Genomic DNA, 72,089 nt, shown 5'->3' with positions numbered 1-72,089 from the left:
ATATATATATGTATATATGTGTGTGTGTGTCAAAAAGCCTCGCGCTGCTGCGCAAAGAAACAACCACACTCCAGGACTGAAGAAACAAAGAATTTAATGACTGATCCGTTTCTACCAGAACGGACTTTGTGAGAGTCACTTTCCACACACGGAAGTGCTCTATTTTCTTTGAAAATCTTTAGTAAACAGTGATTTGGATAGAAAACAGACCATGATACATTTTCTGAAGACAGACTAATTCATAGTGTCATTGTAAATGTGTGAAAACATGTATAACTCAGTAAATACCAAATTATAAATTATATATATATATCATATTCCACTATTCCACAATAGTACTTGTGAATTCCTAAACAATTTACAATGCATGATCCTCATAATTAAAGCAACAATTACCAAAATATATGCCAAGAGGCTTGTCATCATCCATATTTTATGATTCGAGTCCGTGCCTAAATTTGCACTTTTATAATTTCATTCTTCGTAAAACAAAATTACACGTTGCATGCAGGGATGTACCCTACTTTTCAAAGTTCGCCCAGTCGCTTAGTCCTTCCCTTTCAACGTACTCAGTATCTCTAACTATGGTCTGGTCCTAGGACTGTAAATCTGTGAATTCTTCTCAAAAGGTAGAAAAAATAAATTAATCCAAATAATAAATAGAAAACAAAACAAAAAACTTACTCTGTGCACATTTCTTCCCTACCATACATCATAGTGCAGTAACCAAAAAGGTGTATTTTCATACATAGAAACCCGCATTGGGTCTTCCAAATAAAGACTATCCTAGGTGATCCTCATCATGGTTGAAGCAACCAGGGTGTCTGCTGCTAAGTTGGATGATGTACTCGGACTCCATTCGCCTCAACTTGCGTTCTCTGTCCCCCCCTCTTGCATGAACTGGGATCCTGTCAACACCAAAAATGAGATTTTAGAAGATATGTCTACAAACGTCCCATGTACTTGTTCACAGTGTTTAGCAGTCATATCGGTCATGTCTGTGTTCCTGATTGCACGAAGATGTTCTAATATCCTCTTTTTCACTGGAAAAGTAGTGCTGCCCACATAGCGCAAGCCGCATACACATACCAACATATACACCACATAGTCACTGTTGTAATGAATGAATTTGTGTATCTTCGCTGTCTTGCCCGTGGGGAGACTGTATCTTTTCATATTGGGGCGCTTGGCACAAGCCTTACACTCCCCACACTTATAAAATCCCGGGAGTTCCCTCAACCAGGATCCTGCGTTTGCCCTGCCTGGATTCAAATGACTATGGACCACAATGTCTCGCAAAGGACTACATTTGTGATATGTGATGTGTGGGCTGGGACTAACTAGTCTGCCAGTCGTCATATCTGATCTGACAAGGTGCCAGTGTTTCTTCATAATCCAATGTGTTGCTGTAAATTCACAATTAAAAGTGGAGATCAGTCTAACTTCCTGTTTGCTCTTTTCCCTACTTCTGGGTTTTAGTAAGCTGTCTCTATCTGTTTTGGATGCCTTGTTGATCGCTGGCCTCATGGGTTTTTCTGCATAGCCTTGTGTTCTAAATCTGCCAACCATCCTCTTTTCCTCTGCTGCATATGCATCCCTTGTGCTACAGTTCCTCTTAGCCCTCAGAAGTTCTCTATATGGGATACTTCTCTTGAGATTCTCATTATGGTTGCTACGGGCATGCAGAATGCTGTTGCCTGCTGTTTCCTTCCTGTACAGCCTCGTGTGAATGGTGTCATCCTTCACTTCGACCTGTGCATCTAGGACCACAATGGTGTTGTGGTGTATTTTGCTCATGAACTTCAAATTCAAATCATTGTCAGCTATCCCAGTAAGGAAAGCCTCCAAAGAATCCTGTGGACCATGCCACATTAGAATGATATCATCTATGTAACGCGTCCACAGGATCAAATGATTCATCCACTCTTCATTTGCCTCATTCCAAATGTGCTCCGATCCCATTAACATACAGGCGTAGCTAGGAGCAAAGCAACTCCCCATCGCAGTCCCTGTTACCTGTTTGTACCATTGTTCTTCAAAGAAGAAATAAATATTTTCGAAACAGAATTTTAGCATGTCAATCAGAAGCATGGAATGGTCATACATGACTAGTGGTTTGTCTCTGAAGAAATATTTACACGCCTCCAGTCCCAACTCATGTTCAATACAAGTGTACAATGCAACATCTACAGTGGCAAGTAAATATGTTTTCTTCCATGGGATCTCTTGTATCTTGGACATGAAATCCATGCTGTCCCTGCAATAAGATGAGAGATTAACAACATATGGACATAGAAAATAGTCAAGGTAGATGGAAGTGCTGCCCAATATATATATATATAAATATATATATATACACTACTCTTCTGACCCAAAATCCAAAAGGAAGAAATGGCACTCCTTGAAGCTCGAATATATTAAGAGGTTTATTCCAACATAAAGCTCGAAAATCGATAAAAGAGCATCAATGCGTTTCGGCGCGAAGCCTTTCTCACGACGCTGGCTCACAGTTAGTAAACACAATTTATCATGGCAGTCCAATTAGACACAAAAGAAGGGCGCAAACATTTTATCAACATATCCTCTGAATGTAGCGGCCATCTTGTAACATGTTTATATCATCGTTTACCCAAATCATAATTTTGACAATTGATGATATTTGTACGTAACATATCCAATTTCAGAGCTGACAAAACAGCAAAGTGGCATAGAATGAGTATTGCGTACTCAGATATTACAATGTTTCAAATAAACAAACAATGTTGCTATATTATATTAGTATACCCGGAAAGCTCCTACCTCATAGCAAATCATTTGTATAAAAAACGAAAACAAAATAATTATTTGCAAATTAAAACAATTTCCTACCCTTACTGACAAAATGGCAGCCATATCAGTGTTTCACCGAATTTTGCATAAGTATTTTTATATCGCCCCATTGGGCAAACTCCAGCATGTTTTTTTGCATGTAATGTTTTTGCCACAATAAGATCATAACTCCAATTGGCAATATAAGCTTGCATAACCATGTGGCAAATACTCCTGCCCCACAGTAACAAAATAGCGATAAAACGTTATCAATTAACCCTATGATCATACTTCTTACAACGATATTCTACACACCAAAGTGACAACATTTCAAATATAAACATTTCCAAACATTCATGAAACACTGTAAAAAATCTTCAAAAAATAAAAATAAAATAAAAATATCTCTGCTCTTTTGCGTCACTTTCATGGAACCGGTAGTCCGCACTCCAATGAGTCACTTACATCTAGATTGGTCCTGAAAAATAAAGAATATATATAAATGAGAAAATATAAGGTACCTTAGACTCTTTACTGACAAATTTGATATGGGGTCCGGGGCATCATAGGATAGGCCTCACTCAACCACAGTTGCCTATTTCTAAAGGAGGAATGGGGGCCCTGGACTTCAGTCAGATAGTTGCAGTGGCTGGCTTATCGGCTAGCAGGCCATAATTTGTTTGAAATTGGGTAAACATATGCGCGGCTCAGATCGCTACAGTCATTACTTTGCCCCGAATCCAGGGGGATGAGGGATGTCCACTTCCTTCTCTGGATGGAGCTCCACTATTGGAAACTAGCGCTGAAGTATTACAAAGTATCTACCCCATATGCCCCAAATGTTCCCCTCTGTGGCTTGACAACCCCTTGGGGAGTTTTATCGGCCAACAGGTTGGAGCAGTGGGAGGAAGCTGGAGTGGTGACAGTGGGCTCTCTGTTCGTGGACGGAATCCTAATGCCCCACACTGCGTTTGCGTGAACCCATACAGTACCTACTACACTGTTTTTGACCCATGCCACAATAATACATTTTATACACCGGCACTGGCTAGTGGAGCAACAAGAACCCCCTACCTTTAAATTATTACACACACCTCACATAATGGGTCATGGAAGCCACCTGGTCAGATGGTTACACCGGGGATTGAAGGAGCATCTAGACATCCCACTGGTCTCTCTTCACCAGAAGGGGGAGACGGATATAGCTAGGGATCTCACAGACAGGGAATGGGTGGTGGTCTGGAATATCCTAAACGAGTCTCTCGAAATGTCCGATTAAAATTCATGCAACTCTTAATAATGCATAGGGCATACTTCACACCACGTATGATACAGGCAATGTACCCGACTGCTTCCTCAGACTGTCCTTGATGTCATTTGCCTGATGCCGGATTCAATCATATGTTCTGGGGTATTGGAACGAAGTCACTGTGGGCCTTTCCCAAATGTCCGACCACTCTACTTGGTCCACTATCGAAGCATGTCTCATGGGCCTATCCCTGCTCGCAAAAAATGCGGTGGTATGGCGACGTTTTACAGATCTTTCCCTGATATTGGCCAAAAGATTGCTCACTCAGTGCTGGAAGTCCCACTCAGCGCCAAGGAGGGGAGCTTGTGGGAGGAAGTCATCCATAGGGCCTCTGCAGAAAGAGAGGCGCTACAAGGGAAGGAACACAGGGGGCTTAGGAAAAAAACAATCGCAATGGAATAGGCCCACCTACTGGAACAATTTAAAGTGTATATGACAGCTGATCAGAGGGAGTGAAAACTGGGGCCCACCCTTACACACCTGACTTGAATGATAGAAATTACTCACGGTGGATTTGTTGCTACTGATTAACTGATCAGTTATCCTTTCCCCGTCCCCCCCTTCCTCTTCCCTTCTCTATCCCTCCACATCTATATAACACACACATCTGGCTACGGACCACGTAAGCAATGTTTTCATTTGTTCAGTACGTTGCTCGTAAAAATTATCATCTGGAGTGTATAGAAAATGACATTGGTCACAGAAATAACAGTAATTGCACAAAAACTTGTGTGTAATACAGGAAAGAGTATGAAGTATTCATTATGTGAAAAAATACTATTGTTTGTTTAGATGCAAATAACCTGCGAAATGTAGACACATCAAAATGAATAACATATGTTGGAAAAAAAGAGAAACTATATGTTTTGCACCCACCCTTTCCAAAACTATATCACCATTGTGTACTGACTGTGTTAGTTAAAAACAAATGTTAAAATTGTATAGAAATAGGCTAATTTCTTAAATGTTACTATAGGTAAGTGTGCATCTCCTCATCGACATTTCGGCCTGTAGGTTCTCTTGTATTAAACCATAGAATGTACTTACACTCTAACTGCCTGAATGCCATCTCCGTCGCCCCTTCTGAGTGATTTCTGTATCTGATCAATCGCAGTATATGTCAGGGATTTAGGATTATGATCGTGATGTTACTTTTTTTTTTTAACTTTGTTTTATTGCATTTCACAACAAAAGTCAACAAAGAAGTGCACAAATAAAAAAAGAGAGGAGACAAATTGTGCAATCAAAATACAGCCTTGTGTAAAAGATATCGTTCTCCCGTCATAAACAAAAAGGTACAACAATATCGGAGCATATTAAAACAGTACTATAATATAGCACACAGTGTATCTAATAAGTCACATCAATACAATTATGATCAGCAGGTAAATATGGTTCATTAGTAATCACACTATAATCATATATCTAGTTTTTAATCATCTGATTGGACAATATAAGGAAACCATCACACCTCAACACAATCTACACACTTCCCTCCTCATCTAGAGGATGAATCTGCAGGTAGTCTTTGAGTGGCTGCCAGATATCACGAGGGTGAGAGGCTACAGGCAGTAGTGTTGTGTAGGTGTCACTAGTTGTATTACAATAGATAAGGTCCCAAAGCCAATTTCTCACAGTTGGGTTCCGTGCTCTACCCCAATGCAGGGATACCTGGCGCTTCGCTAGAAGGAGAGTAAACGCCGAGAATCGCCCAATGCATCTCTTAAGGGACTTTAAGTATCCCAGCAATGCCATCAGTGGCGAAGGCTGTAAGGGGTGTTCCACCATCAGGGACAAGTGATGGAATATGCTCTCCCAATATTCCCTAACTGGAGTACAATTCCAAGCAAGGTGCCCGAAATCTACACCTGGCATCACGCATCTGACACATGAACTAGAGACAGTGGGGCTTATTCAAGCAAGTAGTTTTGGGGTAGTATACTTCCTATGGAGATATTTAAAGTGTAGCAATTTATGCTTATTGTTATTCAAACAGTATTGGTTCTGCATACAGCAGTAGGACCATATAGCATCTGTTAGGGTTTCACCTAGGTCTATTTCCCAAGCCAGTCTGGATTTGAGGACCACTGAAGGCAGCATAGATTGCGATAAGTGGTATAGGCGGGAGACAAGATGGGTACCATCCGAGGAACTAATAACTAGTGTGAGAGGGGGCAAGTAATCCGGTTCTGTAGTTGCATCAGGTAGAGCGGTCTGTAGGGCACCGCGCATTCTATGTAGGAGGAACCTATCCATATAGGTAGCGGCTCGCGCGACGCCAATTCAGTAACTGTACAAAGGCGGGAGTCTTTAAACAGCCCTCCCTAAATTCAGCCATGCCTCTAACCTCCTCTACCACCTGCATTGGCTGCCCATCGAACAGCGTGTATGCTTTAAGACGCTATGCATCACACACAAGTTACTGATAGGAATCGCCCCAGACATTCCAGACGATCTGTGCACTCTGTACACCCCATCGTGTGCACTGCGGTTGGCGAACCAGTGTCTTGCACGTATTCCTTGTATACGTAGAATCAGATCTGGCACCCGCTCTTTGGAATTCTCTTCCCCTACACATCCGCGCAAACCCTGATCATCAGGCCTTCAGACGTTTTGTGAAAACCTGGCTCTTCTCTCGGGTCTAACCCCTGGTTGTGTCACCTGCCTAGTCTTGCTTCAGCGCTGGGACGCCTTTTTGCCGAGGCAGCCATGCGCTTTACAAGTATTCTAATCTAATCTAATCTAATCTAATCTTTAAACAAGTCCCCCACAGATTGAAGCTGTAATTTGGTCAGCATCCATTTAGTAAGATTTTCGGTGGCAGGGGGGATCCACGACTTATCGAGCTATGGTGTATGAGGGGAGTATAGGAGTTCATACTGCAAATATCGGCGCAGTTTGGTCCACGCCCAATAGGTTGTAGATAGCATCTGTATCTCATTGGGCAACGCGGAAGTCCTAGTGGCAGGATCAACAGGAGAGAGTTTGGGTGTACCTGGGATCTCTCGGGTCTATGATATTGGATGCGCGCGTCGGGATGGTCCCAGTAATATGTGAAATGGACCTGTGCCACCAGATAGTAAAGGTAAAAGTCAGGAATTCCGAAACCCCCCATTCGTAAGGCATTTTAAGCATATTGCTGGGTTATTTGCCCGCCCACACTAATCGCGTCAGTATGTACCGCAGGGTAGCAAAAGAACGACACTTTCAGTGCAATTGGAATATTTAAAAATAAGTATAAGAAACGTGGTAGCACAGCCATTTTAATTATAGCAATTCGGCCGGCTATAGAGAGAGGGAGTTTAGTCAATCTGTCTACTTGAGTCGTTAGCTGGGCGATCACCGGCCCATAGTTAATTCTGCTGACCTCTGCAGCATCACTATGCAGATAGATGCCAAGATATTTAGGGGGATCAGTACGCCAGTGTAGGGGAATTCTATATCTACTTGGGTGGTTGCAAGGGTTAACGGGAAGATCTCCGACTTCGTCCAATTTATGACCAAACCGGAGTGCACCCCAAATCGAACTATCTCCCTCAACAATGAGGGAAGATTTTCAGCTGGGTGATGGACAAACAGCAGTACATCATCAGCATAAAAGGAAGCAGTGAGCGGGCCGGTGTGTAGTTGTAAGCCCCTATGGAGATGACGTTCCTGGATGTGACGGGCAAGAGGGTCCATAGCAACAATGAACAGGAGGGGGGATAGTGGGCACCCATCGTGATGTTGCTTGAAGTGACGTGCCACAGGGTAAGAATCATCTGTGTTTTTAATTGCCCGTATATGCTGCAATATCCTCTCATGAACTTGTAGTATAGTGCTACCCACGTATTGTTTGTCACCAGGACAGGTTAGCACATAAACCATAAATTCAGACTTGCAATTGAGAGATTTATTTATTGATATTTTCTCCCCTGCTTCAGTGTGAAATACCGTAGTATTCACACCATGTATGCAGGCTTTGCACTTACTACACTATCTAAATCTCTTTGCTGGTTTCAACCAAATTTCATGATATGTGATCTGATTCTTGACTATAACATCTTTTACAGACCTGGATCTCCTGTAGGTGAGTGCAGGTCTATCTCCCACATCCAAACCTATTGCTGGATCCTGTTTAATTAGATGCCGTGGTTATGCATAATCTTTCTTATCTGATTATGTGCCATACTGTAAGTAGTAATAAACCTACATTCCTCATTCACGGATGTATTACTACCTTCAGTTGTTGATACCCTCTCATTGTTTTTGTTTTGGTTAATATTTTCATTAGTTTGTTGGTTAAACAACAGATCAGTTCTTGTTTTAGTACTAACTTTATCCTTGGCTTGTTTGAGGATTTCTTCATTGTATCCACTTCCCCTTAACCTCTCAGTCATTAATCTTTCTGTTTAGAGCAGGGAATCCTTATGAGCATATGAATCATTGAATATTGGGAAAGGAACCGAGAGTCATGAATATGTTATACAGGGCACTGGTCTGGATATAATGGTCAATTCATTTTCTCATTGATTTTCCTGTGATGTTTGTAATGAATTTATACTATAACTAAATATCGGGCAAGGAGTGGGGATCAGTTATCGTGGCACGTACAGCATTGCCTATCAATATGTTATATATTGCATTGGTGTGTATATAATGGTCAATTCATTTTCTCATTGATCTTCCTGTGATGTTTGGAATTCATTCATTTTAAAAATGAATGTTGAACAAGGAGCGAAGATCAATTATCGGGGCCCGTATAGCATTGCCTATGATAAAATGTGCACTTTCCCTTGTGACACTGAAAATTACTTTGCTTTGATTATGATATGATTAGCTTTGTATATTGATTATTTCTATGAATTCTCAGTGACATTTGATTTAAACACTGTCAATATTTTTGAGTGCATGACCATTGATTGGTCTACAACATAACTAAACAGGTTTTAAGATGAGCGCCATATTTTGGGCTGTTTGAGCAGTGATTTGCTATTTGAAAAAATGGTTTGTTTGTTTTGATGAAACATAACTGATCACAGATTGTTGATAAGGGAGGTGTTCATGTGTAACTCACTGACATTGACAAAGGCAAAGTGCAGAAACGTGCCTGTTTGGTTGCAGAAGTGAATAAAACATTTGCAGCGAATGGAAGGTTTTGAATAATATATATATGAATAATTTCTCGCAAGTAGGTAGTGATAGTTAGGACCTATTTTCCATAGGATAAGCTTTTTTTGATTTGCCAATATCTTTGGCGCTGTTTGACAAATATTCATGAAATTTACTAAACTAATGGTTCAATCAGGTCAGCTCCTGTCCTGAAAGTTTGGGGGTGATTCGTCAAGCGGGGACCGAGAAAAAAGGAGGGTCCCAAAACGCGTTTTCTCCATGTTAATTTCAATAGGAATTTTGAAGCAGGCTACAGCTCGAACTGCTGAACGGAATTACACCAAATTTGGTAAAAAGGTAGGTCTTGGTCTAGAAAGTGTGCTTTTTTTAAAAAATGATGGAAATCCGTTCAGTAGTTGCTGACAAATTCAAAAAATAAAAATATCGATATCTGAGCACCGAGGAGGGTTTGCGAATCCTCCCGCACACGAGCTTCACTCTGATTTGCTGCCAACACTCCAAACCAGGAAGTGTTGACAGCCATCTTGTGACTCGATAACAGTGCAAAAAAAAAAGCCGAATTCACACTAATCCAGATGAGAAAATTTTAAAAAACGAAGCGCGGGCTCCTGCGCTTCGTTTTTCTTAAGCCCCCGGGTGGGCCAGGTCCTGGGGCAATGCGCAATTATGTAGCGGGGACCCGCGAGGGCCACCGCAGCTCCAGGGACTACCACCTCTCCGGAGCTTCATTCATGATTTGCAGGGGGCATGCAGCTCCCCCGCAGGCCTGGGGACCGCCACCTCCCCGGGACTTATTTATGTAAATTAAATGCATGGGGGCTCCTGCCCCTCCACGCTGGCCCTGGGGACCCTCAGCTCCCCGGGGCTTTGACAATAAAATGGGGGGCACGCAGCCCCCCCGCAGCCCCAGGGACCGTCACCTCCCCGGGGCTCTGATTTTATTTGTAAAAAAGTGTGTGGATGGAGCTCGAGCCCCCCCACTCGCCCCAGAACCACCACCTCTCCGGGGCATACACTCATTTAAATGCGGGGGTCCATTGTGTGGCCCTGGGCACCACCACCTGCCTGGGGCTTTGGAATGATGGGGGGGTCAGAGCCTCCTGGAGTCCTTGATGGCCCTGGGAACCGCCACCCCCCAGGGCCGGATCCTGCAATGTCCCGGGGTGGCCACCCCCGCGACATTGCTGTTTGCTATGGCAGGGTTGGAGCACAGCTCCCACCCTCTCATAGCAAACTCTGCTTTGCTTTGTTGAAGCAAGAGCAGGAAACCTGCTCTCGTTTCAATGAAGCAAAGCAAGATTGTTTTTGAATAAGGGGAGCTGCATGTTAGCAGCTCCCCTTGCTCAAAAGCAATGCCGGCTCCCGCATGAGGTGGGGAGCCAGCTGGGACCGTGGGGGTATTGGGGCTCCCCCCAAGGTCCCCAATGCTAAGGGCTGGCTCCGGGGGATGGGTTCCCCGGGGCCAGAAGTGGCTCAGGAGGGGGGCCATGTGGCCCCCTCCCTTTTCTTAAAGAAAAAAGAATAGCTGGGCCCCGGGGCTGGGATCCCTGGGGCCGAAATCGGCCTGGGGAGGGGGGCCACGCGCCCCCCCTCCTCAAATAAAAATATTTTAAATAATGACCAAGCCCCGTGGGATGGGGTCCCCGGGGCCAATAGTGGCCCAGGGAAGGGCGGCCATGCGGCCCCCTTCCCTGTAAATATTCAAAAAGAGAAGAGGCCATTCCCTGGGGGATGGGGTCCCGGGGCCAAAAGTGGCCCAGGGAAGGGGCCACCTTCCCTATAAACTCATTAAAAAAAGGAGGCCATACCCCGGGGGTTGAGGTCCCCGGGGCCTCGGGATGGGGGCCACGCGGCCCCCTTCCCATTTTTTTTATTATTATTATTTTTTTTTAGAAAGGTCAGGCCCTGGGGGATAGGGTCTCCAGTTCCCCAAAAATACTAAAAGAAGGGGGGCCACACAGCCCCTTCTAAAAATATATTTTTTTAAAAAGCAGGCATCTTGCCGGAGGCCCCGCACCCTCCCTGCAGCAGTCTGCAAATGCGCCCCTTGGCTTGTTCTAAGTTGGGGAATGAAGTCCCCTTGAATACTGAGGGTCCCTGGGGGCCAATTAGACCACCAAGTACCTCCAGTAAGCACCACACAGCTGGATTGCAGAGAGGTCGTCCGAGGCTACGTCCCTTTTTACACCACACTGCAAATGCGCCTCTTGGCGCACTGCTGGTGGGGCGATGAGGTCCTCTTGTGTCCTGAGGACCTCAGGACACAAGTGCACTTCATCACCCGAGCAGCAGTGCGCCAGGAGCCGCGTTTGCAGAGTGGTGTAACAAAGAGGGGTGGCCTTTGAGCACTCTCAGCAATACAGCTGTGTGGAGCTTACTGGAGGTAACAGGAGGGCTAGTTAGCCCCCAGGCACCCTCAGGAGGAAAGGGGACTTCATCCAACCAAGAACGCACCAAGAGGAGCAATTGCAGAGTGGTGGAGAAAGGGGGCGTGGCCTGTGTCCACCTCTCAACAATCCCACTGTGTGGGGCTTACTGGAGGTAAGAGGTAGGTTAGTTGGCCCCTAAAGGACCCCCCAGCAGCGAAGGGGACTCAATCCCCATCCAAGAGCGCACCAGGGAGCGCGTTTGCAGAGTGGTGGGCAAAGGGGGCATGCCCTGCTATAAGAATTTAGAAATCCTGCTGTGTGGGACTTACTGGAGGTAACAGGAGGGGTAGTTGGCCCCAAGGATGTCCTTGGGGGCCAACTAACCCTCTTGTTACCTCCAGTAAGTCCCATACAGTTGGATTGCTAAAACGTCTTCGGAGGCCATGCCCCCCCCCTTTCTCAACCACCCTGCCAATGCGCCTCCTGGCAGACTATGGGATGGGGGATGAAGTCCAATTTAACCATGAGGGACTTTAGGGGCCTAGAAGCCCTTCTGGTACCTCCTCTAAATCCTACTCGGCGGAATTCCTGAGCGCTGGTCGGAGGCCCAGCACCCTTTCTCCACCACTCTGCAAATGCGACTGCTAGTTAAAGAAGTGTTTGCAATCTAATAGGTTTCACATTTGCGAGAGTTAAAGGTATTGGCATTTTAAACGTAAACGTTTTTTACTAATGTGTTTTGGAGTGGAGTGGATATACGTTGTGTGTAGTGAATGCATGTGGTATGTTGTGCAGTGAAATTATGTGGATAGAAAGTATGTGGTATTTAGTGTATAGGAATTATGTAGAGTGTGATTATGTGTTATGAAGAGTAATTATATGGTATGGTAGTCTGTGTTGTGGAGTGGTAACCTCAGGTTCAGTCTTCCTCATTTCCATAGAAGCTCAACTATGAACTCAGTGAGACAAAAAAAGAAGGAATCACTGAGGAGCACTTGTGGACCTAGTCAGAGGGATGAACAGGGCCACTGGAATTATGCGACTGTTTGGCTGTACCGACTTTCGCACAATTATAAATTTTCTCCATTAGCCACATAATTCATCGTCTGCTCCCTAATCTGCAGATTTGAACAAAAAAAACCTTGTTTCTAGCTCAAACGTAACCAAAAATGCTGCGACAAATGTTACAGTGTGGTGGAAGGCCCTTTGCAAACCTAGAACGGTCACCTGTTACTTATTGCTAAATGTGGGTGTTATATTGGTACTAATGGTGTGCAAGCTACTCTTGCTTCCTTCTGCACCTCTCTTGCCTCTTTCTGCATTTCTGTTGCTTCTTTCTGCACATTTCTTTGTTTTTCTGGACTTCTCTTGCCTCTTTCTGCAAATCTCTTCTACTTTCTGTGCCTCTCTCCCCTCTTTCTGCACATCTGTGGCCTCTTTCTGCACCTCAGTTGCTTCTTTCTGTACCCCTCTTGCCTCTTTCTGCACCCTTCTTCCCTCTTTCTGCTCCTCTCTTGCCTTTTTCTGTACCCCCTTACGTCTTTCTGCACCCTTTTTGCCTCTGTCTGCACCTCTGTTACTTCTTTCTGCACTTCTCTTCCTTCTTTCTGCACCTATCTTGCTTCTTTCTGCACCTCACATACCTCTTATAGCACCTCTGTTGCTTTTTTCTGCAGATCTCTTGTCTCTTTCTGCACCTCACTTGCCTCTTTAAGCCCCTCTGTTGCCTTTTTCTGCAGATCTCTTGCCTCTTTCTGAACCCCTCTTTTCTCTTTCTGCACCGCTCTTGCCTCTATCTGCACCCCTGTTCCCTCTTTCTACACCTGTCGTGTCTGTTTCTGCACCTCTCTTGACTCTCTGTTCCTCTACTGTCTTTCTGCACTTCTCTGCCTCTTTCTGAACCCTTCGTGCCTCTTTCAGCACCTCTGTTACTTCTTTCTGCACTTCTCTTCCTTCTTTCTGCTCCCCTCCTGCCTCTTTCTGTACCTCGTTTGCCTCTTTGTGCACCCTCCTACTTTTTTTTGCACCTCTGTTGCTTCTTTCTGCACTTCTCTTGCCTCTTTCTGCACCCTTCTTGCCTCTTTCAGCACCTCTATTGCTTCTTTCTGCACTTCTTTCTTCTTTCTGCACCACTCGTGCCTCCTTCTGCACCTCTGTTGGTTCTTTCTGCACCTCTCACTTCTTTTTGCACCCTTCTCCCCATTATTGCATCCATCTTGCCTCTTTCTGCTATTCTCTTGCCATTTTCTGTACCTCTTTGGCCTCTTTGTGCACCTCTCCTACCTCTTTCTCTACCCCTCTTGCCTCTTTTTGCACCTCTGTTGGTTTTTTTCTACACTCCTCTTGCTTCTTTCTGCACCTCACTTGCCTCTCTGCACTTCTCTTACTTCTTTCTAAACCTCTGTTGCTTCTTTCAGCAATTCTCCTAACTATTTCTGCACTTCTCTTGCTTGTTTCTGCACCTTTCTTGCGTCTTTCTGCACCTCTGTTGCCTCTTTCTGAACTTCACTTGCTTCTTTCTGCACCTCTCTTGCCTCTTTTGGCACCTCTGTTAATTCTTTTTGCCTGTTTCTCCAACTCTCTTGCCTCTTTCTGAAGTTCTCTTGACTCCTTCTGCACCTCACTTGCCTCTTTCTGCACTTCTATTGCCTCTTTCTGCACTTCTCTTGCTTGTTTCAGCACCTTTCTTGCGTCTTTCTGCACCTCTGTTGCCTCTTTCTGCACTTCACTTGCTTCTTTCTGCACCTCTCTTGCCTCTTTCAGCACCTCTGTTAATTCTTTCTGCACCCTCCTGCCTCTTTCTGCTCCCCTCTTCCCTATTTGTGCAACTCTCTTGCCTCTTTCTACACCTCTCTTCCCTCTTCCTGCACCACTCTTGCCTCTTTCTGCACCCCTCTTCCCTGTTTCTGCACCCTTCCTGCCTGTTTCTGTACCTCTCTTGCCTCTTTGTGTACCCCTGCTACCTCTTTCTACACCCCTCTTGCCTCTTTTTGCTTTCTGCTGGTTCTTTCTGCACTGCACTTGCTTCTTTCTGCACCTCACTTGCCTCTTTCTGCACTTCTCTTGCTTCTTTCTACACCCCTCTTGCCTCTTTCTGTACCTCTCCTGTCTCTTTGTGCACCTCTCCTACCTCTTTCTCTACCCCTCTTGCCTCTTTTTGCACCTCTGTTGGTTTTTTTCTACACTCCTCTTGCTTCTTTCTGCACCTCACTTGCCTCTCTGCACTTCTCTTACTTCTTTCTAAACCTCTGTTGCTTCTTTCAGCAATTCTCCTAACTATTTCTGCACTTCTCTTGCTTGTTTCTGCACCTTTCTTGCGTCTTTCTGCACCTCTGTTGCCTCTTTCTGAACTTCACTTGCTTCTTTCTGCACCTCTCTTGCCTCTTTTGGCACCTCTGTTAATTCTTTTTGCCTGTTTCTCCAACTCTCTTGCCTCTTTCTGAAGTTCTCTTGACTCCTTCTGCACCTCACTTGCCTCTTTCTGCACTTCTATTGCCTCTTTCTGCACTTCTCTTGCTTGTTTCAGCACCTTTCTTGCGTCTTTCTGCACCTCTGTTGCCTCTTTCTGCACTTCACTTGCTTCTTTCTGCACCTCTCTTGCCTCTTTCAGCACCTCTGTTAATTCTTTCTGCACCCTCCTGCCTCTTTCTGCTCCCCTCTTCCCTATTTGTGCAACTCTCTTGCCTCTTTCTACACCTCTCTTCCCTCTTCCTGCACCACTCTTGCCTCTTTCTGCACCCCTCTTCCCTGTTTCTGCACCCTTCCTGCCTGTTTCTGTACCTCTCTTGCCTCTTTGTGTACCCCTGCTACCTCTTTCTACACCCCTCTTGCCTCTTTTTGCTTTCTGCTGGTTCTTTCTGCACTGCACTTGCTTCTTTCTGCACCTCACTTGCCTCTTTCTGCACTTCTCTTGCTTCTTTCTACACCCCTCTTGCCTCTTTCTGTACCTCTCCTGTCTCTTTCTGCACCTCTCCTACCTCTTTCTGCACCCCTCTTGCCTCTTTTTGCACCTCTGTTGGTTCTTTCTACACTCCTCTTGCTTCTTTCTGCACCTCACTTGCCTCACTCCGCACTTCTCTTGCTTCTCTCTAAACCCCTGTTGCTTCTTTCAGCAATTCTCCTAACTCTTTCTGCCCTTCTCTTGCTTGTTTCTGCACCCTTCTTGCGTCTTTCTGCACCTCTGTTGCCTCTTTCTGCACTTCACTTGATTCTTTCTGTACCTCTCTTGCCTCTTTTGGCACCTCTGTTAATTCTTTTTGCCTGTTTCTCCAACTCTCTTGCCTCTTTCTGAAGTTCTCTTGCCTCCTTCTGCACCTCACTTGCCTCTTTCTGCACTTCTATTGCCTTTTTCTGCACTTCTCTTGCTTGTTTCAGCACCTTTCTTGCCTCTTTCAGCACCTCGGTTAATTCTTTCTGCACCCCTCCTGCCTCTTTCTGCACCCCTCTTCTCTATTTGTGCAACTCTCTTGCCTCTTTCTACACCTCTCTTCCCTCTTCCTGCACCACTCTTGCCTCTTTCTGCACCCCTGTTCCCTGTTTCTGCACCTTTCCTGCCTTTTTCTATACCCCTCTTGCCTCTTTTTGCACCTCTGCTGGTTCTTTCTGCACTGCTCTTGCTTCTTTCTGCACCTCACTTGCCTCTTTCTGCACTTCTCTTGCTTCTTTCTACACCCCTCCTGCCTCGTTCTGTACCTCTCCTGCCTCTTTCTGCACCTCGCCTACCTCTTTCTGCAACCCTCTTGCCTCTTTTTGTACCTCTGTTGGTTCTTTCTGCACTGCTCTTGCTTCTTTCTGCACCTCACTTGCCTCTTTCTGCACTTCTCTTATTTCTAAACCTCTGTTGCTTCTTTCAGCAATTCTCTTGCCTCTTTCTGCACTTCTCTTGCTTGTTTCTGCACCTCTTATGCCTTCCAGTGCTCTGTTGCTTCTTTCTGCACTCCTCTTCCTTCTTTCTGCACCCCTCCTGCCTCTTTCTGTACCTCTTTTGCCTCTGTGCACCCCTCCTACTTTTTTCTGCACCCCTCTTGCCTCTTTTTGCACCTATGTTGCTGCTTTCTGCCCTTCTCTTGCCTCTTTCTGCATCCTTCGTGCCTCTTTCAGCACATCTGTTGCTTCTTTATGTACTTCTTTCTTCCTTCTGGACCCCTTGTGCCTCCTTCTGCACCTCTGTTGGTTCTTTCTGCACTGCTCTTGCTTCTTTCTTCACCTCTTTTGCCTGTTTCTGCAACTCTCTTGCCTCTTTCTGTAGTTCTCTTGCTTCCTTCTGTATCTCACTTGCCTCTTTCTGCACTTCTATTGCCTCTTTCTGCACCTCTTGCTTCTTTCTGCACCCCTGTTATCTCTTTCTGCACTCGTCTTCCCTCTTTCTGCACCTCTCTTGCTTCTTTCGGCCCCTCTGTTAATTCTTTCTGCACCCCTCCTGCCTCTTTCTGCACCCCTCTTCCCTATTTGTGCAACTCTCTTGCCTCTTTCTACACCTCTCTTCTCTCTTTCTACACCTCTCTTCCCTCTTTCTGCACCTCACTTGCCTCTTTCTGCACTTCTCTTCTTTCTAAACCTCTGTTGCTTCTTTCAGCAATTCTCTTGCCTCTTTCTGCACTTCTCTTGCTTGTTTCTGCACCTCTTACACCTTTCAGTGCTCTGTTGCTTCTTTCTGCACTCCTCTTCCCTCTTTGTGCACCCCTCCTACCTTTTTCTGCACCCCTCTTGCCTCTATTTGCACCTATGTTGCTGCTTTCTGCCCTTCTCTTGCCTCTTTCTGCACCCTTCGTGCCTCTTTCAGCACCTCTGTTGCTTCTTTCGGCACTTCTTTCTTCCTTCTGCACCCCTTGTGCCTCCTTCTGCACCTCTGTTGGTTCTTTCTGCACTGCTCTTGCTTCTTTCTTCACCCCTTTTGACTGTTTCTGCAACTCTCTTGCCTCTTTCTGAAGTTATCTTGCCTCCTTCTGCACCTCACTTGCCTCTTTCTGCACTTCTATTGCCTCTTTCTGCACCTCTCTTGCTTCTTTCTGCACCCCGTTGTCTCTTTCTGTACCCCTGTTGTCTCTTTCTGTACTAGTCTTCCCTCTTTCTGCACCTCTCTTGCTTCTTTTGGCACCTATGTTAATTCTTTCTGCACCCTCCTGCCTCTTTCTTCACCCCTCTTCCCTACTTGTGCAACTCTCTTGCCTCTTTCTACACCTCTCTTCCCTATTTCTGCACCACTCTTGCCTCTTTCTGCACCCCTGTTCCCTGTTTCTGCACCTTTCCTGCCTGTTTCTGTACCTCTCTTGCCTCTTTGTGCACCCCTCCTACCTTTTTCTACACCCCTCTTGCCTCTTTTTGCACCTCTGTTGGTTCTTTCTGCACTGCTCTTGCTTCTTTCTGTACCTCACTTGTCTCTTTCTGCATTTTTCTTCCTTCTTTCTATACCCCTCCTGTCTCTTTCTGTACCTCTCTTTGTGCACCTCTCCTACCTCTTTCTATACCCCTCTTGCCTCTTTTTGCACCTCTCTTGGTTCTTTCTGCACTGCTCTTGCTTCTTTCTGCACCCCTCGTGCCTCCTTCTGCACCTCTGTTGCTTCTTCCTACACCTCCTTTCTGCACTTCTCTTCCTCCTTTTCTACACCCTCCTGCCTCTTTCTGTACCTCTCTTGCTTCTTTGTGCACCCCTCCTACCTTTTTCTGCACCCTCTTGCCTCTTTTGCACCTCTGTTGGTTCTTTCTGCACTGCTCTTGCTTCTTTCTGCACCTTACATGCCTCTTTCTGCAACCCTGTTCCCTGTTTCTGCACCTTTCCTACATGTTTATGTACCTCTCTTGCTTCATTCTGCACCTCTGAGTTTTAATCCCCCTGCCCTATTATGTACTAGGGCCTTACAGGGAAGGTCATGCCTATCACAGGGGTACCCCAACTCATAGTGTACCCTAGTGTATGTTGGTGTTTCCACTGTATTCTAAATGCCTTTCAGCATAGCACTGGCTCCGGGCCTGGTTAGTCAGTCAGTTACCACCAGTCCCAGTCAGCAAAAAGTTGGGGGCACAGGATGACTTTGCAACAAGGCCTCTTTCTGTACTTCTATTGGTTCTTTCTGCATATCTCTTGCTTCTTCCTGCCCCTTTCTTCCTCTTTCTTCACATGTCCTACCTCTGTAGGCATAGTTAGAAATTAGCATTTAAAAAACCTTTGAAATTCACTGAAAAAACCATAGGTTTCAGGGACGTTATAGTTAGAAATTAGCATTTTAAAAAGCCATAGAAATTCACTGAACGGTTTCAGGAACGTTATAGTTAGTTGGACATTTCACTCATACAAAACCAGAGAAATTCGGCCGTTATAGTTAGTTGAGTTAACTATAACTCACGCCCCCGCAATGCACTACTGATGACGTCACATATTACATCATTCATGACACGATCAGTGACATCACTGATGACATCTCAAATGACATCACTGATGACATCATCCACGTGATAATCTGATGCACCTCCTCACACCCTAATATTACCTTTGATACACCCACTCTAAAATACAGACTACCATTTTTGAAACCCTAGACACACCAATACCAGTTACTACATACCCACTCACTGATTCCTTGGTGTACACACACGTCCACTCATTCACCCATACAGTCACTCATACATGCAGTCACTTATCAATACAGCACTATCATTTGCACTCATACACCTCTACAGACACTCACACATCGCCACTCACCAACACACCAATACACACACTCACCCACACATACAGCCCTTCACAGATGCACTCTTGAATCCATACACCCAGTGAATCACCCACTCACACATCTATGCACAGAGTCACACACCCCTCACCCACCCACACAGACACTCAGACACCCATACAGATACTCAGACAACCAATCAATAACCCATATAGACACTCATGTAGCTACTCACCAACCCATGCAGCCGTTTACACACCAACTGACAGACTGATACAGACATTTACACAGTTTCATCACTCACTTATACAGTCAGTCACGCACCTACTAAATCATCTATTCAGACACTCATACACCCACTCATACTTCAATACACCTTGGCATATATATGTATATATATATATATATATATATATATATATATATATATATATATATATATATATATATAACATATTTCAACTTTACAGAAACACACAGTCACTGGATGATGTCATCAGTGATGTCCTTTGAGATGTCATCAGTGATGTCATCAGTGATGTCACTGACTTCGGTCTGAGGCCTGCCCTCTCCCCAGCAGCTCCGCTGTGCTCTGCTCCGCCGCAGATACTCTCTCCCACTCGAGCAGGGTTTGAGTTCGCTCCGCGCTGTGCCTCGTGCCCGGCCTGTCTAGTATTTTTCTTCCTCATTTCTATTATTCGTTTTTTCCCTTTTGCTTGCCCCCACTTGTTTTCAGCTGTTTTCTGCATTGTGCTTTGTTTCTCGTGCTCAGCCAGTTTGGTAATTTCCTTCCTCATTTCTGATATTCGTTTTTTTCGTTTTGCTTGCACCCACTTGTTTTCAAGCTGTTCTGCATTGTGCCTCTTTCCCAGCCTGATTGTATTTTGCATTATTCTCATTTGTGCTATTAATTTTTCCCTTTGCAGTACCCCCACTTGTTTTCATCCCTTTTCTGCATTGTGACCATTGTTGTTATCACTTCTACTCCTGTAAAGTGTGTCCTTCCCCCACTGTTCTTTTTTTTCTCCTTCTGGTTGCTGTTCCCGCCGCTGCCTCTGCACCCGCGACCCCTCCCCCCTGATCATCTCCGCCTCCCAGCTGCACGTCCCTCCCCCCTTCCCTACTTAATGGCAGCCGCTGCGCGGTCGCACTGATGACGGTCCAAAGGCATGCCTCAGGCAAGCCCGTCTGTGCCTGTCCACGACCCATCCTCGGCCAGAGCTAGGAACCCTGGATCAACAATGCCCTCACCGCTACAACTCCTCTGCTCTCCACGCACTCAACCTCAGAAGAAACGACTGCCAAAGATCTACACCGAACACCACCCATGGGCGGTCCTCCTGCCGACAACCTTCACCATCGACAGTGCCCCCCACGATCGCCGACAACCCGCCGGACGCCCGCACTCCCGAAGCACTGTCACGCATCCTCCTCACGTGCGTTCCCTACACAGACACACCGTAGAGCTCTGGGACCTGCTCGACACACTCTCACCCGACGTCGCTTTCTTCACAGAAACCTAGACCAACACCACCTCCACCCCGACATCGCCACCACCATCCCCGATGGATACAAGATCCAGAGAAAGGACTGCCCCCACCGCCCAGGAGGACTCGCCATCGCACACAAGAGCTCCCACCGTCCAGGGCCAGACTGGGAACCAAAACCGGCCCTGGCAAAGTGCTCAGCCGGCCCCCCGGGGGGTTGGGGGTGCTGCCGAGCTCTTTGCCAGGGTTCGGTTTTCTGCCAATTTTGTTACAGGGCCGATAGCTGCAAAAATGGCCCTGTAACAAAAACGGCCCCCCACCTGTGCGGCCCACCGGGGGGTTGCCCGGTGCCCACTACGGCCAGTCCGGCCCTGCCTCCGACTCTCCACCTCCAGCACGAACGACCCCCTCTCCAACACAGAACACCTCCACTTCCAGATCCAGTCCAGTCCCAGGACCACACGGTGCAGCACCCTCACCTACAGACCCCCCGGACCTCGGCCCTTTCTGCAACCACCATCACTGACGTCGTCGCACCCCACGCAATCGCCTCAACGGACTACATCCTCATCGTAGACCTGAACTTCCACCTCGACAACCACAGCGACCCCGCCACCCTCCTCAACAACCTCGCCACCCTCGGACTGAAGCAGCTTGTCACCACCCCCACACACAGAGCCAGAGACACCTTCGACCCCATCTTCGCAGGAGGGACTAACATCCACTTCAGCCACACCACGCAGCCCCTCCGGACAGACCACCACTGCGTACACTTTTCTTCGCATGGACTGAGGAGGGATGACCTAACATCTGCTTGCATGTACTCAGAGACATTGTAAGGATTTTGGGGGACCCTGGGCCAAACGTATTTTGGGACCCCTATTCGGAACATCTTTGATTTATCATCAATTTTCAGCTCTTTCATGCCCTCTCTGGCCAGGTCATTGACAGTAGACAGGCACACTGGTCCATATTCTCAATGTGTTTATATCTAATATTTAGGGATAGTGAGGTGTGTTTTCAATATTGTAACACAGCAGCAGCTCACTAATATTACTGCAAATAATCTGTGACATATAAATATGTGAGGTCCTGCTTTGATCTGAAAGAATGAAACATAAACGCAAAATTTCTCTGCAAAATGTCTGTTTCGAATACCATTTTCCTTTCATTTATTTTGAATATGGGTGATGTGTGAGAGTCTATTACAATATGTTTAAGAATCATTCAAGGCCATTAGGGCAAGACTCTCTGCAGAAAAGAGGTGGCTCTATCAGGGGGCCCCCTGAATGGCTGGGACCCTGGGCCAAAGCCCACTTTGCCCATGCCTTAAAACGTCTCTGCGTGTACTCAGGACCTTGATTGGGCATCGGTACTTTTCACCCTGCTGAGACAATGGTCTGTAAATAGACTTCAAGAGATGGGCACCCAGCCTTCTGCCTTAGTGTCTGATTGCTTCACCAGTTTGATGCACACGCGGAAGTTTCCGTGGACAGGCTTGTATATTTACAGTGAAAAAACAAATCTTCTAGCAGTGCAAAACCTGAACTGTATGAAACTTATTCCTGGCATGGGACAACTTGGACCATCTGTATCGTATTAACTTTTCTAAAGTTCTTTAAAATAGGTGTTACCTTTTTAAACATTTAAACCTTCAAGTTGACAAAGTATTTATTTAAGAAAACCAGCAGATGGCGGTAGAGGTGCGTTGAAGGGATCGTTCTTTTAAAGCCTCGGCAAGATTACAGATTTAAAATAGACATTTTCTCACTCCCTTCTCTCGCTGCGCTCTCTATTTTCATCTGTCTCCAGAGACAACCACCCGTGTAGAGCTAGACTGAGACTAATGTAATAAGCACGTCTGATTGAAAAATGACGAGGCGCTCCATCAATTGAAACGCGGCTAAACACGTCAAAGAAACGCCGGAACTAATATGGTTAATACGGTAATAACTGTCAAGCGAATCCTCACGGACACAACTGCAGGTCACTTACCGCGTTTAAAGTCAGTAGTACCTTGAGATATTATATTTTGCAGAAATGCTGTAATTTCATAAGAGAAAGCACACGACTTAACTATCTGCACATGGTTTAATTCATCTGCCACAATAAAGCATTCACATTCAGAGGCCTCAGCTGACTGAAAAGTTTGAGTTTTGTAAGATTTTTCTTTTATAGAACTGCACTATGCATGCTTCAAATGTTTGGGAAGGACAATGAGATGCAGGTAACATGAACTCTCGCTCTTGTCTCACAATTCGTGTCAACATGTGTGCACATATATAAGTTTACAACCAGGTAGAGGTGTTGAGATTTGTCTATTGAGATTTCAATAAATGTTGTTTGAAAGCAGCCTGTACTAGATGTTGTTGGGAGTACACAACCAACCATTTGCACTGGTACACAGTAATGTATCTTGGGCCTGTTTTTTCGCACCGGGCATCCGTTATGGTGTAGGGATTTCTGGATGGACTTCTGAAGCTCTGAAGAAATTGAACCTTTGTGTGGTCCCTAAACCCTACCTAACAAGCCCCCATTTTAAGACCATTTTTTGCAATTGTGCGCCCTCTTGTGGTAGCAAAATAACACATCTTGCCCCGCTGATTTAACACTGCGCGGGCCCAGCTGAGAAGCCAGTTAAAGGGCATAGCTGCCAAGGTTTCAGATTGCTTATCTGTGACATTTTCATCATTTCAGTGGAATTTTGAGGGACATATGAGTGACACTTTCTCGCGAGCAAAATAAAGCAATCGAGGCATAAAAATGGCTTTGGCACTTGCCCCTCTCAGCCATACACTCTGTGTCAGACCTTCCAAGGCTCCAATTTGTACCTGCTTCAGGCTCCAATGTGCATATTCTAGTGCCTTCAGTCGCACATTGGACATTGGGGCAGTAGAATACAGAAGTCACTATCCATCACTGCGCCAACTAGGACAACATTTAGTTATTGTCTTAATCAATCGAAGATTTCATGAGGTTAATGTAAATGAATGCTTTTCTCTTTTTATTTTGCTTAATTTGCCAGGTCCGCTCTTCACCACTTGAGCTGTGTGTTCTTTGGTCAGGTTGGGCAGGAGGGTCACGGGCTGCAGAAACATGCAGGAAGTGAAAGGTGTGTCTGATCCAAGGTCGGACTGGCATATAGGGCAATTAGACAGTGCCCGAAGGCCTGGTCTACCAGGTCAGCGTGTGCACTGGTTTTTTGCCCGTCTGTGGCCCTGTTTTGTGTTCTGCTGTGCCGGTTTTCACTGTTGACTTGCCTGTTATTAAAACAAACATAACATGGCTCATATTCATTAAGTGTTCCATTCCTTGCAAAACGCTGGTATGATGTGTCTGAAAGCTGCCACAATTTGCAGTTTTGTAATCCTCCTCTATACAGTCAGGATCCTTTGGGAGTCAGGGTGAACCCTTACGATGAAGCAGGACACTTAACAAAAAGGAATTGCTTCCTTTCCCGCGCCTGAGCTGTTGACGCCACATGAGTCTAGTATTGAGCTTTTATTTTACATGTTGGGATACCTTTAGTGAGTAATAGTAAAATATTATGCATCATACAGCATGCTATAAAAGTTGTCCCTTTTAGGTATCGGCTACAAAAACCTGCAGCTATCATTTGTCTAAACCTTTTGCTTCCAATACATAACTTAGTACTAAGAGTGGGCTTTGGCTAAGCCCCATGGTTATGGTTAGTTAGCTTTGCCGTCTATCTCTTTTTGTCTGCTCTTTAGTCGCTGACTTTCCTCCCAATTATTCTCCTTGCACCGCCTAGGAGCATTTCAGCCGCACAGTGGTTTGAATGGATGAGATATATCCTTCCACTGCATACTTGATGTTAGTTAGTTTTGAGTACTCCTGGGTGTTATATGGGCTTCTTTCAAATCAAATCAAACTGTGTATAGATATATATATATATGTATATATATATATATAGTACGGCTTATCACCCTTGAGGGTATCCAGGCTCTGGATCTCAGTTGAATAGCCAGGTCTTGAGTCCCTTCCGAAGTCTGCCAAAGAGGGAGCTGTTTGAAGGTGGAGAAGAAGGGCGGTGAGGTAGGAAAATTATCTTCTTCCAGTGCGGCAGTGGCGAATGTGTGTTGTCTGTTCTAGGGTGAGGTGAATGAAGCAGAGGTTTTTGGGTGGCTGGTGGAAATTTAGGCAGTGGTTCATGTCTACTGGCCCTTAGTCGTGTAAGGCTTTGTAGGCATGGATTATGAGCAAGAAATGGCATCTCTTCTGAATAGGAAGCCAGTGGAGGTCCTTCAGGTGCTGGATGAGTTGAGGATCAGTCTTGCAACTGAGTTCTGGATCATCTGGAGTCTTATCATGAGTTCACAGGTGGTGCCTGCATAGAGTGAGTTGCTGTTGTCCAGATGGCTGGTTAGGAAGGCCTATGTTGCTGTTTTCCTGGTACCGGCATTGACCTGTCATTTCATGGAGAGTTTGCTGTCTAGGAGGATGCCAAGTTTGCGGGCGGGATCTTTCAGAGTGGGGGTGGGTCCGAGTTCTGATGGCCACCAGGAGTCGTTCCAGATGGAGGTGTGGCTGCCAAAAATCAGTACTTCAGTTTTGTCCATCTTGAGTTTCAGTCAATTGTCATTCATCCAGGCTGAGACATTGTTCATGCAGTTGTGGAAGTTAGTTTTCATCGCCGTGGGGTTCGCTGTGAGTGAGAGTACGAGCTGGGTGTCATCAGCGTGGGACATCATGTTGATGTCATGGGCTCTGGCGAGGTTTGCCAGTGGCGTCATGTAGTTGTTGAAGAGGGTGGAACTGATGGATGAGCACTGCGGGATGCTGAAGATGGTGTGCATGGGCTGTGCGGTGAAGGAAGGGAGACAAATACTCTGTGTGCAACCCAGAGAGGAAGGATGCTTAGTTCAACCAGTATCAATAAGGATGTATAAATTCATTTGTCTAAAGAAACTATTGGAAGCCCATATTAGATACCTCTGGACCCTTTATAAGTTCCAGTACTAAGAGCGCTTTCTGTGAATGTAATGCTCTGGTCTTGTAGAATCTTGGATTGGTGAAGATGCAATTTTAGCCTCGTTCATGTATAAACTTTGCGTTATCACAATGTATATTTGATTTATCTTTCCATATTTCACACGTTTTTCAAATATTCTTCACTGTCTATCCACCGAGTTGAATGTGGATTGTGCTTTCTTTTATCGCCCAAAATGTGAAAGTTTAAAAAACTTTTGTGTTCAGGCATTACGAAAACAAATTTGAGGTCATGATTATTGAATAAAATGTACCTCATGCATAAGTAAAGATGTGTTTAAATCTCATAACCACCTGATCTTGTTTTGTGTATACAATTGACTAAGACCCAAGGTGGTTGTAGGTAAGGGCCAAACCCCCCCAATTCACACTGAACATCCATCTAAGAGCGTCATCTTTGATTCCGATCTGATGCAGTCTGTTGATGAGTGTGTGGGGGAAAACAGTGTCGAAGGCAGTAGAGAGGTCGAGAAGGATCATGGAGGCTGATTCCCCTCCATCGAGTAGGGTGCGGATGTCGTCTGTTGTGGTGGTCAAGGTCATTGCAGTGCTGTGGTTGGCTCTGAATCCTGATTTGGAGGGGTCTAGAAGGTCGTTTCTCTCCAGGTGTTCAGTGAGTTCGAGGTTGATGGTCTTCTCCAGGACGTTTGTGGAAAACGGCAGCAGCGAGATGGAGCAATAGTTCTGGAGGTCGTTGGGGGCCTAAGGAGCATTTCTTTAGGAGGGGCCAGACCTCTGAGTGTTTTCAGACGTCGGGGAGGTGGCTGTGGTGATGGAGGCGTTGAGGATGGTGGTGAGCTGGTGACAGATCTCATTCTTTACTCTCTGTCTCTGCCTAAGGCACCCTCCACAAGCTCACATTCATTCTACTCCCCCCTCTCCTTTGCTTCCTGTCTCATTCCCATCCCTCTCCCACTCCCAATCTTACAATATTTTTTAGCTCTTATTATTGTGTTTAGGAGGGCCCAGCAGGTACAAAGCGCTTCTGTGCCACTTATTTCCTTATTCGATCTTTCTCTACACTTCATTTCTTTTCTTTTTAAATCATTTTAACTCCTCTTCTTAACCCTCAACATCACTCCTCATGTTACATTGTGTGAGTATCTTTTATACCTTTTTATTATAGATGTACATTTTTACAAGGGATGAGCAGCTGTAAAAAACTGTTGGGCTGCTCATTCCCTTTTTCACGGTTTGGGCGCACCCTAATAACTTTTTTTAATATTTTGATTTACCATTCTAACATGGTCATCCATCACTTTAGTGTTTTTCTCTGTGTGACGTCATTAGCATCACAGGTAAGTACAGATGTGGGTCCTGTGTGTTCTGTGCACTGGACGCAAGCTACACCCACCAATGAATCCCAGCAAGGCTGAAACCAGTGCGGTATGCTTCTTCTCCGAGCCAGAGTGAACCGGTCAGGGAGTTCAAGCAAGCCCGCCTCAGTTGTACCTCACAATATCAAAGTCGGTAATTTGGAACTGCACTTACAGCAATTATCGATACATTGTCAAGTATAGATTTGCTATACTTAACTCCACTCCTACTTACTTTGAAAATATGATGATGGTCAATTTCGTGAAGTTGACATAATTGGAAGTCAATATTAAAACTTTGATCTTGTGGTACCATACCTTTGCAGGCATTCTACCGGCCAACTTTGTGTTTTCCGTGAATGTGACGTACCATCTATCCCTGACTGTCTAATCAGGTATGATGTGATGTAGAAGTGAATGCAGACAGTCGCAAGGTGATCAGAGAAGATTTCAATTTAGAATAGAATAAATAATATTTATTAGAAAATAACCATGAATTGCCCTCTCCCTTAATGGTAGGAAACATTTCTAATCCCAGCTTCCACATTGGACTAAATTGAGTGATCCTGGTCACATCACTTTATCTTCCTAAGCCTCAATTTCAATATGTTCTTCACGTGAGAGAAGCTACACATAGGGTAACCTTTGAACTAAGTACCATATTCTCTGCAGAGTTAAATCTACTTCTGTACGATGCCACTTCTGGGAGGGTTTTCTTGGCATGAAGGCATGAAATAACATTGCATATTAAAACCTGGGGCTTCGAGTAATATTAGACCATACAGTAGTGCTCCCAGTGATTAAAGAATAACAAACGGTGGAAATGTGACCACTAAAATTACATAGTAGAGCTAAATCAACAAATATGTGCTAAACGATACGCCTTAAAGAAAGTTTAAAAAATAAATTGCAATCAAAATGGGGGAAATGGTTTTTTGCCTTTACTAAAACTTTTTTGTTTCTATTAAAAAATGTTTATAAAAGCAGCACAGGTCTATGCCAAATGATATGCAATAAAACGCATTGGGGTGAGCTCTGAGAAAACTTGAAAGGAAAACTCCGCCAAATGAGGTCTGATGAACAACTACAGCTTGAGAGATGGAGTCCTTCTATGAAAGGCATCCCTGTATTTTTCCAAAACAAGCCAGCTCACAGACAGGCTCAACACAGGCCATGGTGTGTTTTCCTTAGCTGTTGGTGCAGCTGTGGGCCAGTTTATGGCCATGCCTGCCTTCATCCAGCACACACGGCTCTGGGGGTGCTCATTTATTCTCCATCAGTGTTACTACAAGCATCCAGCAACTGGTGAACCAAGAACCTAGTCTGGGGTAAGGCAGGGGTGTCCAACGTGTGTCCAGAATCTAGGCCAGATTTTCGGGATACAAGAAACTAAGCCTGTGCAGGTAATACAGCACATGATCATCCGCTCTCTAACTGATAGGGGTATAGCCATGGGCGTCCACAGGGGGGGGCATGGAGGGGCACGTGCCCCCTCCACACCCACCGGATCACCGGTGCAGGCCGTACTAGTGCCGTGGTAGAACATGTTTCAAGCAGAGGTGTTTTTTTAAGTTCCTCCCGCCACACATGTAGTAGGCGTAAGTAGAACAAACTACACTTTTGTTAATGTTTTTAACGAGTATTGCACAGCAGCACGTCTTCTGTGCAGTATGGCTGAACGTTTGAAAAAATATATAAAGTTAAAGAAGGATTGCCCCAAAATAAACAAGCATTCAAGACTGCAGTTTGCAGTCTGCAGATGCAATGGGTCTCCCCTACTGTCTTTATAAATGTTTTTCGCCATGGCTGCCGAGCTAAGAATATTTAAAAAAGCCAGGAAATACATTGCATAGCCGAGACTTATTGGCTTTGCAAATGCGTCTTTTTTCCTCTTTATTTGCTCACAAAGCGCACCGTATCTAATGTATAGGTCGCAAGTCCAGTATCATACAATATAATATATCAAAAAATGCCCGCCATGTTCAACGCCAAGGAGCACAGTATATCCCGTAGAAGTGAGCATTTTACCATTCTAACTGACATCTATGTCATCCTTTTTATAGTTATGTTATGTCAATTAAATTTATAAAAGCGCACGATTACCCTAGGGTGTCCTGGCGCCGAGTTCAGTTTAAGCGATGGTCAGAGGGGATTCAATGAGTAAAGAGCCAGGTTTTCAGACCTTTTCTAAAAGAAAGAAGGTCTCCGGCATTTCTCAGAAAAAACGGAAGCTCGTTCCAAGCTTTGGACGCGCAGGTAATAAAGCTCCTGCCTCCCCAGCTGGATTTCCTAACAATGGGGATCCGAGCATTTTTTGCTCCTTTGGACCTCATGGTCCTGGTCGGGGCATACCATTTACATTTTTGCCTCAAATGGTCAGGGCTGGTACCGTTGAGAGCCTTAAATGCTACGCATAAGGCCTTAAAACAAACCCTTTGCTTCACCGGGAGCCAGTGTAGCCGGGTTAACTCTTTTTTTACCGAAACAAATTTCGGTATGCCTGTCAAAAGCCTGGCGGCTGCATTCTGAGCTATAGAAGCCTATCAAGATGTTGATTTTGGGCATTCAGATAAATGCCGTTGCAGTAATCTAAGCGTGACATAGTCTTCTTTGATGTAGCAGTGACATGCACTGGATTCAGTTCGCAACTTTGGTCGTTGATTTTCAGGAACGAATGGCAGCTGATCTTCTTACGCAATAACTCCTGACATCCCTGACTTCCACAACTGTAGATTCTGCAGACTGTGGTCCGGGCAGTAGGTGGCATTCTTTTTTGTAATGCTGGCACTAGTTTCCAGCATGCCCAGTAACACGCTTGGCTGCTGGAGTGCGACGAAGAGCCATGTTACCAAAAATAATGGAGCCCGCCGCCCGCACCGTCAGTGAGCCAGGGAGACTGAGAGTCAGTCAGTCCAGTAAGGGCGTGCTACGGCCGGGCGGTGCGGGCACCATTTTGCGGAGGCGGTGCCAGGTGCCGTGCATGTGTCATGTGACAGTCATTGATAGCTGAGCACTGTGCTACTTTCAATTAAATGTAGCATAGCGCTCACAGCTAGCAATGGCTTGGGACTGCTCCGGCCGTAGGTCTAAACAGCCACACAGGAGGCTCAGGCAGCATTGCAGGCAGGCGAGGCAGCACTGTCATTGGGTAGCTGAGAGCTACCAATGATACCTGCCTGCCGCATATCCTGCCATAAATCGAGAGCTGGACCAATCATGGTCCAACTTCGACCTGCCCCCATCCCCTCCCCAAATCTGGCCTGCAACAAGTGCACACTGCGCTGGCTCCTCTCCAGTCAGACGGAGAGAGAGTTGAGCGAGATAAGCAGCCTCTGTCTTTTCCCAGCGTTGCAGAGAGGGCGTGGGTTTTGAAATGAATGACTTCGTTCAGAATAGATTAAAAGTTTTAATCCAAACTTTTAATTTAAAACGTGACGTTCTAGGGCTTTTTGACAGCCCATATGTTTTAGTTTGCTGCCTTGTATTGTTTAATTTTTGAAATGTGACTTGAGGGAAAACAGAAGGAGAGGAAGGTAAAAATCAGGGCAGAAGCAGTCTGGACATTGGGGGGGGGGGGAGCAGTAAAAAAAAAAGAAGCAAAAGCAGGAAAAACTGGACAAAAGCAGGCTAAAACTGTCAGAACAATGGGGGAGACTAAGGAAAAAGAAGTAAAAAAACATGGCAAAATGCAGGAGAAAGCACTCAGAAAAACGGGGGAGTGGAGAGGAAGGAAAAAGCAGTAAAATAAGGAAAAAACATGAGAAAGTACTGGGGGAGAGGAAGGAGAAAGCAGTAAAGAACGGGGTAAAAGCAGGAGAAAGTAGCCTTGCCGTGCCTACAAAAATGAAAGTGCCCTTGTTTTAAGTAACTGATGCTAATGTAAAACAGCATAAAAAAAGTAACCAGTGCTAATGTAAAGCGCTCCAATATTTGGGGTAGTGTTGGTTGCGCTATATAAAACTTCACGAAAAAGTAACTTGTGCTTCTGTAAAGCGCTCCAATACCTTTGAGCAGTGTTGGTGTTTTTAAAACTGCACAAAATAAGTAACTAGTGCTAATGTAAAGTGCTCCAATACTTTGGGTGGTGTTGGTGGCGCTATATAAAACTTCACTAAAAAGTAACTGGTGCTTATGTAAAGCACTCCAATCCCTTTTGATGGTGTTGGTTGTTGGCAGCGCTATATAAAACTTCACTTAAAGTAACTGGTGCTTATGTAAAGTGCTCCAATACCTTTGGGCAGTGTTGGCGGTTTTAAAACTGCCCAAAAAAATGTAACTAGGGGGCATGACCTGGCATCTGCCAAGATGGCCACGTAAGGGAAGAGCTCTGTCGAGGCCGGGACGACAGCCCAAAAATATCCTGCAGTTATCCGACAGTGTGGTGCAACTATCGAAGATATCTCAGCGGGAAGCAAGAAGCGGCTGAATGCGGCTCTCCCCGGTCAGCTGTGCCTTATAACCGCCGAGTTACACGTTGTCGGAGCTGGGGGACTAATGTACGTGACGGCCTGTGGAGAGACTTGGCGGTGTCACGACAGTGCATTACTCTTCTATCCTGTGGAGGAGGAGCACTGCCTGAGGGAGCTGGTGCTGAGCCCTGACGTTTGAATGCCGCGCTGCCATACCCGCCCGGTACGCTTGAGAGCCGGGCGGTGTCAGGTGGCTGTGGGCTTGCAGTACCTCCGGTAACGATGGGACCTTGGCGAGAGAGCGCCTCACCCCCAGCGACATTCGCAGGTGAGTGAGGGGTGGCCCCGCTGCAGGGGAGGTGCTGGTGGGCACCGCTCGCAATCCGCGAGATCACCCTATGCGGCCCGTGAGACATCGGCAGAGCTTTGGTTCAGAGTGGCTGCACCGGCCGGTTACCCTGATTCACGCTGGGCTGAGGACGGACCACGCATCATGGCAAACGTTACCGCTGTCCCACTGATTGCCATCTTGAGCAGGGTGTGGAGAGTGACTCACCCCTCGCCTTAACGCCACTGATCTGGACTGCGTGTGAAATACTACGGAGGTTGTCCCATGGGTCCAGGGGCGACCTCCATCTCTGCTTGAGCGCTCGGCTGGATGTTCTGAGCCCTTTATGGAAGAAACGTGATCTCCTCTAGCGCACCGTGCCCTTACAATTACCAGCTACACCTAGGGCTTCCCCATTGGAGTATGGTGGTGGGGTCGTGCTGCTTGGGGGTGTTCCCTCGGGTTGCTTCCCTTGCTGGCTGTCCGTGGCCCGCACCTGTGATTGGTGCTACCCTGGTAGTCAGGGTTCTGGCCCCAAGTGACCGTGTGTGCAGCGGGGCAAAGTCTTAGGGCCTCTGCAGTTGGTGAATATTGACTGACGTCCCTGGGATACAGTGACTGGGCAGGGCCCTTTTGAAGTTTAGCCTACGTGGCACACCTGCATTTGAGACCTAACGCTCAACTTTGGATTGGTGGCTTTGAAACTCCTGAAGGGGTGTTGAGCTTGTGACGACCCCTCCTCTAACGCGGATCTTTGATGTAGTTGGCGGGCGCGATCGGCGCCATGTGTAAACGCTGGTGAGTGAAGGGCTGAAGCTGAGGCCTAACGTGTGTTGATTCTCCTGGGACTGGGACAGTTTCATAATGAAGCCTAAAGGGGCCCCATCGGTACAGTTGAATAAACTGGACAAGTACACTGTTCCAAGACAGACGGCCGCGGAGGAGGGTGCCCCTGGCAGTCAGTCTGACACTTCTGAACCGTCTCTCGGTTCAATCATGACCGCCATTCAGGTGCTCGGAACGACGCTAGAAACAAAAATTGATAACGTTTCGATCGAAATGAATCTTCTGAGGGCCGATATGAACAAAACGTCGGAGCGCGTCACAGTAACGGAGGCAAACATCCTGGACCTACAGTCGGCCACTCACGAATTGGAGGAGAAAGTTCAGCTGCTGGTCCACCAACACCGCCAGGTGGCCCTGAAGTTGGAGGACCAGGAAGGGAGAGCCCGCCGGAACAATATCCACGTGGTGGGAGTCCCGGAGGGGGCGGAGGGCCCTAGCGTGGGCCTCTTCCTTGAAAATCTCATCTTGAACCATCTAAAACCCAAACATCTTTCCACCTTCTTCACAATTGAGAGGGCTCACAGAGCTCCAGTCCCCCCACCGAAACCTAAGGCTCCCCCTAGAAGGATCATTGCAAGACTCCTCAACTATAGGGACCAGGACACCATCCTCCAGACTGCTCGGCAGCATGGGGACATCCCATACGGGAACTCAATGGTGCAGTTCTTCTCGGACTTTACTTTAAAGTTGCAACAGGAGCGACGCACCTTCGACAGGGTGAAGCGAGCTCTCAGAGACAGAGGCATCAAATATATGATGTTCTTTCCGGCAAAGCTCAAGATCATAGCTAATGGGAGATCCTGGTTCTACACGAGTCCATCCGAAGTGCAGGCCTGGTTGGATGAGATGTGGCAGCGGAGAGATGACTCACCTGCTGGGGGCAGCTGGAGGGACACCAATGAGAGCTCACCGGGTTCTTCGAGTGGGCAAGAAGTAGTGGACGTTCGTGATCAACGCTCCAGAACGTTTCTGCGCTACTTACAGTTGAGGCATGCATTGTCATCTGAAAGTCATGGATCAGCTGCCAGAATATGCCCCCCTGGAGGATACAATCTATGTAATGGATAACCCAATATACCCTTGAGGGCTTGGGCAGATAGTATGTATGGGTAGGGTGTGCCTTCAAGGGGTTTATTAAAGACTTAGTTGTGTAACTTGTTTATAGGATAAATATATACCTATAACTGAGATCAATCTTATCTTTTGGTTTCCAGAAGGTTATACACCATGCAATAGTCAAATGTGTATACGGATCTCAATTTACATTAATTTCGGAATATTTATACAGTCAGAATACAGAGAAATGAAAAATAGACAAAAGGTGTGTGAGGAACAAAATTCATTTATATCAGTGAATGGTAGTAAGGGTACATAAAAATAAGACAGTTGTATATCACAAGGGAGGCATGATTATACATCCAGTTATTACTCCACTGTACAATATATCAAACACTTTTTCAAAGATATATGATCAATTATCTAGAAAGAAGTGTGACAGTCGACGTTTCGGTCTTCATACGTGAATTTGTGAGACCATCTTCAGGACAAGAAGTTTAAAAGTTGACCCCTATAAGTTAAAAAGTATATAATGAATATATAAACTATACAAAACACACACCTAAGACAAAAAATAATAACAATTTGAATAATCATTGAATAAAGGAAAGTCAATTCTGACATTTCAGAAATGTTGTATCAGTCAATTAAACATCAAATGATTGTTGAACAAGCTAAAATGATGAAACACTTTAGTCAAAGTCAGATGGTCACTTGTATTAGGGCTCCATCTTACTAAATTATACTGTACTTTAACAATAATCGTTTAAACCATCTCGTTTCATTTCATGGTTAGACAAGGCTAACTGTTTATTCTATGTCATCACTCATAATGACACATTCAAATGACATAATCAACGAATAAAGGAAAATCAATTCTGACATTTCGCAAATGTTGTATCAGTCAATTAAGCATCTAATGATTGTTAAACAAGCTAAAATGATGAAACACTTTAGTCAAAGTCAGATGGTCACTTGTATTAGGGCTCCATCTTACTAAATAATACTGCACTTTAACAATGATCGTTTAAGCCATAAATTCATCTCGTTTCATTTCGTGGTTGGACAAAACTAACTATTTATTCTGTATCTTCACTCATAATGACAAATTCAGATGACATATTTCTAGGGAGAGAATTTGATTCGTCCTTTCCTCAAAACTTAATAGATTGTGGGTTGTTGTGAATGCCTGAGGCCCTGTTTGGATCGAATCGCGACAAAGTTTTGTAATAAGGGGGAAGTTAGTCATGGTTGCACTTAAAGCTATGAAATTGAACACATAATAATGTGAAAGACTGTTATTGAATCACCGTGATAATCCAAAAAGGTTCAATATGTATTTTAAACAAGAGAAACATCATTTAACTAATGCAAGTAATTTTACCTCGTAGTGTTTTGAATTGATTATGGAATTCGTGGATATCTTCCTTTCTTTGTATCGAGATTTAAATTAAAACCTCTCGCTTAACGCTATGTAAAGAGAAATCATATCGTAAGTCTTAAATGCTTTAGAGCGACTGAAAATGTATCTAAGCCAAAAAGGTAAAAGTATATCGAGGTACCTTTTAAATTTGGCGGTTTTTGAGAGGCAAACTGTCGAAGTCTTAAGGGTACTGTGTAGTTACACCGGCAGAAAACGTCATTCGTGTATTTAAAAACTGCAAGAGGAAAATGAGAGCATTTAGTGTGTTGTGGTTACAGTTGTTAATAACCTCACACATAGTAAGTGAAAGAAATATCAACCAACCTCGTAGTGGTCTTACTGTTGGTTCAGACAGAGTTAAGCCCAATATGAATGGCGCTGTGATCGCTTGCTGCGTAAATCGAGCAATGGGAATTGTTGTCACCGTTACGGGGCGTTTTACTTAAATCCCACGAAAATTACTGCAAAAGGAAATTGGGTAGTATTAGGTTAAGTTGTACTACTTTAGGGGCATTGAAAGCAAAGGCCAGGCGAAAACTAACAACTAACCTGGCGTGAGCACAGCAGTCATCTACGTTGAATCGCGGCATCGAGCATTGGAACTGCCGAGATCGGTTGGTCTTAAATATACATATTGTGGCGGTATAGAGATAGGACTTGTAAGTAGGTCACATGGTATGTCGGTACAGAAATCCGTGTCGGCCATGTTGGAATGGGATATTTGCATCAACAACGCTAGAATATAGTATGTTTGTCAAATTCTTTTAGTGTATCGATGGTATATTGATTATATTCTGTTTTAAACTAATTGATCCCTATAGTCGAAGTATGTAGGATAAATTATTGAGATAAACTCTTAATAGTTCTTAGACGTACTTATATCACGGAACACACACTCCAACAGTGTACCTCCAGTTAAACCTATGTGACCAAAAGTTGAAGGTAGGACAGTCATTGTATGCACAAGACGAGGTTGATTTAACCCTTAGTGACAAGGGTTGTGTATATATAAACACATATTTTATATACTATGTCACATCTTTATGATTACTGCGTCATCAAGAATTGAAATTAGGGTATTCATTATGCATACAGGACGGAGTTGGTTCGTCACATGGTAGCAAAGATTGTGTATACAGATACCTATTTGGTTCTCTATGTCCCACCTTTATGACTACTATGCCATCAATAGAATCAAAGATCGGATATTATACATTTTAGTTACAGGGTGATTGCAAGTATTTAAATTACATATATTGAAGGGCTGTTACAAGCAGAGTGTCCTTATTATCATCAGTGGTATTTAGGTTAGCAGCTGTAACATCAACAGTTTAATACACATAGATATAGATCTCAACATCGTATAAACCTGTATAGTGTTCAAAAATAGCTCACAGGTAGTTTGATCAAGTATAAAACAGTAATTATACATAAGACTAGAGCTATTTATAGATTATACGTTATAGACCAGTATCTATTACAGATAAAAGATTACATGTCGTTGGATTGTAGCTGAAGTCTAGAGACAAGCTAAAGTGTGCCATTCGGATGTTGAATTGAGACCACGGTTGATCAAATCTGTCATGCAGATCAATTTACCTTCCTTTAAGGTCAAAAGTCGGTCTACATTACTTTGTCTCTTTGAGGGTTTGATCACATCTAGTACCCACCATTTCATATCTTTATCTGAATGACCCTGTCTCTGATAATGCTCCACGAGTGGTGCATTTTCTGTGTGACATCTTATCCGAGATTGATGTTGTAGAATCCTTTTTTTGATTGGTTGAACTGTTTTGCCAATATAATGTAATTTACACGGACATTGTATGCAATAAATTACATTACAAGTATTACAATTGGAGAATGATTTAAGGGTGAGTGTAATACCGTTGATGGTACATTTTTTGATTGTTTGCGAGGTGTTACATGCTAAGCACATATTACACTTAAAATGTCCAACAATGGGGACCAGCTGTCTCATGTTGTCTACTGTGTTGTTAGGACGGTCTTCATATGCTCTAACCAGACGGTCTCTAAGGTTGGTTCCCCTTTTGAAAGAGAATAGGGGTTTTGACTGGAATTCAGGGAGATTTTTTAATAAATTCCAGTGTCGATTAATAATCTTCTTTATAGCATTAGCATGAGTTCCGAAAGTCGAGACACAAACCAGATGAGGTTGTTGTGGACGATCTTTCACAGTCAACAACATTTCTCTGTTGTTATACCATGCACGTTTCATGGATTTTTTTAAAAGTTTGGATGGGTAACCCCTGGCTTTTAATTTTTCTGTAAGTTTTTTAGCCTCAATGAAGTAGTCATTTTTAAAGGTACAGTTTCTGCGTAAACGCAAGAACTGCCCAAAAGGGAGGCCATCTTTAAGGGCTTGAGGGTGGTGACTTTGATATTCAAGCAGGGTATTTCTGGACGTTGGTTTTGTAAACAAGGTGGTATATAAATGGTTAGAAATATCATTCTTGATAGTTATATCCAGAAAGTTAATCTCCGCATTGTCAAATTCCATGGTGAATTTCAAGTGTGCATTTCTATGGTTAAGCCAGACATGGAAGGTGTTGAGTTCTTCCTTTGTGCCATGCCAAACTAAGAAGACATCATCTATATAGCGAAGCCACTTCATGATGTTAGCGGAAAAAGGGTTCGTTACATTGAATATAAATTCGTTTTCAAATACAGAGACATAGATGTTCGCAATGTCTGGGGCGTAAACAGCTCCCATCGCTACTCCTTTTCGTTGTTGATAAAAAGTATTCTGAAAAAGGAAAAAATTCTCACACAGAGAGATACGAACACATTCAATAATGAATTCTGTAGGCACTTGATGTGGTCTGGCTCTGGTGTCTAGAAGGTTGCATAGAATCTGTAGAACTTCCTCTTGAGGGATATTCGTATAGAGGCTCTCTATATCCATGGTGACCAGGTATTCATTCAAGGGATCAAATTCAAAATTTTCAACTATGTTAATCACAGCCATAGTGTCTCGGATATATGCAGGATGGTTAACAGCAAATGGTCTGATAAAGAAATCTGCATATTGGGCCAATGGCTTCAGGATGGAGTTACAACCCGAAACTATCGGGCGACCAGGTGGATTTAGAGGGTCTTTGTGCACCTTTGGGAGCAAATATATAGCAGGAACGGTCGGTGTTTTATTGACGAGGAAGGCAGATTCTTTCTCTGAGAGCCAACCACCATCAAAACCTAACTTGCTCAGTTTTGATATTTCTGTAGTAAGTCTGTTTGTGGGATTAGTTGCAAGTTTCTTGTAGTGTAGAGGGTTGGATAATTGTTTAAGAGCCTCTTCAGTATATTTGTCCTTGTCCCAGAGGACTATCCCACCGCCCTTGTCCGCGGGTTTTATCAGGACATTAGGGAGTGATTGAAGATTTTGCAATGCAACTTGTTTTTCTTTTGAAAAATTAGATTTATATTGTATCTTCTGTTTGAAGAGATTATCAATCTCAATGAGAATTGCATTCTCAAATGTTAGTATTTCCTTTTTTACCATACAGTTACTGGGGTAAAACGTTGATTTGTTTTTTAGACCTGTGACATCGTTGTCAGAACAATTTTCCTTTCCTGTGAAGAAGTTTTTTAATCTCACAGTGCGGAAGAATTTGTGGATTTCTAATTTAGTGTTGAATAGGTCATTTTTATAGGTAGGCACAAAGCTCAACCCTGAGGAAAGAACCGCAATTTCTTGTTCAGATAGGGTATGAGCCGATAGGTTGAAAATCGGTATTGTTTGGTCAGGTGCTACCATTCGTAATACTGGTTGCGTGTCTGACGGAACCCTGGTGTATATTGGTTGCGGTACCATCCTCGTTTGGAACCCCGTTGTCTCCGAGGGGGACCTGTCCCTCGGCGGTCCTGCCCTAAAAAATTCTGCCTAGAGGTAGAAGGTTGTTGATCGTAATGGCGGTAGGTTGTGTCTATAGACTGATCGCTACCAGTATCCGAATTGGTATCTGAGAAGGTAATTCTCTTCTTTGGTATTTGGGCAGAATTTTGAGGATTATAGAAATCCTTCTGTAGGTATGGATACGTTTTTTCTTTATTGTATCTTTTGATATCGTTTTGTAGTTTCTCTGTTTTTTTATGAGCGTTGAATTCCTCGAATTCTTTGATTGTTTGCTGTACCTTATCAAGGAGGAATTTACCGTTAGTAATAGCAGAGTCACCTAATATCTTTTTTTCTAGAGTTTCAATTTCTTTAGCTAGGATCTTCAGTTGTCTGATGGCAGTTTCTATACTTAAAACCATCCAAGTGCGAGAGCATTTGTTGGCAGAAAAGCTAAAGCCTGTTTTAAATTCCTCGTCGTCAGTAAAAATTATTGGAACATTTCGGATCTGGAGACCCGTTGGGATGATATTTGCATTCAAACAGTCCGTCAGAAACTTAGCATGGAGTTCTGTTCGTACTAGTTTCTTTTTAAGACGCTCGAGTTGATTAAGATCAGACTCATAAGGAAAAGAGGCGGTGAGGCCTTTATTGCCCAATAGTGAGGGGCCGCTAGCGATTTTCAATATATAATCATCAGTATAGGATAATGTCTCTGCTTCAGACATCTACGTTATTATTTTTAGAGGCAATCAAAAAAATAATAAAAAACCACTTAAAAGTGATCCACAACAGACAATTGTCTGCGCTTAAACACAATCTATGTAATGGATAACCCAATATACCCTTGAGGGCTTGGGCAGATAGTATGTATGGGTAGGGTGTGCCTTCAAGGGGTTTATTAAAGACTTAGTTGTGTAACTTGTTTATAGGATAAATATATACCTATAACTGAGATCAATCTTATCTTTTGGTTTCCAGAAGGTTATACACCATGCAATAGTCAAATGTGTATACGGATCTCAATTTACATTAATTTCGGAATATTTATACAGTCAGAATACAGAGAAATGAAAAATAGACAAAAGGTGTGTGAGGAACAAAATTCATTTATATCAGTGAATGGTAGTAAGGGTACATAAAAATAAGACAGTTGTATATCACAAGGGAGGCATGATTATACATCCAGTTATTACTCCACTGTACAATATATCAAACACTTTTTCAAAGATATATGATCAATTATCTAGAAAGAAGTGTGACAGTCGACGTTTCGGTCTTCATACGTGAATTTGTGAGACCATCTTCAGGACAAGAAGTTTAAAAGTTGACCCCTATAAGTTAAAAAGTATATAATGAATATATAAACTATACAAAACACACACCTAAGACAAAAAATAATAACAATTTGAATAATCATTGAATAAAGGAAAGTCAATTCTGACATTTCAGAAATGTTGTATCAGTCAATTAAACATCAAATGATTGTTGAACAAGCTAAAATGATGAAACACTTTAGTCAAAGTCAGATGGTCACTTGTATTAGGGCTCCATCTTACTAAATTATACTGTACTTTAACAATAATCGTTTAAACCATCTCGTTTCATTTCATGGTTAGACAAGGCTAACTGTTTATTCTATGTCATCACTCATAATGACACATTCAAATGACATAATCAACGAATAAAGGAAAATCAATTCTGACATTTCGCAAATGTTGTATCAGTCAATTAAGCATCTAATGATTGTTAAACAAGCTAAAATGATGAAACACTTTAGTCAAAGTCAGATGGTCACTTGTATTAGGGCTCCATCTTACTAAATAATACTGCACTTTAACAATGATCGTTTAAGCCATAAATTCATCTCGTTTCATTTCGTGGTTGGACAAAACTAACTATTTATTCTGTATCTTCACTCATAATGACAAATTCAGATGACATATTTCTAGGGAGAGAATTTGATTCGTCCTTTCCTCAAAACTTAATAGATTGTGGGTTGTTGTGAATGCCTGAGGCCCTGTTTGGATCGAATCGCGACAAAGTTTTGTAATAAGGGGGAAGTTAGTCATGGTTGCACTTAAAGCTATGAAATTGAACACATAATAATGTGAAAGACTGTTATTGAATCACCGTGATAATCCAAAAAGGTTCAATATGTATTTTAAACAAGAGAAACATCATTTAACTAATGCAAGTAATTTTACCTCGTAGTGTTTTGAATTGATTATGGAATTCGTGGATATCTTCCTTTCTTTGTATCGAGATTTAAATTAAAACCTCTCGCTTAACGCTATGTAAAGAGAAATCATATCGTAAGTCTTAAATGCTTTAGAGCGACTGAAAATGTATCTAAGCCAAAAAGGTAAAAGTATATCGAGGTACCTTTTAAATTTGGCGGTTTTTGAGAGGCAAACTGTCGAAGTCTTAAGGGTACTGTGTAGTTACACCGGCAGAAAACGTCATTCGTGTATTTAAAAACTGCAAGAGGAAAATGAGAGCATTTAGTGTGTTGTGGTTACAGTTGTTAATAACCTCACACATAGTAAGTGAAAGAAATATCAACCAACCTCGTAGTGGTCTTACTGTTGGTTCAGACAGAGTTAAGCCCAATATGAATGGCGCTGTGATCGCTTGCTGCGTAAATCGAGCAATGGGAATTGTTGTCACCGTTACGGGGCGTTTTACTTAAATCCCACGAAAATTACTGCAAAAGGAAATTGGGTAGTATTAGGTTAAGTTGTACTACTTTAGGGGCATTGAAAGCAAAGGCCAGGCGAAAACTAACAACTAACCTGGCGTGAGCACAGCAGTCATCTACGTTGAATCGCGGCATCGAGCATTGGAACTGCCGAGATCGGTTGGTCTTAAATATACATATTGTGGCGGTATAGAGATAGGACTTGTAAGTAGGTCACATGGTATGTCGGTACAGAAATCCGTGTCGGCCATGTTGGAATGGGATATTTGCATCAACAACGCTAGAATATAGTATGTTTGTCAAATTCTTTTAGTGTATCGATGGTATATTGATTATATTCTGTTTTAAACTAATTGATCCCTATAGTCGAAGTATGTAGGATAAATTATTGAGATAAACTCTTAATAGTTCTTAGACGTACTTATATCACGGAACACACACTCCAACAGTGTACCTCCAGTTAAACCTATGTGACCAAAAGTTGAAGGTAGGACAGTCATTGTATGCACAAGACGAGGTTGATTTAACCCTTAGTGACAAGGGTTGTGTATATATAAACACATATTTTATATACTATGTCACATCTTTATGATTACTGCGTCATCAAGAATTGAAATTAGGGTATTCATTATGCATACAGGACGGAGTTGGTTCGTCACATGGTAGCAAAGATTGTGTATACAGATACCTATTTGGTTCTCTATGTCCCACCTTTATGACTACTATGCCATCAATAGAATCAAAGATCGGATATTATACATTTTAGTTACAGGGTGATTGCAAGTATTTAAATTACATATATTGAAGGGCTGTTACAAGCAGAGTGTCTAAAATACATATTGAACCTTTTTGGATTATCACGGTGATTCAATAACAGTCTTTCACATTATTATGTGTTCAATTTCATAGCTTTAAGTGCAACCATGACTAACTTCCCCCTTATTACAAAACTTTGTCGCGATTCGATCCAAACAGGGCCTCAGGCATTCACAACAACCCACAATCTATTAAGTTTTGAGGAAAGGACGAATCAAATTCTCTCCCTAGAAATATGTCATCTGAATTTGTCATTATGAGTGAAGATACAGAATAAATAGTTAGTTTTGTCCAACCACGAAATGAAACGAGATGAATTTATGGCTTAAACGATCATTGTTAAAGTGCAGTATTATTTAGTAAGATGGAGCCCTAATACAAGTGACCATCTGACTTTGACTAAAGTGTTTCATCATTTTAGCTTGTTTAACAATCATTAGATGCTTAATTGACTGATACAACATTTGCGAAATGTCAGAATTGATTTTCCTTTATTCGTTGATTATGTCATTTGAATGTGTCATTATGAGTGATGACATAGAATAAACAGTTAGCCTTGTCTAACCATGAAATGAAACGAGATGGTTTAAACGATTATTGTTAAAGTACAGTATAATTTAGTAAGATGGAGCCCTAATACAAGTGACCATCTGACTTTGACTAAAGTGTTTCATCATTTTAGCTTGTTCAACAATCATTTGATGTTTAATTGACTGATACAACATTTCTGAAATGTCAGAATTGACTTTCCTTTATTCAATGATTATTCAAATTGTTATTATTTTTTGTCTTAGGTGTGTGTTTTGTATAGTTTATATATTCATTATATACTTTTTAACTTATAGGGGTCAACTTTTAAACTTCTTGTCCTGAAGATGGTCTCACAAATTCACGTATGAAGACCGAAACGTCGACTGTCACACTTCTTTCTAGATAATTGATCATATATCTTTGAAAAAGTGTTTGATATATTGTACAGTGGAGTAATAACTGGATGTATAATCATGCCTCCCTTGTGATATACAACTGTCTTATTTTTATGTACCCTTACTACCATTCACTGATATAAATGAATTTTGTTCCTCACACACCTTTTGTCTATTTTTCATTTCTCTGTATTCTGACTGTATAAATATTCCGAAATTAATGTAAATTGAGATCCGTATACACATTTGACTATTGCATGGTGTATAACCTTCTGGAAACCAAAAGATAAGATTGATCTCAGTTATAGGTATATATTTATCCTATAAACAAGTTACACAACTAAGTCTTTAATAAACCCCTTGAAGGCACACCCTACCCATACATACTATCTGCCCAAGCCCTCAAGGGTATATTGGGTTATCCATTACATAGATTGTGTTTAAGCGCAGACAATTGTCTGTTGTGGATCACTTTTAAGTGGTTTTTTATTATTTTTTTGATTGCCTCTAAAAATAATAACGTAGATGTCTGAAGCAGAGACATTATCCTATACTGATGATTATATATTGAAAATCGCTAGCGGCCCCTCACTATTGGGCAATAAAGGCCTCACCGCCTCTTTTCCTTATGAGTCTGATCTTAATCAACTCGAGCGTCTTAAAAAGAAACTAGTACGAACAGAACTCCATGCTAAGTTTCTGACGGACTGTTTGAATGCAAATATCATCCCAACGGGTCTCCAGATCCGAAATGTTCCAATAATTTTTACTGACGACGAGGAATTTAAAACAGGCTTTAGCTTTTCTGCCAACAAATGCTCTCGCACTTGGATGGTTTTAAGTATAGAAACTGCCATCAGACAACTGAAGATCCTAGCTAAAGAAATTGAAACTCTAGAAAAAAAGATATTAGGTGACTCTGCTATTACTAACGGTAAATTCCTCCTTGATAAGGTACAGCAAACAATCAAAGAATTCGAGGAATTCAACGCTCATAAAAAAACAGAGAAACTACAAAACGATATCAAAAGATACAATAAAGAAAAAACGTATCCATACCTACAGAAGGATTTCTATAATCCTCAAAATTCTGCCCAAATACCAAAGAAGAGAATTACCTTCTCAGATACCAATTCGGATACTGGTAGCGATCAGTCTATAGACACAACCTACCGCCATTACGATCAACAACCTTCTACCTCTAGGCAGAATTTTTTAGGGCAGGACCGCCGAGGGACAGGTCCCCCTCGGAGACAACGGGGTTCCAAACGAGGATGGTACCGCAACCAATATACACCAGGGTTCCGTCAGACACGCAACCAGTATTACGAATGGTAGCACCTGACCAAACAATACCGATTTTCAACCTATCGGCTCATACCCTATCTGAACAAGAAATTGCGGTTCTTTCCTCAGGGTTGAGCTTTGTGCCTACCTATAAAAATGACCTATTCAACACTAAATTAGAAATCCACAAATTCTTCCGCACTGTGAGATTAAAAAACTTCTTCACAGGAAAGGAAAATTGTTCTGACAACGATGTCACAGGTCTAAAAAACAAATCAACGTTTTACCCCAGTAACTGTATGGTAAAAAAGGAAATACTAACATTTGAGAATGCAATTCTCATTGAGATTGATAATCTCTTCAAACAGAAGATACAATATAAATCTAATTTTTCAAAAGAAAAACAAGTTGCATTGCAAAATCTTCAATCACTCCCTAATGTCCTGATAAAACCCGCGGACAAGGGCGGTGGGATAGTCCTCTGGGACAAGGACAAATATACTGAAGAGGCTCTTAAACAATTATCCAACCCTCTACACTACAAGAAACTTGCAACTAATCCCACAAACAGACTTACTACAGAAATATCAAAACTGAGCAAGTTAGGTTTTGATGGTGGTTGGCTCTCAGAGAAAGAATCTGCCTTCCTCGTCAATAAAACACCGACCGTTCCTGCTATATATTTGCTCCCAAAGGTGCACAAAGACCCTCTAAATCCACCTGGTCGCCCGATAGTTTCGGGTTGTAACTCCATCCTGAAGCCATTGGCCCAATATGCAGATTTCTTTATCAGACCATTTGCTGTTAACCATCCTGCATATATCCGAGACACTATGGCTGTGATTAACATAGTTGAAAATTTTGAATTTGATCCCTTGAATGAATACCTGGTCACCATGGATATAGAGAGCCTCTATACGAATATCCCTCAAGAGGAAGTTCTACAGATTCTATGCAACCTTCTAGACACCAGAGCCAGACCACATCAAGTGCCTACAGAATTCATTATTGAATGTGTTCGTATCTCTCTGTGTGAGAATTTTTTCCTTTTTCAGAATACTTTTTATCAACAACGAAAAGGAGTAGCGATGGGAGCTGTTTACGCCCCAGACATTGCGAACATCTATGTCTCTGTATTTGAAAACGAATTTATATTCAATGTAACGAACCCTTTTTCCGCTAACATCATGAAGTGGCTTCGCTATATAGATGATGTCTTCTTAGTTTGGCATGGCACAAAGGAAGAACTCAACACCTTCCATGTCTGGCTTAACCATAGAAATGCACACTTGAAATTCACCATGGAATTTGACAATGCGGAGATTAACTTTCTGGATATAACTATCAAGAATGATATTTCTAACCATTTATATACCACCTTGTTTACAAAACCAACGTCCAGAAATACCCTGCTTGAATATCAAAGTCACCACCCTCAAGCCCTTAAAGATGGCCTCCCTTTTGGGCAGTTCTTGCGTTTACGCAGAAACTGTACCTTTAAAAATGACTACTTCATTGAGGCTAAAAAACTTACAGAAAAATTAAAAGCCAGGGGTTACCCATCCAAACTTTTAAAAAAATCCATGAAACGTGCATGGTATAACAACAGAGAAATGTTGTTGACTGTGAAAGATCGTCCACAACAACCTCATCTGGTTTGTGTCTCGACTTTCGGAACTCATGCTAATGCTATAAAGAAGATTATTAATCGACACTGGAATTTATTAAAAAATCTCCCTGAATTCCAGTCAAAACCCCTATTCTCTTTCAAAAGGGGAACCAACCTTAGAGACCGTCTGGTTAGAGCATATGAAGACCGTCCTAACAACACAGTAGACAACATGAGACAGCTGGTCCCCATTGTTGGACATTTTAAGTGTAATATGTGCTTAGCATGTAACACCTCGCAAACAATCAAAAAATGTACCATCAACGGTATTACACTCACCCTTAAATCATTCTCCAATTGTAATACTTGTAATGTAATTTATTGCATACAATGTCCGTGTAAATTACATTATATTGGCAAAACAGTTCAACCAATCAAAAAAAGGATTCTACAACATCAATCTCGGATAAGATGTCACACAGAAAATGCACCACTCGTGGAGCATTATCAGAGACAGGGTCATTCAGATAAAGATATGAAATGGTGGGTACTAGATGTGATCAAACCCTCAAAGAGACAAAGTAATGTAGACCGACTTTTGACCTTAAAGGAAGGTAAATTGATCTGCATGACAGATTTGATCAACCGTGGTCTCAATTCAACATCCGAATGGCACACTTTAGCTTGTCTCTAGACTTCAGCTACAATCCAACGACATGTAATCTTTTATCTGTAATAGATACTGGTCTATAACGTATAATCTATAAATAGCTCTAGTCTTATGTATAATTACTGTTTTATACTTGATCAAACTACCTGTGAGCTATTTTTGAACACTATACAGGTTTATACGATGTTGAGATCTATATCTATGTGTATTAAACTGTTGATGTTACAGCTGCTAACCTAAATACCACTGATGATAATAAGGACACTCTGCTTGTAACAGCCCTTCAATATATGTAATTTAAATACTTGCAATCACCCTGTAACTAAAATGTATAATATCCGATCTTTGATTCTATTGATGGCATAGTAGTCATAAAGGTGGGACATAGAGAACCAAATAGGTATCTGTATACACAATCTTTGCTACCATGTGACGAACCAACTCCGTCCTGTATGCATAATGAATACCCTAATTTCAATTCTTGATGACGCAGTAATCATAAAGATGTGACATAGTATATAAAATATGTGTTTATATATACACAACCCTTGTCACTAAGGGTTAAATCAACCTCGTCTTGTGCATACAATGACTGTCCTACCTTCAACTTTTGGTCACATAGGTTTAACTGGAGGTACACTGTTGGAGTGTGTGTTCCGTGATATAAGTACGTCTAAGAACTATTAAGAGTTTATCTCAATAATTTATCCTACATACTTCGACTATAGGGATCAATTAGTTTAAAACAGAATATAATCAATATACCATCGATACACTAAAAGAATTTGACAAACATACTATATTCTAGCGTTGTTGATGCAAATATCCCATTCCAACATGGCCGACACGGATTTCTGTACCGACATACCATGTGACCTACTTACAAGTCCTATCTCTATACCGCCACAATATGTATATTTAAGACCAACCGATCTCGGCAGTTCCAATGCTCGATGCCGCGATTCAACGTAGATGACTGCTGTGCTCACGCCAGGTTAGTTGTTAGTTTTCGCCTGGCCTTTGCTTTCAATGCCCCTAAAGTAGTACAACTTAACCTAATACTACCCAATTTCCTTTTGCAGTAATTTTCGTGGGATTTAAGTAAAACGCCCCGTAACGGTGACAACAATTCCCATTGCTCGATTTACGCAGCAAGCGATCACAGCGCCATTCATATTGGGCTTAACTCTGTCTGAACCAACAGTAAGACCACTACGAGGTTGGTTGATATTTCTTTCACTTACTATGTGTGAGGTTATTAACAACTGTAACCACAACACACTAAATGCTCTCATTTTCCTCTTGCAGTTTTTAAATACACGAATGACGTTTTCTGCCGGTGTAACTACACAGTACCCTTAAGACTTCGACAGTTTGCCTCTCAAAAACCGCCAAATTTAAAAGGTACCTCGATATACTTTTACCTTTTTGGCTTAGATACATTTTCAGTCGCTCTAAAGCATTTAAGACTTACGATATGATTTCTCTTTACATAGCGTTAAGCGAGAGGTTTTAATTTAAATCTCGATACAAAGAAAGGAAGATATCCACGAATTCCATAATCAATTCAAAACACTACGAGGTAAAATTACTTGCATTAGTTAAATGATGTTTCTCTTGTTTAAAATACATATTGAACCTTTTTGGATTATCACGGTGATTCAATAACAGTCTTTCACATTATTATGTGTTCAATTTCATAGCTTTAAGTGCAACCATGACTAACTTCCCCCTTATTACAAAACTTTGTCGCGATTCGATCCAAACAGGGCCTCAGGCATTCACAACAACCCACAATCTATTAAGTTTTGAGGAAAGGACGAATCAAATTCTCTCCCTAGAAATATGTCATCTGAATTTGTCATTATGAGTGAAGATACAGAATAAATAGTTAGTTTTGTCCAACCACGAAATGAAACGAGATGAATTTATGGCTTAAACGATCATTGTTAAAGTGCAGTATTATTTAGTAAGATGGAGCCCTAATACAAGTGACCATCTGACTTTGACTAAAGTGTTTCATCATTTTAGCTTGTTTAACAATCATTAGATGCTTAATTGACTGATACAACATTTGCGAAATGTCAGAATTGATTTTCCTTTATTCGTTGATTATGTCATTTGAATGTGTCATTATGAGTGATGACATAGAATAAACAGTTAGCCTTGTCTAACCATGAAATGAAACGAGATGGTTTAAACGATTATTGTTAAAGTACAGTATAATTTAGTAAGATGGAGCCCTAATACAAGTGACCATCTGACTTTGACTAAAGTGTTTCATCATTTTAGCTTGTTCAACAATCATTTGATGTTTAATTGACTGATACAACATTTCTGAAATGTCAGAATTGACTTTCCTTTATTCAATGATTATTCAAATTGTTATTATTTTTTGTCTTAGGTGTGTGTTTTGTATAGTTTATATATTCATTATATACTTTTTAACTTATAGGGGTCAACTTTTAAACTTCTTGTCCTGAAGATGGTCTCACAAATTCACGTATGAAGACCGAAACGTCGACTGTCACACTTCTTTCTAGATAATTGATCATATATCTTTGAAAAAGTGTTTGATATATTGTACAGTGGAGTAATAACTGGATGTATAATCATGCCTCCCTTGTGATATACAACTGTCTTATTTTTATGTACCCTTACTACCATTCACTGATATAAATGAATTTTGTTCCTCACACACCTTTTGTCTATTTTTCATTTCTCTGTATTCTGACTGTATAAATATTCCGAAATTAATGTAAATTGAGATCCGTATACACATTTGACTATTGCATGGTGTATAACCTTCTGGAAACCAAAAGATAAGATTGATCTCAGTTATAGGTATATATTTATCCTATAAACAAGTTACACAACTAGGCCCCTGGAGGATAGGCTGCTGCTTGAACCAATGCTTGATAAGGCTATCTCACTCACGTACAAAAAACTGATAAATAATACGCCAGACCCTCTAGGACCACTGCAGGAGGCCTGGGAGACAGATCTTGGACTCTTAGAGGATGACAACTGGGCAGAGGCTTTACAAAACTCTAGAGAAATAGCGATAAGGGTGAGATTCCGCCTAATACAGCTCTGATTTCTGCATAGGTCATACGTCTCCAGGACAGTGCAATACCGTATGGGATTTTGTACGTCCGCGGAATGTGTACAGGGATGTGAGGAAACTGGGACATTCTTCCATATCCTTTGGGCATGCCCTAAGATCCAAAGCTTCTGGGAGAACCCAGCCCAGGTTATGTCTGCGGTAGTAGGCGCCACGGTGCCGGTAGATGCCAGGTGGCATGTCCTGGGTGTAACAGGAGACATAGTATGGCCCAAAAGGGCCACAGTCTGACTCGCACTGGCGATAGTAGTAGCAAAAATAAATATTGCTAGACTGTGGGGAGTCGCTGAAATCCCAACGGTGGAGGGCTGGAAAAACGATCTGGACTGGTGTCAATGGGCAGAACAAATGATGTACCAAAGCAAAGGGTGCCCACAAAAATGGGAAAAGATCTGGGGAGCTTGGATGGCCTATAGGGGAGATCTTTCAAGTGCTTGAGAGGACCCTCTCAGCAGGGTGCAACAGATTTCAGATTATCCGTGGTCACATGAGGAATAGTCAAGATTTTGGGAAACTGCATTGTGAATGATGATGTATTATGTGCTGCTCCACTGCTGAGTATATTATACAATCTTCATGGAAGCATGTTGTTTATGTTTAATAAAAAGATAAAGAAAAAACAACTAGTGCTAATTAAGGAGCTCCAATACCTTTGGGCAGTGTTGGCGTTTTTTAAAACTGCACCAAGAAAAAGTAACTAATGCTTATGTAAAGCACTCCAATTCCTTTGGGTGGTGTTGGCACTAAATAAAACTGCACAAACAAATGTGAAAAATAGAGTTGGTGGAGGAGGGGATCTGTGCAACGGGGCAAGCAGCGACCAGCGGGAGGTGGACAAGCAGCCAAGTAAATGCAGGCAGCCATGGGGAGATTAAGTGATTTGCTTGTAATCGCAAAATGTGCAACTGAGCCTGGGGCAAAAGCAGGAGAAAGCAGTCAGAAAAACTGTGGAGAGGAAGAGAAAAGTTTTTTTTTAAAAGGCGAAAGCAGTCAGAAAAACTGGGGGAGAGGAAGGACAGAGCAGAAAAAAATGAGGCTAAAGCAGTGGGTTTTTATTTTGTGCCACCATGGAGACTCTGAGGGTTATATGATTTATTATCTAGAGGGGTGGGGTTATATCTGGTGATGTGGGATTATATCTGGTGAATGATGTGGATACTATCCAGTGCCACTGCCAAGGCGCACTAGGCAAATGCTGTGGGTTTAAAGCTGGTGGTGGTGCTGTGGCACAGGTTTTGGGTGCAATCTGGTGCTGCTGGGGCAACTGTTGTGCATGCAGTCTGGAGCTGTGACAAGTGAAATCTGGCACTGAATATATATAAGGTATGTGCATCAGTGTGTGTACATATATTCACACACACTTTCCCTTTTCAACTTTTCTGTTACTGCATACAGGGCTGTATGTATTCAATAAATAGTGCATTGTAGGTGAGTTATTTAACGTTCCCACATCTCATTTTACCTATATAATTATGCAAGGAAACCCGGTCCCCCTTGTAGGAGAAATTTAAAGGGAATTTTTAACTCCCTGCAGCTCATCTACAACTCAGTTTATTCAACACAGCCAGCCTGGTGATGAACAGAGTATTTAATGATCCCCATTACCTTTTAGAAATGGACGTCCGAAAATATTTTTCAAAACAAAAATTGGATGATGTAGAATCTGATATTACGGAAGCAAGAAAATAATCTAGACATGGTGAACAGGAGGAGGCAGAAGAACCAGGCACAAGCAGTTCTGCGGATCCACTTTCAGCTCCAACAGAATCTAGCCATGATGATGATGTTCCTGTAAATGATATTGGATTGTATTTAAATTCAACAAAACACTAACAGATGATGTAAAATACAATCTTCTAATAAATACGTATACTCCACCAGAAACGTATGACTTCAAAAAAGATTCAGGTGGAACACGCTGTTTCCGTCATGTGTGGATTAATCAATATTCACCATGGCTTAGCAACTCTCCACAACTGAAAGGTGCAATTTGCAGGTTTTGCACAGTTTTTCCACAGCCAGCTCATCGTGGGATACAAGGAGCATTCATAACTACGCCTTTCACTAAATATAAAGAATTCCATGAAAGTGCACGCAAGCATGTCTCATCGTCTTGGCATAAAAACGCACAAGTGGATGCAACTCACTTTTGGGAGATCAGAAAGAAACCGGAAACTAGTATTGTTTGCCAAATAGACAACGCTGTGAAAAGGCATGTTGAAGAAAATCGGAAAAAGTTATTTCCAATTTTGTCTATCTTAGTTTGTGGCACACATGACATTGCTTTACGTGTACAACCGGAAATGTGCAAAGTCTGTACCAATTTCGCATTGAAGCAGGAGATGTGATCCTAAAGAACCATCTGGAAAATGCACCAGTTAATGCATGTTATACATCAGTTCAAGTTGAACATGAATTGATTACATTATGTGAAGAAACATTAAGATAATATCTAGTATCCTTAATCAATAGGTCAAATGGACTTTCAATCATTGCTGATGAAAGTGCTGACATACCTGGAAAAGAACAGATGCCACTTGGAGTACGTTTTGTAGACACAACAAGTAGCACCGTAGCTGTCATCAGAGAAGAATTCCTTGGATTTGCAACCTTAAAAGAAATGGATGCTATCTCAATTGCAAATATGATTATGGATACATGTTCTAAATTTGGATTTAACTTAGAAAAACACCATGGCCAGGGATATGATGAATGCTCTACAATGGCAGAAAAGGAATGTAGCGTTCAAGCCATAATAAAGAGAAAATATCCTAAAGCTGCTTTTGCTCACTGTGCTGCACATAAACTTAATTTGGTTGTTAATGACCTGAATGCTGTTCCTGATATATGGAATTCTATTGGCACAGTTAAAGCCATCATCAAGTTTTTCCTTGAGAATCCAAAAAGAAGATCTTTTATTCCTAGTCTGCAACTGCTGAGTGGAACACGATGGACAGCAAAATACAAGAGCATTCGAATTTTTAGCTCAGACTTTGAAAAGATGTTTAAGCAATTAAGCCTACTGGGCACTACAGCACCAGGGAAAACACGTCAGGATGCAAATCAATTGCAATGTTCCTCCAGCACAGTGAGCTTTGTCTTTTGCTTGTCCACAATTTCAGATTACTCATCAAGATTGGAATCTGTAAGCCAGGCTCTCCAAGATGTTCAGTTTGATATCCTAGATCACTCAATCCAAATGATTTCCTCGCAGACCCCCAACTCCCTTTGCAGCACTTCCTGTTTGCCTGACTGTAAAACTACCCAGGAAACCATGTTTAAAGGTTGCAGAAGCCATCTGCCACCAGACAGTCCCACCAACAGCTCCTGAGCCGCTCATTCATTTTAATGAACGCTCCTCCTTTCCTACATATATCATCAAAAATTGTACATCACCATTAAATGAGATTTTGAAAATAAAAAAGATATACTTTGAATCATTTTTCTAGCATTTTTCTCAGTGGAGATAGAAAAAAAAGATTTTAATCCCATTTAGGCCTGTACAGAGAAACCTCTAGCAAGGCCTACACAGTGAAATATCTTTGGGGTTATATTTCACTGTGAGTGTATACTAACCAGAATATGTAATGTGCCCTATTTTCATATAATACCGCCCTGTGGGCCTACAAGGCACAATTTAGAAGGGGTCACTAATCAATATAGAAATTGGCTTTTGCAACATGGCAAAGGCACTTTTCCCTGCCATGTATTACTACTGTGCATTTAAAATGCAATTTACCTAGAGCACAATAGTGCTTCTGGCAAACGCATATTTTAGTCATGTATGTGGATAGCGCAAATAAATGCTTCAGCCCACATATGATGTTTAACTTCCATCCCATCTGTGCATTTTTTGTTCCATCTACATTGGTCTTATAGGACAGATAAATAAAATTGGGAGAGACCAATTTTACCAATCCCATTTTAGGGCCAAAGCACAACCTCTGTGGAACTGATTCACAGTATCACAGGCCACAGAGTGCTGATACCAGCAAAACTAGGGTCCAGAGAACAGCAAAAAACCTGGGTTGACTGTACAGAAAAAACTAATTTCCTACAGTACTTATGACATATTTCTGTTATTCATAGTCTGCTAACAAGGTCCAACCTTCCCCACGTGAGCCTGGGGGATATCTTGAAAGTATGTGCCCAAATACTGCTTTATGCAGCACATATTTTAGTTTGAAATCTTTTTATTGATTTATCAACAACCAGATGCAATGGATATCGAGGCCTGTAACATAGGCCGATAACTGTCATATCGCTGCACATAGCATCAAGGAGGAACAAAAACACAAAAAGACTCCTAAACCCCGCTTCCTGCACTGACCCCCCTCCCCCCTCCTGTCTCCTCCCCCGTTGAGCGTGCTTAAGCAGGAAAGCGAAAGTCTGGATTGGCCCCTGTCGGATTTAATAGTGACATTAGTCTGCACTGTGGCTCAGCGCAGGCAGGCGGAGAAGCCTTAAGTATTTCGGGCAGGATAATTCACGGAACTCAGTGGATATGAAGGGTCGCCATATATCAGCAAAAGAAGCCCCATCACCCTGCAGCGAAAAGGAAATGCGCTCCATGCCAAGGATGTACCAAAGGCGGTGTAGCCATCCCTGTATCGCCGGCGTAGTATCTGTGCCCCAGTGTGTCAATATGTTCTGTAGAGTGACCCCTAGTGCTATACCCATTTGCTTGCCCTTACGGGACTTGAGAGGAAAGTAGGCCTGGTCGGTAAACTCCGTTCCGCTCACGGAATTTGCGGAATTTGGGTAATTTCGCATTCCGCAAAGAACGCGGAATTGCCCAAAATTCTGCGTTCCACGGCTTCGCAGAATTTTTTGCCTGTTCGCATTCTCAAAATGCGTGTTCGCAAGATATTTCCCCCCGAGCATGCAAACAGCGATCGCAAACAGGAAAAAAGCATTGCGAACAAGCAATTCCACGTGTCCGTGGAATTTCTGCGTGTTCACGGAGATTTTTTACCGTTTTGCAGAGTTTCGCGTAGCGCGACTTCCGCCCACCCCTAGAGGAAAGGTGAGCCTATCGGACACTCCCAGGACCACATATGCAGGAAAGCACAGGAGTGTGGTGTCAAAATGACTATCAATCTCGTCCAGCACTTGCAACCAATAGGCAGTGAGATTAGGGCAGTCCCAAAGTAGGTGCAAGCGAGTGCCTTCCACGTCACAACCTCTCTAGCAGGTAGAGGAGCGATCAGGGTCGCTCTTATGGAGTCTAGAGGGCGTAAGATACCAATAGGTCATGATTTTGGTAGCTGTTTCAATGCTAGATGTGTTACGCGCTGAGTGTCGGGCTCTATGGTAGATGTCACACCATTCTTTTGGCATCAGGGTCCGCCCTAGTTCAGCCTCCCTCCGCTTTTGGCCCGCGGACTTAGAGGCCGGTTCCGGAGGACGCAGGATGTGGTTGAGTTCTGTGATTAGTCGCTTTGTAGATTGTTTTGACAGCAGCCAGCGCTCGTACCGAGTGAGAAATCTCCCTGCTCCTGTGCGGATTTGGGTTGCAGGACCCAGTGTCATATTTGTAAGTAAAGGTAGCGTTCCATTTCGTGCATGCAAGAGTCTGACTTAAAGGCCTCAAAGGAACAGAGGCCATCGAGGTCAAAAAAGTGCCCCACCGACCGGCAGCCAGCTACGTCCCACCGGTGAAATGCCTGCCAATCAAGGCCAGGTGAGAAATCCGGGTTCTCCGTAAAAGGGGTGAAAGGTGAGGGTAAAGTTGTCAGCCCGCTGCGGAGCGCGGTAGCATCCCAGGCTTTCAAGGTGGCACGAGCCACAGGGGAGCCGTACAGCCCAGAAGGCCTGGAGGCCTTGCAAAAAAATGGGACATTCCAGAGGGCCTTCTTTGCTAGTGCACGTTCCATGAAGAGCCAGCTATTTTCAGATTCTGTCTGAGCCCATTCCAAGAGAGTCCGCAACTGCGTCGCTTTGTAATAGCGATCTAAATCAGGAATCCCAAACCTCCTTCCTCGTGTGGTCAAAAACCCAGGGCCCTGTTGATTTGCGACTGCATGTCCGCCCATAAGAAGGGGGGGGGGGGGGGGTTCACTGGGAGGGTTTGAAAGAGATAGAGGATTTTAGGGAGTATGCTCATTTTGAGAACTGCAATCCTATCCAACCACGAGAGATTGAACGGCCGCCAACGTCTGAGCTCCTTTCTCGTCTGTTGCAGCAATCGGGAATAGTTCAAAGACGTTGTCTCTGCAATGGATTAAGCCAGAGAGATCTCCAGATAGGGCATGGCCTTTTGATCCCACCGAATACGGCACGCTTGGGTCAGAGCAGTAACAGTGGCCAGCGTCAGCGAGAAGCCCGGTGCTTGGGATTTGGTCATATTGACCTTTAATCCAGATGCTGCTGCGAATGCATCTAGTTCGGACAGAAACGCCGGGACGGAGATGTGAGGGGACTCTAGCGTGGCAACGTCATCATTCGCATGAGGCTAATGGTGTGCCGTTCCCCCCGAACAGAATCCCCCGAATATCCTGGTTCTCCCGGACCCGCTGGGCCAAAGGCTCCATGTAATGAGTGAACAATAAAATGGAAAGCGGGCAGCCCTGCCGCGTTCCCCGGGTTATTGGGAAAGGGGCCGAAGCAAAGCCATTGACCCTGACTGTGGCCGAGGGGCTGCTGTAGCCGCAGAAAACCCATTGGCGACAGCGACGCCCCAAGCCAAACCTCTCCAAAACGGCCTCCAGAAAGGGCCAATGGACCCTGTCAAAGGCCTCGGCATCTATTGACAGGAAAACACGCTCCTCTGATTGTCGGTGGGATTTATCTAAGAGATGCATTAGCCGTCATATTGTCGTGTCGCAACAAATCCAGCTTGATCTGGGTCTATCAAGCCCAGCATCATTGGCCCCAGTCTAGTCGCAAGGTTCCCTGTGAGGATCTTGAAGTCAATGTTCAAGAGAGGTATTGGCCTATAGGAGGCACAGCGTCTAGCATCTTTACCGGGCTTGGGCAGGACTGCTACTGATGCCAGAAGCATGGTGGGCGGTAGCTCCCTGGAGCTGTCGATGGCATTGAAAAGTCGCACCAGTAGTGGGGCTACAAGTGAGCAAAAGGTTTTGTAAAAAAGGGTGGTAAAACCCTCAGGGCCGGGGGATTCGAGGAGTTGAAGTCGAGCTATGGCCAAGATAACATCCTCGATTCAGATGGGGCTGTCAAGGGCCGCTACCTGGTTGGCCGTTTGCTTGGTGTGTGACATGCCCTGACAGTAGTTGGAGGGGTTATGGATGGGCAAAGACTGCGCAGTATACAACTTAGCATAAAATAGCAGAAGACGTTCGCTACATCTATACCCCACGTATGCTCAATGCCCTCATCAGAGAGAATGAGTGGAACGGTCGCTGCTTGTCTTTGTACTTGCAGCTTATGAGCCAGTAAGCGACCACATTTGTCCCTCACAGCATAAAACACATGTTTCAGATGTAAGGAGTCAAATTCCCCTCTTTCTAAATAAAAGCTGGCTAATTGTGCCCTGGCTGCTTTGAGTTTCCTTCAAATACGAGGGGCTCCCGTTCTGGATTCCTTCTAGCTCGAGCACCTGCTTGGAAAGGTCGTCTCTCTTCTCCGCGTGCGCCCTATTATCTGCGGTCCGCTAGGGCTATGAATTCACCCCGTGCAACTAGTTTGAGGGTTTCCCAGAGGGAGACAAGTGAAGTGTCTTGAGTATCGTTTATGGCTAGAAAGTCCTCTAGTGTCTTTGTGAGGCGGGTAATGACTTTGGGCTGTGTAGGAGGGTATCCCTAAGCCTCCAGGAGTATGACAGTCTAGAGATAGGGGGAAACAGCAAAGTTGCGGTCAAGGCCGCGTTATCTGAGTGTCTGAGGTTCGATGTCAGAAGTCTGCGCTGCCTGGAGGTGAGAGTGGGTTGTTAAGAAGTAGTCAAGTCGAGCGTAAGTCCCTTGCGCATGTGAATAGAAAGTATATTCAAGTGTGTGGGGATGAAAGTGCCGCCACAAGTCCACCAATCCCATGTCCCGCAGCCATTATCTGTGTGTGGCAGAGAGAGCCACTGTCTGTCCCCGCCTCTGTGACGAATGGTCAAGTTGGCCATCAAACACTATGTTTAAGTCACCCCCAATAAGAATTTGGTTGGTCGGTGAGGTGGTAAGGTCACTAAGTGCTTTATAAATAAACATTTGCTGCCCTTCGTTGGGGACGTAGATGGTGGCTAAAGTCAGGGTGTGCTCCCCTATGGTTACTGAAAGTGCCAAGAGTCTCCCCTTCGTTTCTAGTACTTTGATGCCTACCTTCCCATGGAAGGTACATGCGAACAAAATGGCCACTCCTGCCTTCTTGGTAGGGAGGTGTTAGATTTGGGGGTCTCTAGTTGGCATAGTTAGGTACCTGTGACAAATAGGGACCCTTGCGTCTAGCAGGGTAAGGGGCTACACTCCTAAAATAACCCCTGCTCACCCCCTTGGTAGCTTGGCACGAGCAGGCAGGCTTATCTCAGAGGCAGTGTGTAAAGCATTTGTGAACACATACAGTAATATAGTGACAACACTACAAACGGACACCACACAGGTTGTATTATAAAAATAAGTATTTTTATCTAGACTTAACACAAGACCAAACGACAAAAATACACAATACTATACTCAAAAATAGTCTCTCAAATGTTATAAAATAGCTCAGTTCTCTCAAGTTGTAAATGCGACACTTTACTCTCAATGTACCTTAGATGCATAGCGCAAAGAAAACAAAAGGGTTGCAGGGAAGGTGATGTGTCGGTTCCTTACACGCAGGGGAGTGGATGCGTCGGTTCCTTACTGCTGCGCAGGGGAGTTGATGCTCGCTTCCTTACTGTGTGGGGAGTGGATGCGTTGGTTTCTTACTGCTCTCCGGTGTGATGCGACACGCAGGCACCTTGATGTGATACTCTTTTCCGGTGCGATGCGACAAAATGGCGTCTTGGTTGCGATGCGACAATGTTGGTGTGATGCGTGCACTCCCGACGGCCGTGCGGTGACTCGATAATCTTTGGAGCCGCGACAGGCCCTGCGACGCGCTTCTCCGGTGATGCGACGATGACCTCTGTGGCAGCGTCCTGCTTCTCTGGCGAGGCGACGATGACAGCGGCAGCGGCGGCTCGCTTCCTCGACGATGCAATGAAAGCGGCTGCAGCGGCGACACGCTTCTTGTTGTTGCGTCATGCTTCCAGCTCCCAGCGACACGCAGTCTCTCAAAAGGCCCAGCACAACAGCAGGCACTTCAAATCCCAGCAAGGGAATTCAGGGGGGAGCTGCTTGGTGAAGTCTTGTATCCCTGAGACTTCAAGAAGGAGGCAAGCTCTAGTTCAAGCCCTTGGAGATTCTTCTTCAAGTTGAGAAAGCACACTCAGTCCTTTTCAACTCTCTGCTAATGAAGAAACCACTGCAGGCCAACCCCCAAACACACAGCACAGGGGTAGTCTCCTCCTTCAGCTTCCTGGTTCTTCTCCTCAGCAAAGGTTCGTCTTGATTCTCAGAAGTGATCTAAAGTTCTTGGGTTTGGGTCCCAATATTTATACTCCTTTTCTCTTTGTTCTCTGAAGGCAGAGAGGCCTTTGCCTAGTCCAAACCAGTTCTGGTCAGTCCTGGAGCACTTTGTTGACATGTCTCCTACTTTCCTTTCACAGTGCAGGACAGGGACATCAGACATACCACAGGAGGTGGAGCCAGCATTGTGGAGGGAAGGCCCAGCCCTATTCAGGTCCCAGGTACAACCCCTCCCACCCATTTAGATGCAGATCTCTCTATTCAGCCTTGTGCTGACTCACCCTATCTCCTAGAATCCCCCAGCCCCTGTCACTCAAACTCCAGACAAGGAATACACAGCTTAGCAGAGGCAGGTTTGGATGGTTAGACAAGAAAATACCTACTTTCTAAAAGTGGTATTTATAAACACAGAATGTTAAATCCAACTTCACAAAAAGATGTATTTTATCATTCTGAGTTCAGGCATACTAAACTCGAATTTCCACCATGTTCCCTGAGTCAGTTAGGATTATAAAATGTAATAATCAAACTGCCCATTCTGGCCTATGGAGAACAGGTAGCCTTGCAATAGTGAAAAACTAAAATGGCTGTAATTCACCATTAGGACAGGCCACACACACCAGGGCATGTCCTACCTTTTACCTACAATGCAACCTGCCCTTGGGCCTACCATGGGAGTGACTAATATGTATAAAAGGGAAGGTTTAGGGACTGTCAAGTGGATTCACTTGCCCAGTCAGCATGGCAGGACCCGACTGCACACAGGCTCTGCAATGGCAGACCTGAGACACACTTTACAAGCTGCTCTGGTGGGTGGCACAATCAGTGCTACAAACCCACCAGCAGCATTGGTTACAAGCCTTGGGCACACGCAGTGCACTGTACTAGAGTCTGACAAGTAAACCAATCAAGCCAATCATGGAGTCACTAATTAATACATCAATTTACCATAGGGAGCACTTGCACTGTGGCACTGAACAGTAGTGGGACAGTGCCCAAAGCATCTATAACCAGCAAAAACACATGAGGCAACAGCAAAAAATGGAAGGGAGACCCACGCCAATGGTGCCTGTTCTAACAGGAGGGAAGAGTAGTACTGCTGTGGGAAGGCTGCGGAGCGCATTCTATAAGTATCGCTGGACAACAGGTGGGTCTCCTGCAGCAGGCAGATATGGGCCCTGGTATTTTCCAAATAAGACAGGATAGCCCTGCGTTTAACTGGGTTGTTGAGCCCCTTTACCTTCATTGTCACTATCTTAACACTCATCTACACCAGAGGAAGGGGGGCATGCTGCGCGCTGCGTTTGTGTGAGAGTCAGCTAAGCTGTGCGCGTCTAAGAGCCAATATGATCCTAAGAAGTAAACAAGGGAGAGGAGACCCCAACATTGAAAAAAACCTCTTAAAGAACCCAAAAATAAGGTGATGCAAGAAGGCAAAGTCAATGTCTGGAGCGTTCTGCTCTTAGGGAGAAAAGAAGAGGGTACCTGTGGCCCAAAACTCCCAGCTCCCACCAGTCGACCCGCTCAAGTTCTTCAATTCCATCAGCTGAGAGTGAGGGTGTTCTCTCCAAGAAGTGGAAAACAAGGGTGAAATGCGCTGCCTTATTCCGAGGATGCTCCCGTCAGGGATGAGAGTACAGCTTGCCTCTCCTTGGCTATGGTGATAGAGTCCGGGCGTGTCGCAAGAGCGTATCTGGCGTAGTTCCCCCTTGTATTAGAAAATCAGTCTGAACGGATGCCTCCAAGAGTACTTTATGCCAGAGTCTCGCAAGTGGAGCGTGATCGGCCGAAAGGTCTTGCGCTTGAGTAGTGTAGACGCAGCTAGGTCCTGGAATAGGGTGGGTTACAGCCCTTGGTAGGTGAAGTCTGGGTTACACCAAGACTCGCGAAGAATCCTCTCTTTCAGTTGGTAGTCGTGAACGCATGTAAGAATGTCTGACGGAGGGGCAGAGGCTGCCCTGCGAGGGCCTACTTTATGAGTGCGGTCCAACTTGACCGGTAACTCCCGGGGTTCCCCTAGAATGGCGCAAAACATGCCCACCACAAGGGCCTCGATGTCACCGTCACCGTCTGCGAGCGCCATACCTTGGATGCGGATGTTATTCCGTCGGGACCTGTTTTCCAAGTCCTCGGTATGGGACTGTAGGTCCTGGTTCTGTTCCTGCAAGCGGAGAACATCTTGTTGGAGGGCCTCAATGTCTTCGTCCCTCCCAGTTTCATGCTCCTCCAGCGCGTGAACTCGCTCTCCCAAAGAGTCCACATCATGGCATACGTCCCGCAGGTCTGCCTGTAGGTCACGCTTCATGGTGGCTAGGTCATCCCTGAGGGAGAAGCGGGACTCCAAAAATGCACGACTGACGGGGGCCTCCGTGCCCTCACCTCTTTCCGGGCTTATCTGGCGCTCTGACACCTGGGCAGGACTCAAGCAGGAGCTCCTTGACCGACCTGTCCTTTCTGCCTTTGGGGGCCGCCTTATCTGCTGCGAGGGTCTGACTCGCCATCGAGGTAGCAGCTGTGTGCGCAGAGATCCACTAATGGAGGGGCCCCAGGGGAGCCGCAAAGAGAATTGTCCAGCGGAGGGGCAACCGCCACTTGGACTCTAGCTCGGGTTCCTCCCCAGCCACCACACGGCAGGGAATATCACTGTAGTCCTTCGCTCGGACCTTTACTCCACAACGCTATCACGGTGTCGCTGTTTCTATGTCCGGGGTAGCCAGGGCAGGTCTTCTCCAAGCCGAGGACCCTTACGGCGACAGGGGGCATCTGTAGGACAGTGTGTAAGGGGGGTCTGCGACTGCGTCTGTTGATGGGTGCGCATCCCGATCTACTCACAGAAAGAAGCCAATCGCCTTCTGACTAAGTCCCAGGGATCGCACAACACCAGTCCAGGACCCCAGTTGGGGTTGGGGAGGCCTAGCCTAACAGAGAGAAGCCAGGGCTCCCCCCGCCTTATCGATGCGCTGGAGGGTTCGGCCAAAGTCAATGTGGTGTCTAGGTCCCTCGGGTGTGCTCCAGAGAGTGCTTTAACGAAACCCCAGGGTCATCTCCGTACCCCTCTCCGCCAGTAGTGAGGGGTGGTCGTCAGCCACGAGGCGCTGTGGAGAATTCGGCTGGAGGAGCACCTCCCCATGAAGCGTCAGAGATGTGGCCTGCGGGGAAGGGCCTTGCCGGGACCTCGGGTGCCCGCCGGGGGCCACCACACTGGGGTGTTGAGGCAGGGTAGATGTGTAGCGGCGGCCCCCTAAGGTGCACTGGGGCCACCGAGGGACGAGCGCTCACTTCGTGGCGTCTTCAGGGACCCAAGCCGGGCCTCAATGTCACGGGCATTCCCCTCCGTCTCTGCTTCCCAGAAGTGCTCGAGTCCTGGAGAGCCGCTCAGCCGGCGACAGACAGCAAGGAAGGCCCCGCTGGTCCACCTGCTTGTGGCAGAGAGCAGGCGCCCGTCTTGAGGTACTGGGAGAGCCGCGGCTACGGCAACTCCTCCGTCGAGGCCACCGGAAACAAGGTCCACCAGCACAGATGGCGCCAGGATCTCGAGGAATTCCCCAGGCTAGGCACACCCCCGGCGACAATTACGGGGGGGTCCCGCTGTTGCTCTGCCGGTGAGACGCTGTAGAATGGTGTGCAGTGATGGCCCCACGCACTCACCAGGGACCACCAGGAATCTTCGGTCGCTCGCCCCTAGCAGCCAGACACTGTTGGCTCTCCGGGCAGCCCAGTCAGCGATCTTGACCTCAACGCCACCCTGGTCCACTCCGGAGTAATCTGGTATCTCGATCGGCACCCTCACACCGACGGAATCATCAAGAAAGGCCCGGTGGGAGTAGAGAGCTCTGTGAAAGTGTCCTAGCAAGACACTATCTTGGCCACCCCCCACATATTTTAAAAGAAAAATCAAAAAAATAAAACATATCTCTGCTGTCATGAAATACCATCCAAATCAGCAAATAAGTGGTCTCTGGTATCAAGGGAACAATCACACACACACACACACACACACGTTTTATAAATATCACATTTCTCTGTCCCCAACATTACTTATGCACATATAAAGACTGTTTCATGTTTAGGCATTCCAGAATTTTCTGATATGGTGTATAGGGTTTACTTTTGTTTTGTTTTATTGTTCACAGAAGCTCAGGCTAATGTGAAGCAGTTTTTAATCTTTAACCAAAAGTAATACATCTCTGAACACCTATTCACAATCCATCCCTGAACCCTAAAAATTCCCAAATCACATTACTTACCTTTGTGAAGAGATAACTCTTCATGTAAAATATTGCAATGTAACGACTCCCAATGTAAAGATAAGCACAGTGTAAAAACAGTGGTGTAACCGATGTACAAAGTAAAAGCTTAAATGTTGCTTCACACAGTCAAATTTGGTTTTCTTTCCAGACCAGATATTGACAAAGCAAGAATTGGGAAAAGGAAAAAGGGAAGTCTACAACTGGATGGAAGGGGTAGACAATTCACTTATAATTTATCTAAGAAGGCTCTATGAGTTCCTAGGACAATTGAGCCTGTAAAACAACAGAGTCACTTGATGGAGAAACAGCAGCTGGACTGTTAGGGGTGGTGGGCAGCCAATGAATGTTATAAAAACATAGGGGGCAGGATACATGAGCTGTACGCTTCACAGTGCAACCCCAATGGATCATTGCAAATCTCAAACAGAAAATCCCGAAGATGCATCAGTGTGCATTGCAGAGTTATTTGCAATGCAAAAAAAAGGGAAAAGCCTCTTGATGGTTCACAAATGTCTCTCTATGTCATTTCTCTCTCCCTGTCACATTTCTTACATTTCTTGATTTATTTCTACCCCAATCTTCCTCTCACTATCTAACATCTCAATGTACCTCCCCATTTGCTACCTCCCTTCTCTTTGTACCTCTGTCCCCTCTATCTCACCCCTCTCGCTACCTTACTTTCTCGGTCACTGTTTTCTTCCTCTTTTTTTATTCTATGACTACCTCCTCTCTGTCCTTCCAGCCTTTGGGGCATATTAGCAAGACCGGCGATAAAATTATCGCCATTTTAGTGGCAGGAAACTGCCGCTAAAACGGCGATAATGGGCTTGCTAATATGCATTATAGAATTCCAATAGAAGCCCAGGTTAGATGTCCTGCACATCTAACCTGTCAGTCAGTGTCTTTAGGGGAATTTTCATCTGAATCCTTTTCTTTACCTTGTGGGGTCCCACACGGTCTTCTCTAAGCCCGACTTTGTTTAATGTATATGTGTCCTCCCTGGCGCTGCTCATTCAGTCATTTGGGTTTAGTTTGACTTCTTATGCCGACGACACTCAAATTTTGGTCTCACTACAAACAGATGAGTGGCGGAGGACAGCAAATCGAACGCCATAGGGATCTGGATGACCAGAAACTGCCTCAAATTGAACTCCAGCAAGACGGAGGTGGTATGTTTTGGCAACGATCCTACTTTTTGGAGTATGGGTGGACCATAAGCGCAGTTTTAGAGACCAAGTAAATTCAGTGTCTTCCGCCACGTCTTTTGCTCTTAGGTCCTGTAAGAAAATTCTCCCACTCCTTCCTGTAGAGTGTCATCAAACAATCGTTACAGCACTTACTATGTCTAGGCTGGATTATTGTAACAGCCTGTATCTCAATATCCAGGAGGGAATAATGAATAGGTTGCAACTCTAGCAGAATGCCGCCGCTAGGCTGGTATCAGGCATCCCGAAATATGCTTCAATCTCTAAGGAGATACAGAGGCTTCATTGGCTGCCAGTTAGAAAGCGTACCCAGGTTAAGGCCTTGTGTCTGGTTCACAAGGCGATTCATGGAACAGGGTCTGCTTATTTAAAAGAGCGGTTATTTTGGTATACTCCTACTAGATCATTACGCTCATCTGCAGCTAAGCAGGTCTATGTGCCTTTGGTAAAAAAAGCCTCCTGGGGTGGAAGAAGCTTTGTAGTGAATTCAGCCTAAGCATGGAACAATCTTCCATTACACCTCAGAGGGTTGACTAATCTGTTGGCTTTTCGCAAAGCCTTAAAAACTTGGTGGTTTACAGATTAACTTGCTACTTCGATGTTGAGTCTTGGGTAGATTTCACACAGCGCCAGGACACCCTTGGGTAACAGTAGCACTTAATAAATGTCATAAATAAATAAATAATCGCTGTTTTAGCAACAGTTTCCTGCCGCTAAAACGGCGATAATTTTATCGCCGGTCTTGCTAATATGCCCCTTTGCAGTGCTTTGAATTTCACTATCACAGCAAGAATGCCAGTTGGGAAGGAAGAATTATTTGTGACAGCAAATTTCCAGGAATTAAAGCTACAACTCCAAGGGTTATGTGTATATATTTTATTTTAAAACTACGCCCTTGTCCTTCAAGTCACCCTAGCTGTATTTTCCCTACAATGGGAGGAACAGTTCGGTTTGAGATTACATTTCATATAAAAAGTTGCAGTAAGACTAAAACATTAGATTAAAGCAAAAAAAAATTACTTTATCAATGCTTGGTCAAGCCTTCTTTTGGCGCTATGTGGTTGGTGGAGGCCAGGCAAGTTGTGGTTTTGTCTGTTTTTGTGTGCCCGTTTCTGAAAAATGTACATAAACTTAAAAAATATTTGCATTTTTAAAATGTCATCCATAACGTGGGTAAGAGCTGATTCGGTGCTGTGCCCCTTGCTAAAGCCGGACTGATTCTGGTCTAGGAGTTGGTAATTATCTATGTGAGTACAAAGTTGGGATTGTACACATTTTTCTAGGAGTTTTGCTAGGGTGGGGATGTTGGAAATGGGGCGGAAGTTATTGAAATCAGATTTGTCAGCGTTGGTTTTTTTTAGTATAGGAGATACCTGAGCTGCTTTTAGGCAGTCGAGGATCATGCCTTGTGATAGAGAAGCATTTACAATCCTTGTCCAGGTGGGGATGAGTGCATTCTTGATTTCTTTGAAGATGGACGGGGGCAACGGGTCACTGAAGTGTGTGGAAGAGTTGATATTCTGAAGAATCTTGTTGATGTCATTTTCACTAAATGGGGTAAAGGTGTCCCATGACGCATTGTTCTTGGTGTTTGTGGTGGTCTATTTGCGCTTTTTAAAGGGGTCAATGGTTGAGGCGGCACTGGAAGAAGGTAATAGAGCCTTTTTAGAGGCGAGGTCAGTGGAGATGAGTCTTGATTTCTCAGTGAAGAAAGTGGCAAGTTCGTCGCATGAGGGTTGGTTGCTACCAGGATCAGAGTGGTTAGGACCAACGACTGATTGCTGTTTGACCAATTCGAAATGTTTCTTGGGGCGGTTTGCCGCTTGATCCAGTTGGTGTCTGAAAAAGTCAGCCTTAGCACTCTTGATTTGTTTGTTGTAGAGGCTCCTGACATCTCTAAGGAGTTTTAGTTGGTCCGAGAAGGGATTGGATCTCCAGGAACGTTCAACTGCCCTAAGGCTGCGGCGTTCTGTGTTTAAGTTGTCGTTATACCACGGTTTGGGTATTTTTGTTGAGGCATTTTTTTGTTGGAGTGGAGCAATGTTTTTCATGATGTTGGAGATGGTCGAATTGTAGGCGTCGGTGAGTGATTGCACTTCGACCAAGTCAGCCTGGGAGGAGAGGGCAGATTTACAATGGGCAGCTAGTTCGTCAGAGTTTATTGATCTGAGGTCCCTTTTCCATATCTTTGATTTCATTGGTTGAGCCTTCCTCATCAACACTTCCCATTTAATATAAAAGAGGATGCTGTGGTGGTCGGACCAGTCACCGGGGGTAATGGAATCTAGGGTGATATTCTGCCCTTTAGAGATGATGAGTTCTGGAGTTTCTCCTTTAATATGAGTTGGCTGGTCACAGTGCTGGGTCTGTTCTTGATCATTGAAGAATGATTTAAGGCAAGATACAGCAGGGTCATTGGGGTTAGACCAGTGAAGGTTGAAATCGCCAAGGAAGATTTGGGACACCGCTGAGACGACATTGCTAGTGATGATTTCCATTAGTTGCTCAATGAAAGGGAGATTGTCTCCCGGGGGTGGTAAAAGGTGTGAAGTTTGCAAACCGGTAGGTTCTCACTTGAGATGCTGACACAGAGGTGTTCACAGGAGGAAGGCGCAGAGAACTCCAAGTGAGAAATCAAGAGTGTGTTCCTGTGGATACAGGCTAGGCCACCACCCAACTTCAGAGCTCTGTCTAGCCTAATTATGTCATGAGTGGGAGGTACTAGGAGGTCTAAGATAGGAGTGGAAGAGGGATTTAGCCAAGTTTCAGTGAGGATGATAATGTCTAATTCATTGTGTTGGATGAGGTCGAAGATATCAGAGGCTTGTTTACTGGCTGATCTGCAATTAACTAGTACACATTTAAGTCGTAGTGGATTAGGGGGGAAGGAGTCTGGGTGACATTCACACGGGTGAGGTTGTCAGTATTGCTGCATCTAAGATTGCGAGGAGGTTCTCTGTTCGGGTTGGAAAGGATGGAATATATTTGTCTCTCCGGGATCAAGTTAGATTTGGACCAAGTTGAGCAAGAGTTGTGACAGTCAAGGAGATCAATGGACGCCAGGTGGGACTCACATCCTCTGTGGCTGGCGGGGGCGTTGGGTAGGGGAATGGATTTCGAGATGGAGGGGGCTAAAGGCTGACCCATGATAGACTTAAAGGCATTATGAAAAGGGGGGCAAAAAATATGTCCTGCCTAGTGACCCGAGAATCCATAACTAGTTATATTTGTATTAAATTCAGTTGTTCACAAACCTCATTCATAACATCCTGCTTTTCGAATCGCGAGTTCTGTAAACCCTGTCATGAACATGGTGTTTAGAAGAACTATTTCTACTAGCGCTGGCAAGGGAGTTGACTCCTTCATTTATTGTCCACACCAGTGGTTTCGTTTATGTTTTGTGTGTCTTGGGACTGTGGTAAAATATTGGCATTGTTGGAGTTTCTATTTTTCTATTCTGTCAGTAATATGGGCTCTGTTTACTATATCTGCTTGTAAAGTGCTCTGATACCCGCAAGGGTCTTGTCCGCTCTATATGAAACCTTCGAATATATTTGATGAATTTTAATTTAATTTAATTTTGGTCATTGATGTTAATACATCACTGCTGCACCGCGTGCTGCAAACCCCCTGTTTATTCCATTGTGGAATTGTTTTATAAAGCCGAGTGTGTCGTCCTCGAGTTGCCTCCATGCTTACTTTCATGTACTTGCTCCTCTTCATCACATGTTGTAAGGCCCAGGTGTATAAGCAGGCCTGATGTGTTTCTGGATGAATGGCCACATGTGGTACCCATTGCTGCACTTCCCTGAGCTTAGCAGCCTGCACTTCAATGATCTAATTTGAGAGCTCTTCAGGGATATCACCAATGACCTGTGACTAATGATAGGCCTCTACATCAGATACAAATTCCAGATTTCTAACTATGTTACTTGGAGACAGGTGCAGTCCAAAGATGTTGGAGAGGTCAAGGGTCATCTTGAAGGATCTATTCTGCGGCTGTGGCTTTTTTTGCATAGTTGTGGATTTGCCTAATTTGCAACACAATCCATCATCTGCTGCATAATCTACAGATTAAAAAAACACATTTTGTTTCTAGCTCAAATGGATCAAAAGTTACTAAAATCGTTGCGGCATATGTTCGTGCACAGTGGAAGGGCCTTCGCAAACGTTAACTGGTCATCTTTCAGTTGCTTATTTCTGTATTTGGTTGTTAAACTGATACTGAGGTGAAATCCTTGACCAGACAGTATTACCATGTGTGAAGTGACAAATTAATGAAGTAAGACTATCAAAAGAACGTACAGAATTATGCACCATAATTTGACTTTTTGTTGCCGCATAATTTAGTCAACCCTGTTGCATAATTTGGTGCTCCCCTGCCTCATAATTCCAGTGCCCCTGGTTACCAGTTTAGAAAATCAGTATGCTCTGGTTTCAAAAGCTTAAGTCCGAAGTGAAGCACAGCAGTGTAGCAGAATTGTAGGAAAGTAGGCAGGCCTAGTTAGAGGGGGATTGATTTAGCTGATGTCTGCGCTGGTGATAAAGCGCTTTAAAGTGCGCTGCTGCAAAGACCCCTCTGGGAAACATGCAATACGTCAATTTACAAACCGTTAGCTCTCATTAGAAACGTAAATGGATGTGAAAAGGGCATTCATCAACCCTGCGTCATAAAGTCATTCATGCGTCACCTTGAAATTGAGTTTCGTAATTGCAGCACGGCTGGGAGTAAGTGGTTGGAAAGCAGACTCTCTAACAAGGGAATTTATTGATGGGTAAACCACTTGCACTCTCTAAAGAAAGGCAGAAGCCGTGTTTCAGGTGCCTTCACAGCAGGGACCTTCATTTAAGGAAAGGAAATGGCGATAATCACGTTGCTTAACGAGTAGATGCTTGTGCCAGCTGTTTGCCCCATTACAGAGCAGAAACTAAATGCAGTGCTGGTAACCTCTAAAACTGTGGTCAGTGGCGTAAAGAAACTTGAGGGGGCCCCCCTGCAAAGTACATAGATGCCCCCAATCCCTCCCCCCCCCCGACCCAGGCAGGAGCTCTCAAGCCAGGGGCCGCCCTCTGTGCACAGTGCCGGAGGGGGCTCACTGGAGATCCGTGGGCCCCCGCACCGTGGGGGCTAATGTTACGCGACTGATTGCGGTCGGTAGGAGGGAACTCAGAGGTGGCAGGTCAAGGGAGGTGGCTGGGCCTTAAGTCTATAACCTCGTCAGCAATGAGAACGCTTCTGATGGCGTAGGGCCATTAAGTGGGGGGCATGTTTTTGCGTAGGTCGCTGCCCAAGAGTCACTTTAGCTAACCCTAAGAAAAACAGAGGATCCCAAGACTTCTAATGTGGGAAGGTTGTGAAACCCTGATTGACATCAGCTGTCCTCCACACCGCCACACAATGAGTTGGAAGCCCAAATACCTGCAGTTTAATACTAAAGATGGCTGCCACTTTGTGCTATCAGCGCCTTACCAGGCATCTCGTGTGGTGTGAGTTGACAGGTGTGAAAATATGCTGGCATTCACCAAAAAGCAGCTGTGGCCCGTGCAGGTAAGAGCTGTAGGGCCCGGTGGGGGGGCATTTTGACGGACGATGATGAGGGAAAATTAAATAAATAATGAATTTTCCCTCGTAATAGCCCATCAAAATCCCCCCCCCACCAAGACCCACCGCCCCACCGATCTTACGTGCATGGGCCGCAGCTGCCAAAAAGTGGGAATTTATAAGTCTATGGTAGTTGCTAGTGACATATCAATTATTTTCTCTTACTTAAAGTTCCTATTGCCAAGTCCTAACTCTCATAGCCAGGGGGTGCAAAGGTAATACATCCAATTGCTAACAAAGGTGGCACTCAAGTCAGGCATAGTGTAACAGACACTCCGCAACAAAGATGGCCGCCGACAAAATGGGGAGGATAATGTACAGGTCCTGGAAACAAACCACAGCCTTCAATTTAAGAAATGGAATATAAACATTGATGTGCTGTAAACCGTAATGTTATTTTAAAACCATAATGTTATCTTTATATTATTTGCATGAACTCAGAATGAGCGCACTTCCACTGGCATGTTTTCCACTTGGCTCCCTCTAGCATATTTTGCAATTCAATGGGTTTTATGAACCTGGCTTGTAAATGGAAAGCAATGTTTCAGAACCCGATAATTTAACTTACATTTCAACTGGTAGCTCTAAAGTTTGAAATAATGGATAAATAAAGTGGTCTACTGATATGACAAGGCTAGACAGGACAGCTGCAGCTTAATTGAAAAAAGGTTAAGTTGGTGCCCATGTATTCCAAAATAGTGAACACACCGTATGCTCAGCAGACCGAAAAAGGCGTTAGTGAGGGGGGTTAATTCACTAACATGAGGACTGAGAAGGTGGGAGCAAGTGAAGAGACGGGTTTATACTTCAAAAGCGGCGCATTGGACAACTGAAAAATGGCAAAGGGGCCGGCTCGGTGAACTGCGTGTGCGCTTGTGTGACACATCATCATCATCTTCAGCATCATCAGGGCTGATGAAAGAAGACACAGTAAATACAACGAAGGAATCAAAGACTGAAACAACCAAACTGAAATCCATGCAACCTGCATGAGTATGGTCACAGCCCAGCAGAAGGCTAGCGATGGGGGACAGACAGAACCGGATACAGAGGAAAGAGAACCTGGGCAAAGGGGCAGTGCACTATTGGGCCCTGACGCCTTACAGGACTGGAGGCCTCTTATGGCCGCCACAGTCTCCTCCTCCATCAAGTTGGCCTCTAAGATCTATCCCGCGTCTCCCGTTAGTGTCTGTAAGTTGATGTCCCACAGGAAGTCAGTGTGTTCAGCCTCCATCTTATTCGCTACGGCAGTTTATATATCTTCCTAATATGCTGCGAAGGTGTCCGCTATGGCAGTACCTGTCGTTTGCAGCACATGTGCTCTGTCTAGAATCACTGGCACCCATGAATGATTCTTGTCTCTTTTGTCTAACCATGGCATCAATTTGCTGGCTTTATCGCCT

The 72,089-nt window shown here is 44.1% G+C and overlaps 3 long non-coding RNA genes across 3 annotated transcripts; 1 reads left to right on the top strand and 2 right to left on the bottom strand.

Moving 5' to 3' along the window:
- Positions 1-35,106: 35,106 nt before the first annotated feature.
- Positions 35,107-35,498, bottom strand: LOC146783756 (uncharacterized). Its single transcript, XR_014970482.1, has 3 exons — positions 35,465-35,498; positions 35,280-35,375; positions 35,107-35,187 (listed from the first exon to the last, which is right to left on the bottom strand). It is a non-coding gene; the product is annotated as an uncharacterized LOC146783756 (long non-coding RNA).
- Positions 35,499-41,208: 5,710 nt separating this feature from the next.
- LOC146783755 (uncharacterized) lies at positions 41,209-41,600 on the bottom strand. The gene is made up of 3 exons (XR_014970481.1): positions 41,567-41,600; positions 41,382-41,477; positions 41,209-41,289 (listed from the first exon to the last, which is right to left on the bottom strand). It is a non-coding gene; the product is annotated as an uncharacterized LOC146783755 (long non-coding RNA).
- A 6,590-nt stretch (positions 41,601-48,190) lies between these two features.
- LOC146783754 (uncharacterized) lies at positions 48,191-48,582 on the top strand. Its single transcript, XR_014970506.1, has 3 exons — positions 48,191-48,224; positions 48,314-48,409; positions 48,502-48,582. It is a non-coding gene; the product is annotated as an uncharacterized LOC146783754 (long non-coding RNA).
- Positions 48,583-72,089: the final 23,507 nt, after the last annotated feature.

This window comes from Triturus cristatus, chromosome 11 (genome assembly GCF_964204655.1).
Source record: "Triturus cristatus chromosome 11, aTriCri1.1, whole genome shotgun sequence".
Lineage (NCBI taxonomy): Eukaryota > Metazoa > Chordata > Amphibia > Caudata > Salamandridae > Triturus > Triturus cristatus.
Note: the sequence above shows the minus strand (reverse complement) of the source record. Positions and strands in the feature narration are given on the sequence as shown.